Raw genomic sequence first — 71,859 nt, 5'->3', positions numbered from 1 at the left:
TATAACAAGAAGGCAAAGACTTTTCTAAACCTTCTGACTCTGGATCAGCCAAAGGCACTGCATCAGATAGATCTGCATAGATTGACATTTTTATAATTAAATGATAAACTTCTACGATTGCTTTTCCATGAGACAAAAATTCCCTGGGAAGCACTAGAAAATAAATGTAGGCACTAGATAATATAGTCCTAATTCAAAGACACGTATAAGCCTTCATCTTGTGTATAGTCCCTACTCCATGGCTAAAGTGAATTTTATATGGGTTCTTCATTTATAAACCTCCTCACTTTGTTCTAGGTTCCCACAAATTACCTTGTGGAATGATCTTTTCCAACCATGTTTATTAGCTAGTTTGTTTCTGAAGTATTATTAAGAGCTAGATTGTGACTTCAAGCAGACCTTGAACAAGGGGGGGTGTGGGAATGTAAGGTGCACCACCACCGAAAGCTTTATGACTCAGAGACACACCCCAGTCACAATTGCCTGCTTCCTGCTTGCCTGCACCGGTGGCAAACTAGACGCTTCCTGCAGCAGCTCAGTTGTGCTGCCTGGAAAGCTGATGAGGGAGCTAAGGTTGCTCCTGTTCCTGTCCTTCCATTTCATGCACCTGTTCAGTGGAGGGAGTAAGCCTGTGCTCAGTCTGCGGAGCCCATACAGAAGTCTCACTTCTCATTCCCTCCCAGGGGGATGTAGGCCACAGTACACTCTAGCCCTTAGGAAACAGTTTTACAGAATTATGACCCAAAGCCCCGAGACTGTCAATGTAATGTAAACCTTAAGGTACATTAAACAGACCCCCTCTGAGCATAGACAACACTGTGTAAACAAGATGTCTCATGGTTCTACTGATCCCTTTAATCCAGGTCTCTAGTATGGACTGCTTTAATAGCCACTCGAGTATTCATTAACTCCCACGGCCACTTCAGTGGGTGTTTTGGACAGGATGCTCAGAGTACTATCACTGCAAAAACCTGACCTCCATTTCTTGGTAGTAGTGAAATCCACCCGGCCCCTCTTTCATTTTCATTAAAACTACCTCAGAGGAACAGTAAATAAGCTCATTAGCATTCAAGAACTGCTAACAGAGAGGTCACCTTCCTCTCTGCCGAACAAGTCTCCATTTCAAACATTAAAACCTCTCAGTTAGCAATTTATGACAAGGGCACTGAAGTACACAAGACTCATTTTTTCCAGGCTAAGGTGCTGTTTTGTTCAGTGGAAGCACTAGAAGACCATCCTTCGGGAAAAATTCAGTTGTCCCTCCCATGGGTACGTAAAGTGTGAAATGCAAAATAATTGCTCCTGGGGGCAGGCTTCGGAGAAGATAGGAGGGTGCAAGTTTTGACTGAGTGGGATAGAATGAGAACTTCACAAGGACATCAGGGTTAGGCCTAGTGCATATTAGTATGGTTCTGCTATGCTTTTACTTAATGAAACTTCTAATTATGTCCGATAAGAGGAAGCAGCAATAAGCCTAATGAAGCTGTTGTAACAGGAATGAAAATGGTGAACTGTCTTTTTATCCCATCAGGTAAAACCCTTGTGGTTTTTTGAATTTACGCTGCCTCCTTCTGTTCACAGTACATTGTAGGGAAGGGGCCTCTTAAGTGGAAGATCTGTGAACAGATGAGAAATTCTCTAAGTGTCTGACATTTCCTTACACAGCTGTTGCAGTTTGGAGTATTAATTGTGAAATCAACTATTGGTTACACACCAGTAATATTTTAACCAAAAATCACTTAGTGAATTAAATACTTCATAAGATAGCCAAGTGCTATAGCCAATACAATCCAGGACACATTCAGATACGGTCACCATCTCACGTGTATGATTGTAGGATACAGAGAACATAGTTCTAGCTTTTTATTATAAATGGAGATAAAACTCAGCAAAGGAATTCTTTGCTGGCTAATCTTCATTCTCTGTCTCTTACTGTAATAACTATCAGCCCCATTAAAAATGCCCAGTGCCTTGTGCAGAGCTCATGCAACTCCCATAGAGTTGATCCTGTGAGGTACCAAGCTCTTTCTGAAAGACCCGGAGCCCATCAATCACCACTCAAGTCAACAGGAGAGTTTGTGCTCAGCATTTGAGAAGAAGCTAGGCAGCGCCTTACAGGTTTGGACTGGGTGAGAAGATCAAAGCAACATTTTTCCCTGCAGCCATCCTCCTTCCAGGATTTGGGACTAGGGTTTTATGATCCAATAGATTTGTGAAAAAATAACTGTGCACCTTGATAAATTTATTCTATTGCTCAGTTTATTCATCATTTGGAACTTTTGACCAAATCTACAAATATGCTCAATGGGAAATCAGGAGATTCTTAAATCATATAATAAATATAGCATAAATATTCTGGCAATGTTTTACGTATTTATTTTTAAAAGCCTTAACAACCCCATGCTTTGGAGCAGGGACTAGAAATTCAGCAGCAGGGTGGCTGTGTGTCAAGAATGCACCTTTAGCCATCACTGAGGAAAAAATCACCCAAATTAGGCCAAATTTTAAACCTTTGAAAAGTCATAGTTCGCACATGCTCAGTAGAGACTTGCTAGAGCTCAATTCCTCAAAGATTCTATGGACACGCTCCAGTCCAGGGCTGAATAAGCAGGACTTTCCTGCAATTCCAGCTCTGGGCTGGTTCGAGTCATGCCGGTTCCAGATCCAGGCACTAGAACTGAAAGCAGGGAGCCTGCCACTCCTGTGTTCTCAATGACCCCCCTCCCCGCGAGGCCCAGGGAGTTGGAGGAGAAAAGCTGCCTGAATTGAATGCAGAGGGGACAAGAGCCAGACCTAGGTGATGGGGAGGAGAGTAGATTGGAACAAGGAAACTGGGGTAGGGGGAGAAGGAGCCAGTGGGGACTGGAAAAATGGGTGTGAGCCGGTTGTGACTGAAGGGCAGTGGAGGGACAGGACAGAAAGAGAGACAGATCAGACAAGGGAGTCACAAAGAGGGAAGAAGATTGGGGACAAGCAGCTGGAAGGGAGTGAGATGAGGTTTACAGACCCCACACAAAGGCTAAGGAAGTGATGGAGCAGTTCTGGGGCAAGAGGGCTCTGCCCCCCGAGCAGCTGCAGAGCATGCGCCAAATGGAGGAACTGCTTAAAAAGGGACTGACTGTCAAGCAGGGGGAAAATGCTCTTCACAAAAAAGAAGACTGGAAAAAAAGAATGGAACCGTGAGAAGTGAGCTGTAGCTCACGAAAGCTTATGCTCAAATAAATTGGTTAGTCTCTAAGGTGCCACAAGTCCTCCTTTTCTTTTTGCGGATACAGACTAACACGGCTGTTACTCTGAAACCAGTGAAGATAGGAGTGCTAAACAAATATACAAGGACTGTTGGGAATTAAGTAGACAAGAATTAAATGGACGCCACAGACTCCCACAAGATAACAGGGTCAAAAGGTGTGTAAAAGACTTGGGTGAAAAGGAAGGACTGGAAGAAATTAAAACGTTTAGTAATGGGAAATCAAACTGTAGCTGTATGTTTGTCTCTCCAGTAGTGGATTTGGAGTTGTATGATAAAATAAAAGCAAGAGCAGGACCATCAAATATGACAACTAAAATGTGTGAGTTTATACATCACAAATGAGGCCAACATTGCCAAATCTATATTGACAGCTCTAGAGATGATAACACAAGTAGACTCAGAATGGCCTTTTGTATCCCTGAATTTGGAATTAAGAGATCTATGAAACTGTCCAATTTTGTGGCCATTATGAGCGTGGAGTTGGTGGGCATACTGTTGGCACTGACCTGGATATAGGATGTACGTCCAACTTTGACTGCTATCCTATCGGACTCTATCACGCATAATGGTGATTTGAAAGGGAGCCTCAGAAAGCAGGAATGACTTAATCAATGGAATATTGTTCTTAACTCTGAAAATAGTACAATTAGGTATACCTGTAGTAATGTGGATCCCGGCACATGTCAAGTTACTGGGCAATGAAATGGCAGATAAAGCAGTGAAAAATGCCTTTCAAAATGAGGAGGTTGATATAAAGAACGCTCTGAGTAAACAGGACTTCAGAAGTTTGGTTAAGAGAGAATTTAAGAAGGAATGGAAGAACCATGGACCAAAGAGAAAAAAAGGCAAAGGTTCCATGAAATCTATCCAAAACTTGAGGTTAATGGTACACTTAATAACTATGATAGAAGAAGAGAAATAACTATATTTAGAGTACTAACAGGTCACTGTGATCTGAATGGTAATTAATATTTACTAAACAACAGTGCCACCCAGAGGATTCAGAGGGCCTGGGGCAAAGCAATTTCGGGGGCCCCTTCCATAAAAAGAAAGTTAGTTTTGCCGCCCCAAGTGGCGAAGGAAAAAAAAAGAAAAACCCAAGTCGTGCCGCCGAAGAAAGAAGAGGACAGGAGGACCCGCCGCCGAATTGCCGCAGAAGACTGAAGCAGAGCGATTGAGCTGCCGCCGAAATTGCCCCCGCCCTGTCTGCCCCACTTGCCCCCCTCCGGGCAGCCCTGCTAAACAAGCACAAAGATGGATTGTGCAACACATTCAAAGTCCAAGAAACAGCTAAGCATTTGCTGTGGCAATGAAGGAAGAATTACACAGATAGATTCTTTATGAAGAACTGAGCTGCCTCAAGGTGAAAGCATGTAGTCTGAAAGGATTGGTGAGAGCACCAGGAAAGCAGGGTAGCATTAAAAAAGGCATTACTTTGCTCTTTTAAGGATACAGAGCTGGGTGAGAGGATATAGATTTTTGCTTATGCAAAAACTGCAGTAGGTGGCAGTCACAGCATGCTGAGGCTGTTGCACAATAAAACAACAAGAAAAGAAAGAAAGAGGCAGGGGGAGGGTGAAGAAGAAGCTTTGTAGGGAGGAAGCCAGCTTCTGAGACAGAGAGAGCCACAGGAGAAGGGTTGGGGCAGTGGGTAAGACCTGACCGGGAGCCTGACCCTACTGGATACTGAGAAGTGAACTGGGAAGTAGCCATTTGACTATCCAAACTGTTGGGCCTGATTGGGAACTCTCTGCTGGCTTTGGGGAGAGAGAGTGGGGAGGTAGAAAGTGGCCCAGGACAGGCTGGTCTGGCGTGTCAGCAAAAGGGGATTGAGACACTCCTCCCTCGCCCCTTCCCCCTGGGTTGGGACCTGTGGAGCGGGAGGACTATCCCGCTACCTTTTTCTCCCCCACCTCTGGCTGAGAGAACCTGGGGGGCACCTAACTTGGCCTCTAGGTAAGGCCATCTCAGGACTCTGGGGGACTGTTGAGCCTTGGCCTGCCCACCAGGTCTGCTGGCCCCCAAGTGAAGCTTGCTACAGGGAGAAAATGGCTGGGCAAGGAGACTGGGATGAGAAGCCTGAGAAAGGAGGAGCCGGGGGGAAAAGAGACAGGAATTCACTTTGCTCCAGAGTCTGGAATTAAACCCAAGATTCCTGAGACTCACCATTCCTCTGCTGTCAGCAAATGTCTGTGAACCCCACTAGCAAAGTATCTTATCCCCCACTAGTGCTGGTCCACATACAGATGATAACCTACTACTGCTTTAAGTTAATTCATTAGCTCTGTCTGGTGACTATAAATGTTCCAATCCTGCTGGGATATTCAAGGGAGATAGGGACTCATCTCTCACTGAAAGTCAATGGGACTTAGCCACATACAGTACTTCCCATAGGTTTCTTTGAGAACTCCAACCGGTAGTACTAGTAAAATATGTACAGTCATAGAAATACCTAGTATATAATTAGTAAGTGCTTTTTAGCAAGGAAGAGTGCATATAATATGCAGTCTGATTTTACAAGTCCCTCACATGCAAAATTTCCATTGAAATCAGTCTGCATTCCACATTCAAATGGTCTGCAGGATCAGCCCCTACTTTTAGAGGCTATCTCACGTCTGTTTAAATTAAAGCAAGCCACTTGACATCCAGGGCTGCCCATACTTTCCCCCCATAATTCAAGCACTGGTCAGGCCTTGTCCTCGCTTGATGGGTTATGGGCGAGAGGGCGGAACATATGGTCTTAAGTCAAGTTAGCTAGTGTGAGATAAAATCCTAGTAAGAACAAGGCTGTAGGTAGTTTTCACAAAAGTTAGCAGGTCAGTCTAACTTGTCCTGCTAATTACAGACTGCCTTGCCTTCATTAAGATTTTATCTCCTGGTAGCTAACGCAAGTTAAGAACACAACTTTCTGCCCCCCTCCCCACTCGACAAGACATCAGTGTTGTTTCAAGGAATAGGTTGTTAACTAGGCACTGGTAAGTAACTTATTTTAAAAACTCAACAGTTGTTGATCTAAAGAATGTAAAGGTTTGAAATACTTACTGCCATCTTAGTGATGTTCAAACATTTCTGATGCATTATTTAAACTTAGCCAGCAACGACAGTGCCATTTAAATGACAGTGGAAATTTACAACAGTCATATCAAAGTCTGAACTGAAATACAAGCATAACAGGTCCTGTAATTGAACTGGGTGGTAGACTGACAAGACAGACCTCCTGTTAAAGATCCCTACATATCCGTTAGTGAGGCCAGCACAAAAAAAGTCATACAAATAATGTTGTTTGCAGTGTTGTTGTATCCATGTTGGTCCCAAGGTATGAAACAAGGTGGGTGAAGTAATATCTTTTATTGGATCAGGCTCTGTTGGTGAAAGATAAAAGCTTTCAAGCTTACACAGAGCTCTTCCTGAGGACCTGAAGGTGGTCACCCACCTCCTCTCTACTATAAATCACTTTGCAGTTGAGTCGAAATGCTGTGGAGCATTAATAGACCACAGAGTGAATTTTACAAGGAAAACATTTTAATATTCTACCTGGACAGTCAGTCTAAAGTGTGATGTATCAACATGCAGCAATAAAACAAGGATAATTACATAGATAACATTCAGTGTTATTTGTTTTGCTTATATTATGTTGCCACTAGCAAACTTTATATGGCTTACCATTAGAACAGGCTACAGTTAAGAGTTTTTTTCATATTTAGAAATACGCCTCTTTTGTTGCACATTAATGACTCCTAAAGAGAAAAATCAATAATTTCATAAAACATCAAATAGCTTTTGGTGTTTTGCCATTTTAAAAGACACTTGGTTAACTCTATTTATTCAATAAACTAGGATAAAAATTCTGCCCCTTAGCTAGTTTGTGTTTAGAATTTAGATGACTATTACTTTGGACAATTAAACAAATAAGCACAAAGTGTAAACTGAACGAAAAATATGAAAATCAGCCCTGCAATATCTCTAGCAGTCAAAGTTCAATAGTGATTAAAAACAAAACTCTTCAAGAGAGCCCATGGGAATATATCAGTGAACAAATTACATAGTGACAGCATCAGAACTGCCATTAATGGGAGTTGGGTCAAATCTCATGTTAGTTCCAGACTTTTTTAATGCTTATTTTTAAAAAAAATAAGCTAGAACCATGCCACCAAAAATGTTCATCTTTAGGTTTTGACACAAACTGACTAAGTAATTAAATCTATAGTTAAGTAAGGCTAACCTCTGACAAGCACAGCATGGACCCAGCCCTGCTCCCATTAAGGTCAATGAAGATATTGACACTGACTTTGGACCAGCAGCAATGGTCCTCCTGCTTCCAAATGAAAAATCCCAGCTCAGCCCAATAAAGCAATGTCCCAATAAAGCAGCCTTAAAGTTAGCTGGATTGGTCAGCTGTGGATTCCTGCAGCACAGTGGAATCCCCAGCCTGTACAGAACTGATGTAGTCTCCAATACAGGGGGTGTGCTAAGGTCACGCCAAAGAAGAAGGCCTGGCTAGAGTGTGCTACACTCCACGAATTCCCCAAATGTTTCAACAATAGCTCAAAGGCCATTGAGGCATCCATCATTTAGAGCACCCGTGAAGCTGCTCTAACTTATGCCAGTGACTTAACTAACACCTATCATTCAGCCACCTTTGCCCCCCACCTTCAGTCCTGCACCAGAGTATCGCTGGTCGTCATGAGGAACAGGGGCCTGGAAGATTTGCTATTGGCTTCAAAAGAGCAGGCACAAGCTATTTATCTATGTACTCTATCAATACCAGGTCCCTTACATGATATCAAGTATCAGTCAGGGGTGGGCAAACTACTGCCTGCGGGCCAGATCCGGCCCATCAGGGCTTTGGATCCGATCTGTGGGATTGCCACCACTGTGGCGCCATGGGCCCCATGCCGCTCCAGGAAGCGGCCGGCACCACGTCGCAGAGCTACCTTCAGTCAAGTCCCTCCTGTAGTGAGCAATTTCCTGATGTGCAATGAGTGATGCAATTAAAGTGGTGGCACATCACTAATCAACTAGATGCATCTTTTCTAAATAATGTTGAGACACCTTGTCTGATCTTGTTGTCTGGCCACTGTGACAAGTATAAGTCATACACGTCCTTTGCATTTTCTGGGCAGAACAGTCTGAGATTTATGCTACTTTCTTTTTACTGCATAATTTGATTCATATCACAAATTGTGAAGACTGCATCCCAATTTTGTTCATGAACATGTATCAAGTGCAGTAAGATTTAAATCTTGCATCACTTGGGATTAATATAAACAAGAATTTGCAAGATTGCTACATCTGTGCAAACGGGTGCCATTTGTGCAGCTGCACAGCTTTCCGTAGCACAAATGCAAATTGTGGGATTTAAACCATGTGCACCCAACACCACAAAAATCAATTACCTTCTGACAAAGGACACTGAAATCTTCACTGAAACCAAGGGCCAGATTTCAAAACTGGCCACCAAAACTGCTCCTGCAAATGCCACCTGTAGATGTGCATCTAACTCGGAAATTAGATTCCCAAATACCTTATTTAGATGTGCAAAATCACAGGCCAGGAATGAAAATTTAGCAGGAGATCTGTCGAATTCTCTCCCATATTGGCCAGTCTCTTGAACAATTATTCATCTATGTCTAAAAAACAACATTAAGTCTTACCTCCATATTGTTTGTCAATAGAAATTCAGCATGGAACTTTCAAACCATGAAACGACAAGAAAAGCTTGACTTCTTTTTATGGTTTAGTGTTTCTCCTTTTGTCTTGTCATAGACCGGGAATGATGTTCCTGGAAATGGAGGGTTCATTTCTATCTTTAATCATCCACAGAAGCCAATTATTGCGTATACACCCATATCATTATCATCATCTCTTAAATATATAGTATTTCAGTCATCTTACAGTGACATACCTCTGACAAAGTCATTAAAACAAACAGGGCCGATAGAGGTTTAGGGTGTGATAGGAATGTATTAAAGCAGCTTGTGTCCCAGGAAAAAGCAACCTTGACAAGCCAGCCTCAACTTATCCTGTTTGTACTTTCAGTTTTTACCTTTGCTTATTTTGCTCAATTAAGGATTAGGCTCATCTTCTGAATTTAAAGCTGAGGAAAGCAAAGGCCAGATGGCCTATGGAACTGATAATGAAGCATTGATCATACCAAGTCTAGATGCACCTGCTCAAATTTAGCTCACACTTGGTGTCACTGAAAGTTGCCATATGATGACTGATGTCTTCGTGGGGTCAAGTTGCAGTGGGAGAGGTTTAGGTTGGATATTTGGAAAAACTTTTTCACTGAAGCACTGGAATGGGTTACCTAGGGAGGTGGTGGAATCTCCTTCCTTAGAGGTTATTAAGGTCAGTCTTGACAAAGCCCTAGCTGGGATGATTTAGTTGGGGATTGGTCCTGCTTTGAGCAGGGAGTTGCACTTGTTTACCTCCTGAGGTCCCTTCCAACCCTGATATTCTATGATTCTATGATAAGTCTGGGGCTTTCCAAACCTTAAATTGTTTTGCAACATATCTGAGGCGGAAAAACAAACTTCTTCCACACTGTATGAGTTGCAGGGGTTTCACATTTAACTTCATGGCACTGGACCCTTTTTTTTTTTTTTTATCCTTCACCAACTGGTGTCACCTGACTTATCACCACTGAAAAGTTAAAAATTTGGTAGAAAAGAGGGCAGGTGTCTGTGCTCCATATCACTTAAGGCCGTTTTTACTTTGTATATCATGTATCAGTTTGTCTACCCTCTTTCAGAGGTCACCAGTCTTCTCTACATGGAATAGACCAGAAACATACAGGTAAGTTCTGTGATCCTAGAACAGGACTTTTAAAGGTGAACTGCAAAGTAAGAACAAAATTAAGTTGGTTTTGCCCTTTATGATGTATAAAGATGGCATTATAAATATTTTTCTGCCTTTTAAAAAATATTTGAAATATCTGGAGCTTGCTTCCTTTCCTTTGATGGAGAAACTTACCAAGATCTTTAAAAGACCTGAATAGTGATGTTCACATGGCTTCCTTTAGTTGTCTCCAGACTGGCTTACTGTATGTACAGTGTGGTCCGTGTGTGATTACACCTTCAGATCATCCAGAAACTATAGTTACAGCAGAACAGAGCTGCTTGATTAACAGCACAGTCTCATGAGACAAAGTGACATCTATGCCCCATGTTTTGCACATCTTTCTGAACCATTTACAGGTAAATTTAAGGAGTTGTTTTTAACTTATAAAGTTCTAAATGAATTAAGTCTTGAGTTCCTCAGAAACTTTCTTCTTCTGCTATACCTCAGCATTTGAGATCAATTTGAGGTGCTCAAGCTAGAAACCCTCTGGATTGGGACCAGAAAGTGTTCAGCCCCCTACAAGTTGCTGAACATGTTGGCCTCAATCCAGCAGAGCACATAAGCATATAGTTAACAGAAAGCACACATATAGTCCAACTGATACTTACCATATACATTTGGTTAGCAATACAGAGATAATGGGTTTTAAAGGTTGCATGGGGGGTATTTTAATATTCCTATTCTGGTATAAGCGCTAAAAGTATCAGTAAGGAAAATAATTTAAGGAACTGTTTATCAAGATTTCCTCGGGGAAATCCAAAAAATAAAAACAATGTTGTGTTAATTAAAACATATGCCTTCTATATGTAAGTCATGACAGGTGTATGGACCATAGCATTGCAGGTGTGACAATATCAGCCACCTGAGTTTAACAGACTATCACTGACAGTGGGCATTGCTATACAGAAAACTTTTTAGACTATTAATAAAATTGCAGCTTCAAAATACATTTTAGCAAAAGAAAATTCATCAGGCTATAGCAATTAATTATCCCCGAAAGTGGCCACTTGTTCCCACTATCACTCAGACTGAGAAAGGATAATCAGATCATTAGGAAACTCCAAAAGGAATCCAGATGGAATAAAACAAGAGACTACCTGTTTTTGCCTTAACAATGGAAACTACTATTTTATATTTAATTTTTCTTTTCTGTGAAGTTCGTTGAGCAACAAAATAACTCCACAATCCGTGATCTCTTCTGTATTTAAAATATTTATTATTATGATGATGATGTTTACACAGCATTGTACTCCATGGAAAGGGTGGGGAAAGACTAAATATATTAGTGATAAGGTATAAATCAGCCAAATTTTGAGGTTACTAAACTAACCTGCAAATTAACTGTATGGATCAAGACTATGCTAGAATCAGCCCCTTCCTCCACAAACGACTTGAGATCTGCATGGGATTTTTCTGTTTTTACAAAATCAAATCAGACAAGAGGAAATTAACACACACATCCTGTATCAACCACACCCCAAAGCAGCTCTGGTTAATGCCCCTTAAGTCTGAAATCCCTGAATTGTGAATAGAAGTTACTGCACACTTTACAAAAACTTGTATTAAATAAGTTATGCCTTTTTGTGTTAAATCAGTATCAAAGCAGGTAAAGGCATCTCATAGTTCAAAGGGGAAAAAGAAGAAGGGAAAAAATACCATTAGCCAGGAAGAAGCAAACCAAGGTTGTTATTTTCCCGTGACATCTCAGGGGTATTGTTTACCCATATCTTGTCAATTACAATACGTTTGTTTGGGGTTAGGTTTTCAGCTAGCGATTGCTCTCAAATCACAAATGCTGCAATTGCCTATTTGCAGATAACCCCCCTTTTCCACAACCCTGAGCAAAAGCAAGAGGCTGTCTATGCCTCTGTGCATGCGTTACCTTGCCAGGCTCGGGTCCCAGCGCTCATCCCATCCCACTGGATCTGTATTCAGATGTAGTCGCTGTCGACGTCCCTGCAAATGTACCAGAGAACCACATAGAGAATTAACACAATGACAAAGAGAAAGAGAGCCACAAAGACGGCCTGGGCCGCGGGAGACACCAGTGACCGCATCTCCCCAGGCGGGGGAGAAGAGCGGCAGCGTGATGGAGCCGATGAAGCGATGTGCCCAGAACATCACTGCTGGGAAAGAAGGGACCAGAGTCCTGGGAGCAAACTTACATGGACCCCAGGAGAGCGCTGGGCTTCCACCGGCGCATGCGCGACGCCCACCCTCCTCCTTGGAGGGACTGGGCCCGCCTGCAGTCCAACACTGGGGGGTTGCAGGGACCTGCTAGCACTGGGAACCCCCAGCTCCATGTGCCACTAGACCTAGACGTCCCCATAGTCTGGTGGTTTCTCTCCATTGGTCACACTCAGCTGTCTGGGTTCAGATAGGGCACCTCAGAGCCTTGGGGTCTGCAAAACAACAGATCTGTACTTGCTGCCTGCTGCTCTGGGGTTTCTAGCCTCACCTGAATGCAGCAGCACAAGACAAATGAGAAACACACCCACCCCTTCAGAAAGCCTGTTGCGTTTGTCTGGATGCCCTCTTGTAGGTCCTGCTGCTTTCCTGACAGGGTCCGCAAGCTTGATCCTGTTCTCAGCTCAGGCTGCAGTTTCCCTGCTGCAGAGTCTGGCTTTGTTGATGCTGACCGAGACACCAGTGGCATTTTACAAGTGGGGGAATGTCAGCAAACATGTTTGTCGGCTATGAAAGCAGCTGCTGACTCCAACTGGAAGGGGGGGGGGCAGGGGGAAATCAGCTGATCTATCAATGGCATCTAATTTTCTGTATGTTTATTTTGGGAACGTTTACCTAGGGGGGGTTGGGGTTTTTTTAGGTCCTGTTTAGAATAATGTTGTGACCAGCTCCATTGCCCTAAAGGTGAAGATCTTTAGGAACATGCAGGTTGGGCTAGACAGGATAAGATCTATGTGCTTCAGAGCTGGCTCCTTTCTAGCATATTTTTCCTGCATCTGGTGATTTCTTTTCTAGCTCTGTCCCTTGGGGAAACTATTTCACCTCATGGGCAGTCAGCCAAACATCCTGACTGTGAAAGAAGTATCTCGTTGATTTACTCTGTCAGCCTTTCATGAATATTCTTAGGTTCAGAGCGCTGTTTTACTGGACTTTTAAATTATGAACGATTCTCGAGTTAAGATCATGTCTTGTTAATTTTATTTTGGCTTTGTTTTATGGTAGTATCTGTGGGCATTATCCTCAACCCGCCTCTGCTGCTTGGTTGCTTTATGTCTTGCAATAGCTCTTTTCCTGTCATTTAGTCTTGCCCAATTACATTGTGCACGATTGTTCTCTTTTCTAAACAAGTTACACAACGCCTTTGGGAAACCACCATGCAAATCAAGACTGTAACATTTCAAGTGACGTTTTGAGACCTTTCTTTTCAGATCAAAAATGGATGGAACACTTCTGGCAATTCTTTGCGTGCCTTAGAAAAGGAGTGGGCTATCCTATCCAAAGATGCTGTCTGTCCTGTTAATAACCTACAGCCTGCCCCTTTCCCAGCCATCTGAGTGCTAAGATTCTCTTTCTGTTGTTGCTATTTGTCTTCCAATTTCCTTTCCTATTTATTTTTCTCATATTATGGTAAATTTTTTCACTCTCTTTCCTCACTTTTCTTCTGCCTTGTGTGGTTGCCAATGCTTTCTGACACCCACTTTAACTTTTCCTTGTCTCTTGTCTTCCATCACTGCTGTTTGCAATTTCTCCACCCTTGCCTTGCACCTGCTTCTTTCTCTCTAGTTCCCCATCCTTGCATTCTTTTCCCCTTCCATGTCCACCCACCTCATCGGAGCTGAATGTGTACCGCAGAAACCCAGGCTTCCTGATGTGTGGTTGGGTATCTTGGCAGCCGCACAAATGCAATAGAGAAAGAAACATGAATAGCACCTGCAATTTTCCAGCACCTCTGCAGATGGTATGACATTTTTCAGGAAATCCACAGGAGTGGATGAATGATTTCAAGTGCTACGTACTCCTGTAGCACTCAATAAAAACAACATAAATCATAATAATGCATATTGTCAGATATAAATATGGGTTTAGATCAGTGGTTCTCAACCTGTTTACCATTGTGGGCCACATATACAGCTCTCTCTGTGTTATGTGAGCCAATATATATATATACACAATATATATACTACCTGTGACTTCCTCAGGGCCATACATGGACCGCAGCTGTGTGCTGATTGTGTCACAAACGGCCCACGGGTGGGGAGTTGAGCATCACTGGTCTAGATCCTTAGTTGCTGTTAATTGGCCTAGTCCCATTTATTTAAATTGCCTTAGCTCTATTAACAGCACCTGAAGAACTTGCACATGTACTGTATCTCCCATCCTTTTAAAGAAACTACAATCTAAAATTATTGGTGTTTTTTTTCTTACTAGCATCCACTTGTGGTGTAATATTAGTTAGCTAAAAGCTACAGGTAGCATTCATTCATGGGCGGCTGGTGACCTGGCCGTTGGGAGAGGCTAGCCCCTGGCCCCTCCCCTTACGCCTGAGACCCCACCCCTCCCTATCCCCCAAAGGAGCCCAGAGCACCCCCACCATGACCCCCCCACGCCAGACGGCACAGCCATAGCCCCCCCAGCCCTGGTACACCGGATAGCCAGGCAGAACGGACATAGCACCCACGTCCTGGTGCATCGGGCAGCACGACTGCAGCACCTTCAGACCCAGAGCACCTGGCAGCTGGGCAGTGTGGCCTGAGTGCCAGACGGGCAGCATGGCCCCAGTGCCAGCAGCCCCGAGTCCCTGTGGCAGGCTGGTCAGCCCCTACCAGCCTGGGCCAGGGCAGAGCACCGGGAACTGCAGAAGGGGGCCTAAGGGCAGAGAGTGCACAGGGCCACGCCAGGCTCTTTGGGAAGGAACAGCCTCCCCCAGCCTATGATATCCACCGCTAAAATGGAACATTAGATCATCAGTTACTCCTGTATTGACCCAATAACTTGTCTAAGAGCATGTTTTCCAGACAGGCATCCAGTCTTGACTTGAAGATGAAGAATCCACAACATCCCAAGATAGTTTGTTCCAGTGGTTAATCATCTTCACTGTTAAAATGTTGTGCCTTATTTTTAATTTGAGTTTGTCTGGTTTTAACTTCTAGCCATTGATTTGTTATGCCTTTCTCCATTAGGTTAAAACACCCTTTAGTACCTCATATTTTCTGCTCATGAAGGTACTTATACATCTTCTTTGTAATATGCTAGAAGAGATTAAACTCTTTCAGTCTCTCACTGTCAGGCATTTTTTCCAGCTCTTGGATCATCTTTTGCACTCTTCACTGTCCCCACTCCAATTTTTCAACATTCTTTTAAAAATGTAAACACCAGAACTGGACAAGATATTCCAGTATTGGTCAGACCAATATATACAGAGGAATAAATCACTATCCTACTCACTGCTCCCATGTTTATAATACATCCAAGAATCACATTAGCCCGTTTAGCCACAGCATTGCACTGCAAGTTCATGTTCAGTTGTTGACCCCTGGATCCTTTTCAGAATTGTGGCTTTCTAGAATATGGTCCCCACAAGCAGCCATACATTCTTTGGTCCTAGAGGTATATAACCTTGCATTTGGCTTCATTAAAATGTGTTTTGTTTTAATTGGCCCAGCTTAGCAAGAAAACCAAGTCACTGTCTCTGAGTGTCCTATCCTCAGTATTATTTAATGTGGATGAAGGAAGTGTATGAAATAAATTCCTTTACATCAAATAAGCAAAAATAAAACAAATAATAAATAGGAACATCAAAATATTAAAAATTGAACTTAAATACAAAAGGTGACATTAACCATAGTTTTCCTTTTAAATACTCCAGTATGAGGAAATGTCAAAGTTATAGTTTTCATAGTGATCTTAGCCACATTTCACTTACACATTCAAGCTACCTCTCCTTTAAGTTATTTGTGAATATCTCAGAGAATTTAGACCATTGTACATCAAGGGATACACTGAATCCAAAGTAGTCTATGGGTTTGATAATGCATTTCTTAGGTAAGTGTGAATCCCATTGTCTCAATGAAATGAAGAGAGGCTAGCCAACATGGCAAGTTAAGGCTGCTATGAGAATTTGAGGTGAAATCCTGTCCTCACTGTAGTCAGTGGGAGTTTTGCCAGACGTCAGCGGAGCCACAATTCATTTTTGTATTTCCTGACTTTTGAATTACTTAAAATTACAACATCAATGTTACACTGATGTAAATTTTTGGATTTAATTTTAGGACCTGCTAGGAGCTTAGTGCTTTTGAAATTCAGGCCACTTATTTAGTGTCCAAATACAGATACAGGAGACTAGCTTTAGGCATCCAGGTTTGAAGATATTGGTCAGACTCTTGACTTATTTCAGTGTGTATTTCCATTGTTTCTTAGTTGAAAAAATCTGCAATTTTGGGACTGCACAGTGAAAGAGCAATCTAAAACCACGTCCATGTAACGAGGTAACATCAATACTGTCTATTTACATTAGATCATTGTTCCATAAATAACATGCAAATCTGGACTCAGTAGACATTTCATATTGTATATATGCAAAAACTGATTCCAAGAATAAGAACGGTCAATACTGAGTCATGGTCCATCTAGCCTAGTACCCTGTCTACCGACATAAAGAAAAGGAGTACTTGTGGCACCTTAGAGACTACCAATTTATTTGAGCATAAGCTTTCGTGAGCTACAGCTCACTTCATCGGATGCGTACTGTGGAAACTGCAGAAGACATTATATACACAGAGACCATGAAACAATACCTCCTCCCACCCCACTCTCCTGCTGGTAATAGCTTATCTAAAGTGATCACTCTCCTTACAATGTGTATGATAATATATATAACGTCTTCTGCAGTTTCCACAGTATGCATCCGATGAAGTGAGCTGTAGCTCATGAAAGCTTATGCTCATATAAATTGGTTAGTCTCTAAGGTGCCACAAGTACTCCTTTTCTTTTTGCGAATACAGACTAACACGGCTGTTACTCTGAAACCTGTCTACCGACAGTGGCCAATGCCAGGTGCTCCAGAGGGAATGAACAGAACAGGTAAGCATCAAGTACCATCCCCTGCTGCTCATTCCCAGCTTCTGACAACATAACTGATTGATAAACAATTGATCTTTTCCCCAAACTGGGCTGGCAATAACTTCTAAGGACTCATCACCTGGAAAGCTTCTACTTTTTAAAGTTTAGTCATGGCCCCTTCCCCCAAAACAGCTTAATCTTTTTTACAGCAGAAAACTTAAATAAATACATAATAGCTATTCTAACTATTCTACATCTTGGTTACTTTTCTTTTACATTCATTACTACTCTTTAAAAAAAACCCACCATTATAAAGACATTTCCCCCCCCAAACACCCATTTTTAAAAGTAATGTCAAAATTAATTTGGATTATGTTACTAATACTTAAACTGAAAAGTATTAGTAACATAATCCAAAAGCTTTGGAAAAGTGAGTTATTTCTAATAAGGAAACATTGGCCTGTACTGACCTGTTGCCTGATTCAATGCAACCATCATTTTTCACACACCTCTCTGGGGATATCACTCTCTAAACATCAGACTAGCATGTGTGGCAGAAAATCAGAATGCTACTGCGATCTCCCTTGTAAATCCTCTACAATTCCTCTTTTGGAATAGCAGGACACAACCTGTCTTTCCTAAATGGATTAGTCACCTGTATTTACCATCCAGTTTAAGCTGTAACAACAGATCACACTTCCATAATTATTTAATAGGTGGTTGGATCTAAATTTTATCTGGTAAGAAACATCAGTCATGAAGAAGTGGCACTCAGCCAACTGAGCAAAATAAAGAGAGAAATGTTTAACAACTGGCTGTGTGTGTTTGTGCGTCTGTGTGTGCGCTTGTGCACCCAGGAGTTTTGTAACTAATCTGTTTTTTAAGTTGTTTCAAGCATGGCCAATTTTTCCACACAGCATCATATTAATTGTTTCACAATTGCAAAGTTCTTTAGCAGAAAGTAACATAAGAATTAGAACAGAATTAAAACAGAATTAATTCATTTATAAATTGTTAAAGTAGGTTGTTTCCTAGAAATGCAAGGATGCGTTTGCTAGTTTACTACTATTAATTAATTGTAGCTTTTAAAATAATATTGTCCACAGACTGCTCATTATGAAAACATGGCTACATCTTGAGAAAAACATAATAATGTAAAATCCTTCATAAATAACAATTATTTTGAGCCTCTGAACATACCCTGAATTTTTGTCTCACACATACAGTGCTTTTGTTATCAGTAATCTATTCATGGCCCAGGCAAAACAAACAAACAATTGGTTTATGGCAGTGGAAAACCAAGTCACATTTGTGAAGGGTGCAGAGTCTAGACAAGATTCCCAATGATACTATATTTATCTGTTTTGTCCTTTTCCTTGTAGATCATATAAAAGGATAATGCTAGCTCAAGGTTTTGTCATTTTACTCCACATAGTGTAGACCCTTCTGATACTATACATGATACAGTGTGACAGCCAAAACACAGGGCTGAACACCTTTTTAAGAATCCTGGATAATGAAGAAATTTTATAAATTAGGGGAGGGGTGTGTGTGTGGGAGGAGAGGGGAATGTAGCAATACAGGACTTTGATCTACAAAGCTTTGGCTACCCTCAGCAAGCTCAAGGATGGTATAAAATCCCTTCATGCTGATTCAACAGCGAAAAGGTCATTAGCAGGTACAGATGATCTCACCCACCACGCACTAAGATTCAACCATGTTCCATTTCTCACGAGTATGAGTCTTTGTCCTTTCATGTATAATAAAACTAAAATGAGGTAACACATTTATCTCTCCAAGAGCAAAAAACACTGAAGGTAAATTACAGTAGCAGAACCTTTTGTTTGGAAAAGGATCCTAACCTCCCACTGAAAGTCTCTTTTTCAGGAAACAGAGTAACAGCCGTGTTAGTCTGTATTCGCAAAAAGAAAAGGAGTACCTGTGGCACCTTAGAGACTAACCAATTTATTTGAGCATGAGCTTTCGTGAGCTACAGCTCACTTCATCAGATGTAGTGTACATCTGATGAAGTGAGCTGTAGCTCACGAAAGCTCATGCTCAAATAAATTGGTTAGTCTCTAAGGTGCCACAGGTACTCCTTTTCTTTTTTCAGGAAAGAATTACTGTGAACAATCTTTTAAATCTCCTCAGCTTTCACAATTAAAATGTTCTTCATTATCTGAAAAGACACAATTATAAGCAAAAATTTGCACAAGAAAATAGGGGCTATGATATATTCTGATTAGAAAGATAAATCATTACCTTTTCAAAGAGGAACTATTTAGAGAAACATTAGGGCCCAGTCAAGCCATTCAGCATTCAGGCACAAAATACAAAAGAAAGTTCAGGAGTTAATTTTAAAGGGACAATATTAGCTTAAAAATCACATGCCAGATCCTCATCTGGCATCAATCAGTGTAGCTCCATTGAAGTCCATAGTGGTATACATCAACTGAGCATCTGGCCCCACATTTATTTCTGGCAACTTTTAACCTACTATTGTTACAAGTAACACCTAGATCCTGGTTCTGCAAAGACATTTATGCATAACTTTCAACATATGCTGTCATAAACATACAGCTAAGTGTAGCATAAAATCCCTCCTTTACCTGTAAGGAGTTAAGAAGCTCAAATAACCTGGCTGGCACCTGACCAAAAGGACCAATAAGGGAAGAAGATCCTTTCAAATCTGTGGGGGAGGTTTTTTGTTTGTGTTTTCTTTGTTGTTCTCTCCAGGACAAAGAGAGACCAGGGCAGAAAAAAAAACCTCTCCTAAAACCCTACCTGAAATAAGCATCTAGATTACAAAAATTGTAAGTAAAGCAAGGAAATGCATTAGATTATCTTTTGATTTAGCTTGTGAATTTTCCCTATGCTAAGAGGGAGGTTTAGTCCTGTTCTTTGTAACTTTAAAGTTTTGCCTAGAGGGGAATCCTCTGTGTTTTAAATCTTATTACCCTGTAAAATTATCTTCCATCCTGATTTTACAGAGGTGCTTCTTTTACTTTTTCTTTATAATAAAGTTCTGTTTTTAAAAACCTCATTGGTTTTTAGACTCCTAAAGAACATAAGAATGGCCATACTGGGTCAGACCAAAGGTCCATCCAGCCCAGTATCCTGTCTACCAACAGTGGCCAATGCCAGGTGCCCCAAAGGGAGAGAACTTAACAGGTAATGATCTAATGATCTCTCTCCTGCCATCCATCTCCACCCTCTGACAAACAGAGGCTAGGGACACCATTCCTTACCCATCCTGGCTAATAGCCATTAATGGACTTAACCTCCATGAATTTATCCAGTTCTCTTTTAAACCCTGTTATAGTCCTAGCCTTCACAACCTCCTCAGGCAAGGAGTTCCACAGGTTGACTGTGCACTGAGTGAAGAACTTCCTTTTATTTGTTTTAAACCTGCTACCCATTAATTTCATTTGGTGGCCCCTGTTTCTCATATTATGGGAACAAGTAAATAACTTTTCCTTATTCACTCTCTCCACACCACTCATGATTTTATATACCTCTATCATATCCCCCCTTAGTCTCCCGAGGGTCTGGTCTGTGCTCACCTTGTTTGGTTGATATATTATTCTCAAGCCTCCCCAGGAAAGGGGGTAAAGGGTCTTGGGGGGATATTTTGAGGAAACAGGAACTCCAAGTGGTCCTTTTCCTGAATCTTTGTCTAACTCACTTGGTGGTGGTAGCAATCCCGTCCAAGGACAACGAAGAATTTGTGCCTTGGGAAAGTTTTTAACCTAAGCTGGTAGAAATAAGCTTAGGGGGTCTTTCATACGTCCCCACATCTGTACCCTAGAGTTCAGAGTGGGGAGGGACCCCTGACATATGTATAGTCTTATTGACTCTTATGAGGCCACTCAAATGAGTTAACATGAGTACATGCTGTGTTTGTAGGATTGGGGAGGTCAGACTAAATCATGATGGTCCCTTCTGGCCCTAGAGTCTATGAATGAACCTCCATCCTATTCCTATTCCACTTGTGTGGGTCTTTGCCCTGGAACTGAGACACAGTAAATATGGAACCCCATGATGCCATCTTTACAGGAGTCTTTTTCAGAGTAGAGTCACGTTATAAATTCAGCTGCAGGAAGTTTAACATTGGCTTTGTAGTCTTCCATCATCTTCTCTTGACCAAGTTTACTAAAAATTAAACTTTTGACTACATGGAAAAAGGCTGTGTGGGTAAACACTGGCCCTGCCCCATAAATCCCTAAAAGATAATACAATGTAACTGCATGTTTGTTTGATTTTTTAAGATTGTGTAGCAATTCCTCACCTACCATAAGTTGCCTTCTGCTTCAACAGGAGTCCCCACTTGTGAATCACCTTGTAGGGTTGGGACTTTAGGGGTCTAGTTATGCCTTAGTTCGAAGTTTTTAGTAATTCAGTGTTATCTTACCTCACGAAGCTATACATTCCTCCATTAGCAACAAAGTAGTTTCAATTGCATATTTGATTTATAGTAAGAGTCTAAACTTTTCCTACAAAATATGGTCTCAGTCCACAAACAGCTCACTGCAGGATTGGGGTTTATGACACTTTTGTCCTTACAACTGTGGGTTGGATTAATGGGGTTTGGATTTTTATTCCAGAAAGAATGAGTGATCAAATGTACTAAAAAGCCACAATTACTGTCTTGTAACAAGCTGCTTATTACCTTCAAATTGTCCCAAGAGCACTAGGTAATGGTATAAAAATTCATTTTACCTGATAGCTCACATTCAATTTGAAGAAAATGTATATAACTACTTTCAACGCTGCATCATAGCCCACAGGGACTGAACACAACATGAGGAGACTGGAAAGACTTATTATGAGTAGGGGGAAGGAAAATAAGGTAAACTGAAGGGCCATGTGGGATTTAGGATTACAGTACAGGTGGGAAAGTAAAATGTAATTCTCATACAGTACAATGTGCAAGATGATCTGGGGATTGGTACTGAATGCTCTTCAAATTAAATTATAAAATCTTATCAATTACCTAAGTCTTGTCTATTAAAATGACCTCTGGACTTTTTTGCCATGTCTGATAAAAAGCATTATTCTACAACATTGTCTCTTCCTTCCATTAGTCTACAATTTTGTCTCCACTGCATTTTACACAGCAAAACATTCCACAATCCATCCGTGGGGCAAAGACCCTTACTTTTTTAAGTAATACAACCAAGTTATGGAATTTTTAAAATTTATGTTTTTGTTTTTAATACAAGTCATTTCTAAAGATCAAAGCTGATTATACATCCCTTTTAAAAGCTGCAGGCCCCCAATGCAATATTTTTACAATGACCTTAAGGTTCTTCATAACTGGAAAGCCAACAATATTTTTTAACATGAACCCCATATTCCCTTTAGATATTAAAGGGAGGGGGAGGATGACACTACAAAAATCATATGGTATTTCTAGTCATGCAGCTTAGCTACCTTGAGAGGGGCTGATCTGATGGCACTGGTGCAAGGGAATACGGTCTTCAAACCTCCCATAGATCTGAGATCAGAAGGGAAAAAAATATATGGTGAAAAATTCCCTTTACATCCATGCTCCCCAGGCCTGGCATCAGAGCTGTCTCAGTTGCTGTGCTGCCACGGTGTTCCCATCTGCCACCTGCATTCCAGCTCCCTGAACACTAGTTGGGAGGAAGGTCGTGCGTAGGGAGCAGCATTAACTTCCAAAGGACATTCCAGCTCAGATTATGTCATTCTAAGAGGAAAACATGCCTGATGGAGCAGCCCTTCCCTTATTCCACTCCACACCCAAACCCCTATCTCAGCTCAGTTAGTCAGCAGGAGAAGGGCTATTGATGACGGTATAGTCTGGAACAGGATGCTGGTATTTCACAGCCTTCTCTTCTCCACACTGCCCCTCCTCTCTATTGCAAGGCAGCATAGTCCAGTGAAAAGAGCACCAGACTGAGACCAGAGTTCTGTTTTTCCTCTGCCGGTGACTTGCTGTGTGACATTAAGAGCTAGTCTACGCTAGAATCACTACAGCAGTGCAGCTGCAGGGCTGCTACTGCAGATCTCTCTTCCCATCGGCAGAGAGCTTTCCAGTCAGCATAATAAATCCACCTCTGTGAGACACGGTTGTGACATTCTGTATCTTGGGAGAGCACCCAGTAACCCCCCATATTCCTCATCTGTATATAATTGTGACATTACATATAAAGCATGCCTTGTAAGGTATCAGGGGAAAGGTTATGATCTGCTGAAAGTCATTTCTCTATCCATATATGTATATCACTAATGCATATGAAGTTAGGAGAATTGTGTTGAAAGGTTGACAGTAAAATATGCTGTAAATTGGGGAATCAGCCAGATATTATCTCCCCCGAGGCAACAGCAAGGAAAGTAAACAACATCTCGGTGGGGTGTTAAACAACCCATCAACAACCATTGTCCAGCAAGGGAGCTATAATTCATTGATTCACCTGCATGAAGCCACATCAGGGGAATTGCTCAACTTTGCCTGGAGACTCAGCAATGTCCCCAGACATGCTTGGACTTGTGCTCCCCGAGCACTGTTGGACTAAGGTTATGAAACAGAAACAGTGGCCACATGCTGGGCCTTTCCTCCTGCCCCCCACCTATGCTGCAAGCAACAAAGACACTGAGAAGACTGAAGACTCCAACAGAGGGGACCGGCACAAATTTAACGGACAAATCTGTATATTAAGAACGGCAATATCCAGTGGGGTGAAAAAAAACACTTAGTCTAGTTGTTGCCCAGTCTAATAGGGTTGAGAGTTTAGATTGAGTGCTTATATTTTATTTCTTTTGGTAACTAAATCTGACATTTTGCCTATCACTTAATATCTATGTTTTGTAGTCAATACATTTGTTTTACTGCTTATCTTTACCAGTGAGTTTGTATGAAGCGTTTGGCAAATCTGCTCAGGTTTTGCAAAGGCTGGTGTATAGCCACTTTCCATTGATGAAGTAGTGACCTCATTAATAAATCTGCACTGCCCAGCTTGAGCAGTGCAAGATGGTATATTCCTGAGATACAGTGCGGGGAGCTGGGGGGTGGGGGGCCTTGGCTCTGGTGCCTTTCTCAGTGTGATTCATGAGTGGCTCTGGAAGCACTCATGCAATCTAGCTCCACATGCGGTTGTGCTGAGCGATCACATGGGTTTGCTGCCAAGGGGTTGTGAGAGACAGCCCAGGCTGGAGAGAGTTTAGGGGGCACAGTGGTCCCACAGTCCCAGACTGCACACCAGGGATCCTGTCACAGCGGTAGTTATGTTGGCGGGAGAAGGTCTGGTTACCACACTAGTAATTAAGTTGGTGTAACTTACATCCATCAGGAGGATAGCTTTTTCACACCCCTGAGCAACATAAGTTATACCGACAAAGGCTAGTGTGTACAAGCCCTAAGTAAGCCACTTCTCTGTTCCTCAGTGTCTCCATCTGTAAAAATCAAGATAATATTTACCCACCTTTGTAAAATACTTTGCGATCTATGGGGGAAAAGTGCTAAATATATGCCAAGAATGATTATTACCATGGTGCTGCTTCCCTCTGCACTTTACAGCAGTGGTTTTCAATCTGGGGTCTGCAGACTGTATCTAAGGATTCCGCAAAAGGTTGTTGTTACCATTGAACAGTGGTTTTCAACCTCAGGGCCGCAGACTACGTCTAAGATTTCCAAAGGGGTCAACATCTCCATTTGAAACATTTTAGGGTTTCAACCTCAAATGCAACAAGGTTGAAAACCACTGCTTTAGAACAAGGAGATCCACAAAGTTCACAGCAGCAGGCTCCCTATTTTGATTAAACTAAAAATAGAAAGAAAAATATCAGCTTTCATTTATTAAGTATAAACACACTTCTAATAGGCTTTTCCCTTGAGCACAGCCCTGACAACATAAAATGGATGTAAACCATTCACTAGGTTTGAAAGGAACAATCCACTGGGCCTCACGTCTGCATCTGGAGGCTTGGGGAATAAAAATATTTTACAAACAAACTTCTTTTGTAAAATGATTCAGTTATAACTGCAGAGTATCTAAAGAATTTACCTTGCTGGCAGTCCCCAAAATCCTTAGGCCAGACCTGTGCCTAGGGATGTAAGAGTGGACAGAAAACTATTACATTGCATCAATGGGGCAAGCAAAGTATTGTTTTGCAGGCTGCCTTAACATGCTAAAGCTAGCTCTGTGTGGATTGGAATATGGGCCATGAAAGCTAGCATATTTCATATAAAGCTGAGAGTGGTAAAGAGTTTACATTTATTAGTGTTTTACTTTACTGTAAGTTTAGTCAGTTCAATGGAACAAAGGTCAATATCACCATCTGTCAAGGTAAAAGCATACTGAAGATGCAGTTAGCGTGCTCTTTCTGAAAAGTGAAAGGCCTAGAAGTAGACCCAAGTTATCACCTACAGATCATCAGTATTCAGGAACAATGATTAGTTAGAATGTTAGGCTATATTAAGTCAAACAAGAACAAGGGAAAGACAGGAGTAGAAGGGCATAAAGGAAATTCTGTTCAGAATATTTTGGTTTTAAAGTTAAACTAACCCGGCTCACAAAATGCCTTTCATATGCCAGATGTGCTTTCCAAAGTATCCTGAATGTCCACAAATCTGGGCTCTTCCGGACAAATCAGCAAAGCGAATTCCAATGCCACAGTCTATTTACCCCAGGAATGCTCAGTTTCCTGTCCCTAATTGTTTAAATCTGGAGACTATTCGCAAGAGCATCCCAACTCCTTCTAGGAACCAGGACTGCAGAGAGACGACATCTGGGTTGGCCCCTCGGCACCTCATTACTACAAAGCCACACATTCAAGAGCCACCGTCTTGCCACCACCGCGCCCTCTCCTCAGGGCGCTGGCTCAGCCATGGCGGGGCGAGAGCAGCCGGCCAGGCCAAAGGGCGCCCACCTCTCCCGTGTCGCCCCAAGCCGGACCCTGGAGCCTGCGAGCAGCCGCCAGGGCTCAGCCACCACTGGAGCCTTCCTGGGGTAACGCCAGGGGCTGAGGCTGGGTCACGAGTAATAGGGCGGGACGGAGCAAGGCTCCAGCCAAAGGCAGGGCGGGAAGTCGGGCTTATTGGAAAGCCTAGGAGGTGGGCGGGGCCTAGCAGCGCTGCTCAGTGACGGGGGGCGGAGCAAGCAGAAAGAATCAAAGACTCAACCACTTCCACCGCAGCAAGATTTAAGTTCCTTTCCCTCAAAGCGCATGCGCCCAGCGGTTGAGCATGCGCGCTACCCTGTGGTCATCAGGAGAGCGGGGCCTGTCTTCCTTTCGTCGGGGAAGATAGGCGAAATGGGACCGCGGTTTCTCGGCCTTGCTGCGCATGCGCCGAAGAAATGCGCCTGCGCGCTGCGCGTAGCGCTCCGGCTCGGATGAGGGCTGTGAGGGGAGGGAGAAGTCGGTAAACGGGCTCCTTCGGCGGCGGCAGGAGCAGCGCCGGGGCCGGGCACTGCGGGGCTTGCGCCATGCGTCCCGTGTAGTGAGAGGCGGAAGGTCGGGGCGCCATGAACCTGCGCGGGTTATTCCAGGATTTCAATCCGAGGTGAGTCCGGGCCCTGCGCCGCCGCCGGCCTAGCCGGACCGGGCCGGGGGCTTCCTTTTGGAGTCTGTTGGAAGGGCCCATGTGGAGCTGTCAGGCCACCGTACCCCGGCCAGGGCTCAGGGGGCCTGGCTGAAATCCGGGCTCTCCCGTCTCTGTTTATCCCCCCACCCTCCCGGACCCCTGTCCAGGGAGCTGCTCCCATCTCGCCTGAGCTTTCCCTTCACGCCTGGTGCCCGGCCACGGAGGGTGGCAACACAACCCCTGCGACCCTTCGCAAGCCTAGGACCTTTCCCAGACCCGACCAAGCGCTCTGTGTGGCTCCAAAGCTTTGTCTCGTCAACAGAAGTTGGTCCGAGGAAAGACAGGACCTCACCCACCTTGTCTCTCTAACGTCCTGGGACCCAGACGGCTACCACAACAGGGCACGTAACACGGCTCCGTCTGCTACGGGCAGAGCCGTGTGCGGTCGCAGGTGCTGCCGTGGCCAGGGTTTCTGAGCGTGGCCACGGCTGGCGCGGTTTCGTGGTGTAGCCTGTCTGAGGACGCAGGCGATCGCTCTGACCGCTTGAAGGCATGTCAGCGGGAGGGCGGGGTGTGCCCGAGAAAACGCAGCCCCTGCCCCAGTTATTCAGCACCTGGATGTGTGCAGTACAAACCTAGTGAGTTGTGTTCATTGGAGATACTACTGCCCAGAAAGCTTGAAGGAAGAAATAGAGGGTGCTTGATGTGTTTTAGTTAGCAAGGCTATACCAAGGGGCAGCATGGAACAAGTACAGTCAGGAGTGTGCAAAGAGGGAAGACCTGGTGGAAAAGAGGGCTTGTGTAAGGGCCCAGTTCTAACCTTCTTCCCACCCGTTGTTTCATTTAGGTACAATATTTTTCACTATGTGTGTGCTAATCTGTTGTGTAGTGTTGCTGTTCACCATTAAAAAGCTTCCTTTAAGCTTTTTAGGATAGAGTTGGGCAGTGTACAGCATCTTGCATGAATGGGACATTGATTGCTTTTAAAATAACTAACTATGCTTTTCACGGGTGAATGAAATGGTCCTTTGGTATAAACTTGTAAAGCTCTTCAGGTTCTTTTGGAAAGAAAAGTGCTGTATAAAAACAAGTTATTTATTGTTAATCCAAAACCATGCTTGAGAGCTGCCCTAGCATTCTGGCATAGTTTCGTAGCATAGGTCCGTGTGGATTTATGTAAAAAACACATTTTGCAGAACTGAGTTCTGCTGCTGGCATAAATGTTTCATGAGCACGGTTTTCTAGCACTTTCAAGATTCAAACCAGTCCTACTCAGTTTACTTTTTTTATGCATAATGTCACTCTCTGAAATAACTTTGCTTATTTTCTAGTTACAATCCTAGTATCTCAATAACCAAAGTTAAAGATACTTAAAATTCAGTGTGAATTTTACTTTGTTTCAGTTTAGCTTTTTCTATACAAAATATAGACAAAAGATGAGCTTAATTAAGTTCATTAGTCTGTTCGACACTAAAAATCATGGATTGAACAGGGATTCTGGATTTATGGCTTATTACAACAATCTGTAACTCCCTAGTTTTACAGAGAGGCTATGACTGCAGAGGTGTTAACGGGCCACTGTACCTGTTGATGATAGCCCACTTTAATTGATTTGTCTGGTCACAGTTGGTAAGGCAACCCCCATCTTTTCATGTTCTGTGTGTATGTGTAATCTTCCTACTGTATTTTACACTCCATCCATCTGATGAAGTGGGTTTTAGCCCACAAAAGTTTATGCCCAAATACATTTGTTAGTCTCTCGTTCTTTTTGCTGATAAAGACTAACACAGCTGCCACTCTGAAACCTGTACCTTGAATGGTTTCTTACATTATGTGCTAACTACTTACGCTAAATAATCTGTTCCACCTTGCATTTTGCTGTGATGCTGCGAGTTCCTTTCCCAGACCTGAAGAACAGCTATGTGTGGCTCACCATCAAGTTGGTCCAATAAAATATATTACTTCACCCACCTTGTCTGTCAATGCACAGGCAGTTTCACTGTTTTTTTCCCCTCTTGTATCGGTTGGTCACTTCCTCCTTTTGTTTCCGTGGGTCTTTCTCACAGCAATAGGGGATTTAAATTGTAAGGACAGAAGAAGAGATCAGTAAATCATCTGGTCTGTCTTCTATATACACTGGCCATAGAATTTCACTCAGTTACCTTTGTGTTGAGCCCAATCATTTGTGTGTGACTAAAGCATGTCTTCCATTTAAAACATCCAGTCCTGATTTGAAGGAAGAGTGACACTTTAAAAAATAGGAATATGTATTTGTAAAACCACAATCTTGTAGACCTAGTACCTGAAACTGCTTTAAAACTCAGTCTTAAAAAATTGTGACTAAATTTCAGATTTAGTGTTCTTTTAAATTCCAGCCTCTGTCTGATGTGATGCTTTAAGATAGAAAATGAATGTACTACCCCCCACATCTTTAAGATTTTATCACATTTTAAGGGCAGTGTGCCTTGTGTATGCTAGATTGAAAATGTGTTAGCATTACACCTTTAAATCCTAATCTAGATGAGGCCAAAATGGGAGTCCATTGGAAGAAAAGGGTGTAGTTGCTGTATTCCTGACTCTGGACCTCTGGCTCTGTAGAGTGTGGCAAGGCTGTAGCAGGGAAATCTGTGCAGCTCCATTCATTGCTCTCTGAAGTCAAGAGAATACAAACACGTGTAATGGTTAAAGGAGCTGGGAGAGTGAGTAGAATATGTCACATCTGATCTGTATGTCACGATTAACCATTATAAGATGTCTTAAGAAAATGTAGAAAGTGCACACACAGTTGTAAGGTGTGGGGGACGGTCAGGGGGATGAAAGAATCTCAGAGCACAGAGTTCATGAAGCATTTCCACTAATGGGCCTTAACTAATCGCCATAATAATTGTAACTAACTGCATTTGGTTGTACAAACTGTACAGAATAATGAATGTTTCAGGAAATGTATTGGTGCAGGGATGCTAAAAGCTGAATCATGTCTGCCATTTCAAAAAGAATGAAGAGAAGAAGAGAAATTTTATTAACTTTCAGAGCTGAGACACTTGTGCTGAATAGAGGCTTGTATTTAAACTGGAGATGCTGATCTTGTGAATGTTCTGTTAGGATTTTATGGAATAAAGGAGAGTGCTTACTGCTTGTATTATGGGACTAGGGATTGTATTCTTGATTCAGATTCTGATTTACTGGGTGGCCTTGGGCAAATCACTTAAGCTCTCGGTTTCTCACTTTACCAATCTATAAACTATGTATAATTATCTCCCACAGAGAGGTGGTGTTGAAGCTTAATTACACGTGTGTAGAGCACTCTGAGATCCTCAGATGAAGGTGCTCATGAGTGCAAATTATTTTTGTCCTGTAGTAGCAAATGTTTTTTGCATATGTAATTTTATCTAACTTCTGGTGGTATGGTCCTATTGGGATCCACGAAGTGGGTGGGCAGAAGCCCACCCACTGCTAAAGGCTCCTTCCCCCAGCCTAAGGACCTGGATCCCACAGGACCTGGAAGCCAAGTGATTTCAGGGGACAACTAATAAAATAACAGGAACAGGAGTGCGGTCAAAGGGTCAAACAAAGGGAATCTGACAGGGACACCGAGCAGAGAACCCTGGACAGAGCCCACTGCTCCTTGAAGGCGTCAAGGGAGTCAGTGGACACTGCCCAGAGGAACTCTGCCCGGATGCGTGAATGGACGGGGGATCGGAAATAGGCCCCACAGTCACAGGAGTCTCCATCGGCCAACCTCCTCTCCCTGGTTTTACAGATGGTCATCTTAGCCAGGGCCAGGAGGAGGCTGACCAGGAGGTCCCGTGGCTTTGTGGGGCCACGGATAGGGAGTGCATAGATAAGGAGGTGAGGGGAGAAGTGTAACCAGAAGCATAACAAAATATTTGTGGGGAGCCTGAATAGGGGCTGCAACCTGGCGCAATCCAAGTAAACGTGTGCCAGGGTCTCCCTCGCCGCAGAAGGGGCAGGTGTCCGGGACAGGGGTAAACCACGCCAAATACACCCCCGTGCTCACAGCCCTGTGAAGGAGCCACCAACTGAGATCCCCGGCGGGCCTCGGGACTAAGGTGGAATATAGGCTGGCCCACTGGGGTTCCTCACTCTCTAAAGGTGGCAGGAGGTCCTACCACTTTGTGTCGGGGCGGGACGTGAGGGTGAGGAAGTGAAGGGTGTGGAGCACGAGCGTGTATAGATGTTTCCTTGGTGCAGTCTGGAAATGAACCGGCTGCAAGTTGTGCAGCTGGCTCACAGTGAAGGGGCGGGGGTGGTTGCGTCCACGGGACAGGGGCCCTATGAAAAGGTCCGGAGGGCCTAGGGTGGAGGATGGGCAGAGCATGCCCTCTCACAGGACCCAGTCAAGATAGGCCCGAGCAGCGGGTGGTAAAGCGGCCCTCACCTCCTGAACTACGCGCCGGGGAGTACGAGGTCTGGAGAACCCCATGCACCAAGCAAGCGTCAGGGGATCCAGCCAGTCTCCCTGGTTGTAGTCCAGGTGATCTCCGACTCTGGTGACTTCTGCCAGGACCAACCTCTGGCGCACCGAGCGGGACTCCGCCATCTGTACACGGAGCTGGGGGTTGTGTAGCAGGGGCTCCTCGAGGAGATCTGCCCCCTCGGTGGCCGTCACGGACCTGGTCGCTGTGAACAGTTTCCAGGTCCTGAGGAGGTCCTGGTAGAAGACTGGCAGCCCAGAGTGGTCTCGTGGAAGACCTCTTGGATGGAGATAAAGGAGCTGCCAGTCGTATCGGAGCCCTCGGAAGCGGTGCAGGAAGGCGTGCGCCAGCGCTCTCCATGCCACACTACCTGTGCCGTAAAGGAGCCTCTGGAGGGCCTGAAGGTGGAAGACCTGGACCTGAGTGCAATTCACTTCAGGCCCTGGCCTCCCTCCTCCAGGGGCAGGTGGAGGACCCCTGCAGAGACCCAGTGCACTCCTGGCCAAAAGAACTCCAGAATAGCTGTCTGGAGGTTGGCCAGGAAACCCGGGGCCGGGACCAGGATGTTGAGCCGGTACCAGAGCATGGACCACTCTGGTGGTATGGTGACAGGTCACTGTATTTATTGTTGAATGAGTGCATTGTGAGTGGATGAGAACAGTTTTAGATTATTAACTAGTTTATAAAACGTAGTGGTTTAAGTACTTAAAAACAACTTTTAGGTGAAACTTCCTTTATTATACATACATTTTAATCTTTAAAACCATTGAGACAGTAACTTTTGCATATCAAATTATCTTCTAGAAAAAGCAAAATTTTAATTTTCAGTAATAAATTTGATAAATTTTACAAAAGCAAGTCTAAAAATCCTTTGTCTTTTGTAAAATAAGGAATACCTAATTAGGAAACTAAACTCATTTTTATTGTAGTTAGTTTTTGACACTCTAGATGATTTATTAAAATTAAAAATAACCATAATGAATGCATGGATTACATTTATTACTTGATTTGTTTTGCAAAATGTACTTACCGGGAACATACTGCTTGTAAAAATTTAACCAAGTTGTGTACTTAATGAGACTAAACAGGAGCAGTATTGTGGGAGGGGAAGTATTTTAAAAAGTCCATTCATATTCTGTACGCTTGTTTTGTAAGAATGCTTTTGATGTGTTCACTTGAAGTAATTATTTTATAGATGAGAGAGGTGTATATAAGAATATTTCATCATAAATATAATACTTAAAGCACCTCTTCAGAATTGATTAAATCTGCCCAAAGAAATTCAACAGCCATACATTTTCTGTTGTATTAAGTAATGGCCTGATTCAAAATTTCTGTGTACAGTGCAGACAGACAAGGCACTGACTGAACTGAGTTTCCTTTGTTTTCTGAAAGTATGTAAAACAATTTGCTGAGCTTCTAAGTTGTATTTTTCTTTTTTCATAGCAAATTTCTTATCTATGCATGTCTGCTGCTGTTCTCTGTTCTGCTCTCTCTCCGTCTGGATGACAAAATTCAGTGGAGTTATTGGGCTGTCTTTGCTCCAATATGGCTATGGAAGCTAATGGTAATTGTTGGTGCCTCAGTGGGAACAGGAGTATGGGCACGAAACCCACAATATCGGTAAGATTAGGACACTTGTTTTAAATGAAGGAAGAAATGTTTAACTTTTTCATAGTGAATCAAAATCTATAAGTATGCTTTTGATAACTATATAAGAAGTTATATGGAAATCAATAAAACCTGTCTGATGCTGTTTAAAATTAGTCACTGTAACACATACATGGAAACATAGCTTTATGTATGTATGGACTCTTTATCCTTATATTGTACTGACAGTTCATTTAGGAGACATGAGTTAAAAATTCACAGGCTTGTCTGCACAGTTTTTGTACCAATTTTGATTACTAGTTTTGAAGCTGATGTAATGTGGACAGAGTCATGCAGGTATAAAGGTGCTTATATTGGTGTAGTTTGTTTTTGTATCAGCTATATGGATGTAAGCATCTTTATACTTGTATAATTACATCCACACTTGGGAGGGGCAAGTTGCACCATACTAACTAGGTCATTTTATAAACCAGCATGCTTAATTGTTATAAAAACTGTTTAGATCAGCCCTAAATGTGTTTGAACTCCTTGTGTTTAATATCCTTGGTGTTATATGTGTGAAGAGAATAGTTTGCTCAATGTTTTTTCAAACCTCATCTGTCAGAGTAAAATTATCCAGATTTACTATTTATTAAAAGAAAAATTGGTAGAAACTCAAATATATACAGAGTGGTCCTGATCTTACCAGTGGATATGCTGGAGCCCACTGGCTTTAGTGTGGCTCTGTGCAGATCCTGCTCATCCACAAACTCAGTTTTAGGATTGAGATGTAAGGCACGACATAAGATTCCTAGGATAATTCAGCCAGTATGCAAATGGAAAAAAATCATAGCTTTAATAAAATCTCCTCCCTGTTACTGATGATACTTTCGATTTTTAAAACCTATTGAATTGTAAAGGGGATGCTTATTTTTTAAAAACAGATGTTTGCACTTTACTTGTGTTGGACAATAAAGATAAACTAGTCAGTTTTACCTTCTGGTTCCCCTGAACTGTTAGGATAATGTAAATAATTAATAATATTTACATAAGCCTTGAAAGACTGTAGAAGACTATCTAAGTATAAGCAAAAATTATTTTCATTAGGAATGTTAAACAAATTCTAATGCTATGAAAAGCAGCATTTTAAATTGTGGCCCAGGTGATACTTGCAAACCATTTTAGTTGTTTCTCATGAAGACAAACACTCAACAAATAGTTTAATGTCATATATGTATGTGTACCATATAATCATGTTCCCAGTAACAGAACCAAATTTACAAGAAGAAACCTCCGTTTCATTACCTTGAGGCCAGAGTTGCAGCTATCTTTCCGCTTGTCTCGTGTTTTCCAAATTGATTGTCAAGATACAATTAAGAATAAGAGTCCATATTTATGCATTTGATATGTTTCTTTGAATATACTGTAGAGAAAAATAAAACTAAGAACTTTTAAGGTAGTATAACTTGAAGATATCACTTTCCATAAAAATGTGTATAATAAATAAAAAGTGATTCTCTCATATAACTGTGCACACAAAATCCATATTCTTATAGATTATACTATTCAATTTATATCTGCATGTCTGCTTCAAGAAAAATTTGTTTTGACATATAATTTAATATTTTGTTTTCATGGTGGAAATGTGTTAAGTAAGTTCAGGAGTTCATAGGATCCCCTCTCCTCATTGAGACCAAAAATATACGCTATTGGTGTATTACAGTAGAACCTCAGAGTTACGAACTCCTCGGGAATGGAGGTTGTTCGTAACTCTGTAATGTTCATAACTCTGAGCAAAACATTATGGTTCTTTCAAAATTTTACAACTGAACATTGACTTAATACGACTTTGAAACTTTATCATGCAGAAGAAAAATGCTGCTTTTAATTTAATTTGAAACAAGCACAGAAACAGTTTCCTCACCTTGTCAAATCTTTTTTTTAAACTTTCGCTTTATTTTTTTAGTAGTTTAGGTTTAACACAGTACTGTACTATATTTGCTTTTTTGTTTTTTTCTTTTGTTTTGTTTTTGTTTCTGTTTCTACCTAAATGCGTACTCTGGTTCCAAATAAGGTGTGGGCTTGACCAATGAGTTCATAACTCTGGTGTTCATAATTCTGAGGTTCCCATAATTAGAAGTCACTCTTTCCAGCAGCAGGTGCATCTGAGAAGTCGGAAATGTTCTTAGTTAAAAAATATAAAAGGCCTCTTTCTTTCTTTCCCTGTGAACAGAAAGAGCTAGTCAAAAATTTTCAGGTGGAATAATTTTCCATTGGAAAATGCTGATTCCACAGAATCTGAACATTGTCTGGGAATGTGTCTGATCCATCAATAGTTTCAACAGAAACCAGATAGCAGGCTGTCCTGCTGCTGTCCTGCCAATCTGTCCTGCTCCTGAGCTATCCAGGGAGCAAGCTGAAAAATTCCATTTTGGTTTTCTTAAAATTTATATTTTTTTTTCTTGAAAATTTTCCTCTTGTGAAAAATGTTCGTTTTTTTTTTTAATTTTATCTTTTCACCCCAATTCTGTAAATTTGCTTTCTCAAATAGTGCCTGTTATTTATGTAATACCAAATGTGTACATGGCACTTAAGAGATAGTGATTATTACAAGGAACTTTGAACTGTTATATTCAAAATGTCTTGGGATATTTGCATGATAGGATGCTTCATAATTGACACTGTTTTTTGAATTAAGGCCAATGGATTTTGATTCCTTCTTTACCCCTCTTTAGAGCAGAAGGAGAAACCTGTGTGGAGTTCAAAGCTATGTTAATTGCAGTAGGCATTCATCTGCTACTGCTGATGTTCGAAGTTCTGGTATGTGACAGGATCGAAAGAGGAACCCATTTCTGGCTTCTGGTCTTCATGCCGTTGTTCTTTGTATCTCCAGTGTCAGTTGCAGCTTGTGTGTGGGGCTTCCGACATGACAGATCTCTGGAGGTGAGACTTTGCTTTTATAGTACTAAGAACTAGGATTGTTGAATCTGAACAGCAGAATTTATTCCATATTGATTGTTCATGTGTTACCAAGAAGTGTATCAATCTGTCATATTCTGTAGCTTACCAAAACTGAGAGACCAGAAAATGAAAAATTATCCTCACTTCACTTTTTCTACTTAAATTGTTCTTTACTAGGAACATATTAAATTACAACATCCATGTTCTAAACTTGTCATTATTATTGAATCTGTTTTAACAATGAACTACAAAAGTGTTTCTGTAGTATGGATTAACTTTTGTACATCTCAGAAGTGAATTTAGTGCTGTTATAAAGTGCTCCTAGACAGTATTGTCTGCTGAAATCACTTATTAATTCATAGGACCTTAGTGAAGGCTGAAGAGTCTTTTGCTTGACTGGTGCTGTCTGTAGGAGTAAGAGGTTAGCTTGTTCACACTTCGCACATAATAAGCTCTTTAGCAATATGAGAGCACAATTCTTACATTTACTAAGTTTATGGAGAACATTGAGATGTGGCATGCATGCTAGCATGTCCGCAACAAACTCAGCTTTTTAGTTCAATGAAAAAAGAAAAGGAGTACTTGTGGCACCTTAGAGATTAACAAATTTATCTGAGCATAAGCTTTTGTGAGCTACAGCTCACTTCATCGGATGCATGCGTGGAAAATACAGTTGGGAGATTTTATATACACAGAGAACATGAAACAATGGGTGTTACCATACACACTGTAACGAGAGTGATCAGGTAAGTGAGCTATTACCAGCGAGGGGGAACCTTTTGTACAATGAATTGCCTGTTTGAGGAAATTATTGCAGCACTGTTTTCAGAAGGCGATAACTATTTTTTAATACCATAGGGACTGTGCAAAAAGCTCTTTACCTTTTTAGATGACTTGACTACTTATCTCAACTGAGCATTTTTTAATGTTAGGATATACTGGATTTACCATCTTCTGGAAAAATAAGAGAAAGGAAAGTCACTTTCTAGGTAACTGGTGGACTAATTTTTAGATCCCTTGAAAACTGCAAATTTAAAAATATTTGCAAATAGAACTTTATTCTGTAGAATTCTATTTTTAGTGTACCTTAGCATAAAATTTGCATAAAAGTAGTCCTCTTCTGTTGGATGCTTGATTACCACTTGATTGGCAGGATGGGTGCACAGCTGATAAATATTGGTGGAGAAAAACTGGAATCCACTCACCCCTAAAAGGTCACAGCTATCTCCCAAATAGAGTAAGTTACAAAACTCCACTGCCCAATTTACTTTTCCACTACTTTATCTCCTTAATCTCACGCTGTCTTGGTTTGTCTTTCATTGTCCCTCTCGAGGGTTTTACTACTTGTAGCTCAGGCTTTTCGTGTACTGTTAACATCCAGCATGTCCTAGTGCACAAATGTGGACTATGCTGGTTGACGTAATGTAACTGAGGCAGTTGTTCAGCTGTCATTTAGTTGAATAGCTGCTTCATTTTAAAGTATTTTCAGTCTGCTTGATCCCACTATGAAATGGATCATGCCTTGGCACAGGTGGCCACTACTCGATAAGCCCTTGTGTATGCATGGCGGGCTGGGGAAGTTTTCTAATATATGTTTTGCTTCAGTGATTTTTAAAATCCTATTTATCGAAGACACTCAGGAATGCTTTAAATTTGACTCTGGCATCTCCAAACATTCAGCTGAATTTGGCAAGTGGTGCATATTAACCTAATTATAACCTAGACCTACAATTCAAAGTGCTAATGGCAAAATGATCCAATATATTTGATCAACGAACCAAGCTACCCCAGGGATAACAGCGCAATACCGTCTTAGAGTCCTTATCAACGATGGGGTTTTCGACCTTGATGTTGGATCAGGACATCCTGATGGTGCAGCTGCTATCAAGGGTTCGTTTGTTCAACAGTTAACAGTCTTACGTGACCTGAGTTCAGGCTGGAGTAATCCAGGTCGGTTACTATCTATAGAATGAGCTTTTTCTAGTACGAAAAGACCAAAAAGACAAGGTCTATATCCTAAAACAAGCCTTCCCTTATATTAATCTATACTGTAACTTTTCTTCTTGCCCTGTGTCCGCTTATTTTTCTACTCAGTTGTGGAGTTCCAGTACATAGTTATTTGAAATCCAGTCTGAAAAATTTTATTAAAATGTTACCTTTGCATGGCTAGTGGAGACTGGGTTCTTTGCTTAAAGATACAGAGTGTCACACTTATGTCTTAGAGGTCATAGATTATGCAGAATGCCCACTAAGATAACTGAGCCAGTATGAAGTAGCACTTACTGTCTGACCTCTGGAAAATATTTATATCTCAAAATCCCCTTAGATATTGGCATTTAAAATAGAAAATTTATTTAAAATCACTGGCTTCAGTTAGCCATTTTCAAAGAGTAAATTTCTCTCTGATCCCTTAACAAACTCTTACCTATTTGGGGTTAGCCCAGGAACTTTGGGAAATGGAATTCTGCCAAGTCAGATGGTATTTCATTATTTGGTCCTTTTTGAGCTAATCAGAAAGGTGTCACATTTTCAATATAATTTAGGGTTAGTTTTAAAGTACAGCTTTTACTTTTCTACTGGGGACACAAAGTAGAGGTTAATGGGACACTTGAAAAGCGTAGTGGCTTTCACTCTTTTCATTTAAAAAAACAAACAAACAAAAAAACTAGTACTTAACCTCTGTTGCCACATAAAGGAAATGTGTCCTCAGTGGAACTAATACATCTTACCAATTTTAACTTCTAAAAATGTAATCTACTTTTTACTATTCATACTGTCTTTTTGCATTTCATGCAGGAGCGTGAAACTAGACTGGTCTCCTCCTAGTTAGATTCACACAGAGGATGCCTTGCACTAGCTAAATGCTGCAGTGCACCTACTAAAGGAAATGTTAGTTTAAAAAACAGTAACTAACTTATCATTGAAATAAGGACTGGATTGGGTGGATGAAGGAACTCGTGACTAATCATTCATAACATCTCGTGTAGATATAAGTGGTGTTCATTGTTAAAGAACTGTATCATGAGTCATAAAGTTGTTCTTTCAAACTTTTTGGGTGTCTTGTGTGTACTTTATAGTGCTATGAAGTGGTTCTAATGTATTTTTGTTTTTTATTTGTAGTTGGAAATTTTGTGTTCTGTCAATATTCTCCAGTTCATATTTATTGCACTCAGACTAGACGAGATCATCAGATGGCCATGGCTTGTACGTAAATTCCATTTACTCCATTTTAAGGTTGTTTCTAAATGTTGAAGTCTTCATGCAAACATTGAATATGGTGGCCTGCTAACGAAAATGCTTTTAAGTGAAGTAAGTTATTTGCTACCAAATTGCACAATAAAATGAAGCATGTAGTTATAATGTATAATTAGAAGTAACAAATTGTAGCTATTCATAAACCCCATTGACGCTTTTAATTAAAAAATGATCAGTGTAAGTGCAGTGTGGGTTTTTAACAAGTAAGTAATAATGTCAATATGTCCAAAGCAAAAAATGAGAATTATATTTTCGGTATCCAGTGCCAAAAGGCATCAGAGCACCATATTAGTCAAGTGTCTTAAACTTTTATTGAGCCCCTCAAGGTAAGTGTTTACCTGTATATTTTTCAGAAGGATAAACTAAGATACCGTGACGGTAAGTAGTTTACCACTTATAAAGTGTGCATGGATAGGATATGGAATAGAATTCATGATCTGGGACTTCCTTTCCCTTGCTACTCGGATAAATTGCCTCACTAAACTACAAAAAAAGTAGAAATTAAGACTTCTTGGGAAGCATTAACTTATTATAGGCAGCACTAAAGTCTTGCTGTTGAAGTATGTTAGTAGATATAGTTTTAGTGCCAAACTTTCAATGGCTAGAGGTGCTGCTTCACGCACAACTCATGCTGTTCCATGGATGTTTCTGTATACATTTGGGGGGAGGGGAGGGAGGAGAACAACCCTGAGAAATGGCTTACACAAATGGGTATCTATCTGCCTGAAATTCATGTTCAGCTTGTGTGCATATTTACACAGAGACCTAGGTCTCTATCCACTGAAAACCTGGCTACTGTAGTCTAATGTTTCATTTTTATTCTTTTAGGTAGAAAACCTGTCTAAAATGTTATTGTCATGGTATTAACAAGTCCATGATCTCATTTCTGTTGATTTGCCTATTCAGCAATCATTCACTGAATGGCTGTTTTCACTATGGAAACCTGTGCTTGTGTCATTCTGCAGGGGGGAGTGAGACAGTATACCACAAACTCCAGTTAATCTCTGATCAGTTGGTGAGGAAATTGGATAGGAAAGGAAAACTGCCACAGAGAACACAAGACAAAGCAGGGAGTTAATGGGTGATGAGATAGGGGAATGCTTTTGTATGTAAACAATATCGCCTGGTAAATAATTGGTTGGTTTAGCCAGTATTCCTACAAACTATTTCAAATCCAGTTACAAGGAAGAGTTAATGTAAAAATATACTGAGATTTAAAATTCCAAAAAGTGGCTTTTTTTGTAAGTAGATGTAAAAAAAAATAAAATTGCAAGGAATGTTAAGATATTACCTCACCCACCGTGTCTCTCTCATATCCTGGGACTGACATGGCTACAACTACATTGCATACAAAAAAGAAAGTTAACAGCCTGGTAGTATGGTAGTTGGTCTACTCCTCTTGCTTTAGATTCAAGAGTGAATTCAAAAGGAGACAAGAACCCTGTTTAGACATTTTTCAGCTAAAGGGACCTACTGAACACATATTCAAAACTCTGTTTAAGCACTCTGACCCCATTTATAATGTCTAGCTAAATTTTACTGAAATTGAATTCGTTTGAAGTGGTTTTAAATTGCTTCAGCTAATTGTGTTAAAGGTCCAGTCTAGACAAAGGTTTAAGAAGCTTATCTAGTCACCCAACAAAGTTGATATGGTACTTAGCATTGGTCATGGTTCATGAAGCTTTCTTGTTGTAGAGATAATCTTAATTACAAAGCATTATAGATTTACAACAAATTACTTTCAGCTATTTAGGTTTAATATGTTTACTTTTTTATTTCCTGAAAAACAAAAACTGATACAGAGTAACTCATCACTGGGAGGAAAAATAGTCAACTGTCTTTCTTTTTCAGGTTGTTTGCGTTCCTCTGTGGATCTTGATGTCCTTTCTGTGTCTGGTAGTACTCTATTACATTGTTTGGTCTGTCCTGTTCTTGCGTTCAATGGACGTTATTGCTGAACAGAGGAGAACACACATAACAATGGCTATCAGTTGGATGACAATCGTTGTTCCATTACTCACATTTGAAGTAAGCAAAAATGTGATCTTTTGTGTGTGTGATTCTCAATTAAGTTGGATGGTCCATTATTTTATTATCAAATCTGTTTCCTACAGCTGCTTCTTTTGGGGCTTCTTAAAGTACAGATACTATTCCTTATTTAGAATAAAATCTTAATTCTTAACATGGATTGGGCTGGGGGTGCAGGGAGAGAAATTTAAAAATAAAATATAGGAATTTTTGCTACTTCAGTAAAAAGATCATCATTCACACAAGCATTGGAAACTTGTTAAAGTTGAGATCAGTGGGACTTTGCATAGTGGAGGGATATTCTTGTACAAAGTAACTTGCAGGATTGGGGTCCTGCATGTAAATGTGTTAAGATCAGGGATGTGTATTATAATCAAACTGACATTTGCTTAACTTTTTTCATTAGATTCTACTAGTGCACAGACTGGATGGACATAATGCATTCTCATATATACCCATTTTTGTCCCTCTTTGGCTTTCTTTGATAACTTTAATGGCAACAACATTTGGACAGAAAGGGGGAAATCATTGTAAGTATCTAGAAATATGCAGTATTAGATGGAAAAAGCTCATGTTGAATTCAAATATTTAATCCAGGCTTTAGCCTATTTATCAATCCTTTTAAGAAATAACACATCCTATATGTATATTCCCCTCAACCCCTCTCCCCCCCGCCAAAGGAGGGAGAGAGTGGGCAAAAGGGTAGGAACAAGAAGTATTTGAGACAATTTCAATGCAAAATTTTCAATTTTGGGTACTGAGGAATGTTGTGGGGGTCTCTTTCATTAGAGTAGAAAGTATGGTTTACGTTTCCATCAAAGCAGTCTGTTTTGTTTGGTTTTTTTAGTGGACACCGATCAAATTAAACAGGGATGAACACAGTGTGCTTAGTCAGAAGGAGCTTTGCAGCTTAAAACAGTTTTTCCTTGTGAGCCACATGTTGTGTATGTACCTCTTATTTTGAGTATCTTCTGTTATTGTTAATCATCTAAGAGCTTGATTTTGACCCCTTGGAACCACAACTTCAAATACCAACAGGGTCAACTCCGCCCTTAATCCTTCCACAGTAAATTGAGTTCCATGCTCTTTAGGGTGTAGAGGGTGGTGGTGTGTTTTTTTTTGTTTGTTTGCCTGATATGCACATTGAGGATCCCATAGCATTTATTGTAAGAGGATGGGCTTGTCCTGGTGTCCTTAGCCAATGTTTTGTTTTTCTGTTACACAGCATAGCAGTGTGTGGTTATCAGTTGGTTGTGACTTCTACTACAAGGGTACATTTACTTAATGGTGCAGTGAATGTATAGGCGATAAAAACCCTTTGGGATCTTTTCAGTTGAAAGAGTTAGTATTAATATTTATTATTGTAAACTGGCTTCTCTTGTTTTTGGTCTCTTTAATCGCAATGTACACTAAGGCTTTTTTTAACCTATTCTTAGATCATAGGTAGTTTTTTCATATTCAGCTGCTGTTTGATTAATTCTTGTATTGATTCTTAGAAACTGTCAGTGCTTAAATAATATTTTTGCACCACCAGTAATAATTAAACCTATTTAGCCCTATAATAAGGAATATCTTAGCTTCATATTCTTTACTAATATGCATTAAGAGGACCTTGTGAGGACTTGATCATGAAAATATTGACTAATTTCTTTTCAGCTAGTACATTCTCAATGTCTATAGCTGCTTGTTTTATCCAAGCATCTCCAGCATAGGTTGCTCTCCCAGACCTAGTTAATGTAATTAGACTTCTGTCTGAGGTATCGTTACTTTGAATAGCATCAGACTTCTAACTTTGTATTTCTGCTAGCTATATAACTTTTAACCAATCTCATTTCATTTCTTTTTTGACCCTTAATCCTAAATTTGCCATCCCAAAATTGAGAGGGAGAGTGTGGAGCATTGAAGGGTCCAAATCAGTCTTCACTTGTAGCTGTGACCACAGTGCAGTTGCAGTGTAGCCGAGGACAGAATTGGCTCAGCCTACAAGAAGGCTATATGCTGTAGATCTAGCATTGGGTTGTATATCTTATTTTATGAATATGAGTTAGGAGATATAACCCCATTCATCCCAAATGGACCCCAAAGTGCTTAACAAGCAAATGTACTTAATTCCACAACTGAAATGCAGTTACCGAGGTGAAATATGGCAACTGGTCACCAAGCTTAACATCTCTTGAGAAGAACGTCATGGGATCTTTAATGGCAAGTCATCAGGACGTTGGCTTTGTTTCATGTGAAAGATGTGGCTTTAGCAGGCACAGTACCCTTGTACACCATGCTGTGGTATTAATTAATGGAAGAGTACCATCTACTGAGTCACCCGCACTATTTGTTAGTGTTTTGGTGCTCCAATTATGTTCTTCCTATCCACATGCTGATCTGACGCTGCTTAGCTTGTGAAATCTGATGGCATCTCGGTATATGCTGGCATAGCTGCAAGCTAACATAACCTGATTTGTATTGCTATTAGAGTATACTATGTATATTACACATTGTAAGTAACTTTCTATAAACATAACTTATCAATATCTATTTATATAAAAGATTTTGGTCTGAATAATTAAATCAAATGAAATGAGAGAGTACTTTAAAAATAAGTTCAATTTTCTTCTGGAGTAAAACTGAAACTATTATTAATAAATATTTATGTTTTCCAGGGTGGTTTGGAATTCGCAAAGACTTCTGTCAATTCCTACTTGAACTTTTCCCATTCTTGAGAGAATATGGAAATATTTCCTATGATCTCCATCATGAAGATAATGAAGAACTGGAAGAAACACCTGTTCCAGAACCTCCAAAAATTGCACCAATGTTCCGAAAAAAGACTGGAGTGGTCATTACACAGAGTCCTGGAAAGTATGTCATTCCACCTCCCAAGTTAAGCATTGACATGCCAGATTAAGATGAATTTAGATGGTGGACAACTGACAACAAAACTGGAACTTGGAATCAACAGCCAAATGTATTTCATCTCATGCCTTGTTCTAATTTCTTTATGGACGGGTATTTGTCAATTAGTGGCTTGTAATGTAGATGTTGGAAATTTAGAATATGATTTCTTTCAGAGCTCTCCATATTTACTTAAAATCTCATGGTAACAAATCAAAGTGGGAACACTAGTTATAGTAAGGTTCACAAGTGGAAACAATCTGTTAAAAAAATGTACCTATAAAGTCATTACCAGAGAAATTACTCCAATACACAGATGGGGACATCAATTGTAGTGAACTGGGCATTGAAAACTTCTAATATTCTGTACCATGACCTCCAGTAACTGAAATTCATATTTTACTACACCTCATGTAAGCATTCTAAGTATTGCGTTCCTAGTGTTATGATGTTCTTTTGTCCATGGAGGTAGGTGGTTGTCTAATATGTGAACCTTCCTAGTGGATTGGTTATGTGCCTGGCTGTATAGTATTTATACAAACATTTTAGCAATGTAATATATTGTGTTCAAATTCTAGTTCTGTACAGTATAAATATTATGTAAAGGTATTTTTTTTAAAAAGCCTGTATGAAATGCATAGACTATTACAGAGGATGTCTTTCATGTCTTAACTTGGCCTCTCTTGCTGTATGTATTTAGGCATATAGTAGTATGTATTGGCATGTCTTTACCTATCATTTCCTATTCAGACATGAACACTATCGGTAACTACAGAGGCACAGGAGCATTGCACTCCTCAGGCAAGACTTGAAGGCTTTTGTTTTATATAGAATGTATAACACCTTACATGATTTGACTTAATGTAAATTATTGTGTAAATAATCACAACCTTTGCACTGACTTGGGGGTAAATGTTAACTTTGTGTTGCTTTTTCCAGTTTTATAGTCAAATTTTACTGTTAAGCAACACATTTATTCATCATTCGCCTCTTACTTCAGCTGTTCAATAAACTATTTTCTCCTACATTATGTGCAAAATCTATACCTTGTTTTCAGTGCTCAGAGACTTTGTGGATTATCAATTTTGCAGCTATTGGTTAGCTGTCATAAATATCAAGATTGTACTGTTGCATAAATTACCCAATTTCATCTGTAAAACACCGGTCAGTCTAAATTATTAAACCCTTCAAAATGAGTTGTGCCATCTTAAAATAGTAAATTCTCTATAAAGGCTTCTCTTTGTTTTGACATTGTCATGAGTTTTTTGGATGATGGGCTTTTTTTAACCTTTACTGAGGATACTTGTGGGACAGTGAGATTAATCTGAAATTCATGTTACTGTAGCTTGTTCTCCTTGGCCAGGAGATGCTTCTGTTTGCTCTTACAGGTCAGATATCCATCAGTATTGTATTTCTGAAAAAAATTACTGGTGCAGGAATTATAGCAATGTGGAAATTCCATCTCTCCACCATAGTTACTAGCCACGATTGTGCCAGAAGTAAGAAATATTTGTTTTGTTGACTAATGCTAGTACTAGTGAGGCAAATGCTCCCAACGCTTCTCCATGGGATGTAGAGTGATCTGTTCCTTTATTCTTCCCTTTTATTTATTTCCTGTAAGGGGCATTTAATGGTGGAATATAATTCATTATAGTCCACTTTCTTCCTCTACTGCAGCAGAAATGGGGTTTAGAGGCAGCCTTCTAACCCATGAATACCCCACCATCATTGTCCTCTAGACTTAAGAGACAATGCTCTGCTCTCACACTTCCTACTTGACTCAGCGAGGAAAGGGCCTTCCATTTGTCCAATGGGTTACCCTGCTGGAACAGAGTAGCAGTTGAAGAGGCATACGTTGAATTCCCACACTGTCACCAGAAAGGAGAACCAGTGGCAAGTAAACGTCTAGCAGACAACCTCCATTCTTCCCTTTTTTTCTCTCTGCTATCTCTGTGACAAGTGCTTGCAGGATTGTTCTTTTGATATACAATTATTGTTATCACTTGTTATAAAGGTGGATAATGATGACCAACCTCTACCAATTTCAGATTCTGTCCCCCTCCTTTTTATCCATACCTCCTTCCAGAGTCTTTGGAGCAGAAAAAGGCTTCTGCCAGAGACCACTGTAGTTAGTCTCCTTTGCTGCGGCTAAATGGAACTGTAAATCCTCATTTTGAATTTTTTATATACAATTTATGTAATTTAAATACTTGTATTCATGTTTGGTTTTTCTTGCAGGCAGGGTCTGACAGCAAGAACACACACACTGTGGCAATTCTTGCATTAGTGAAAGAAGCCCAAGGGAAAGGCTCGTCAAACAAATTTCTCCCTTTATTCTCAACCATAGCAACAGTACAAACTTCCCTCATCCCTGTTGTGGAAATGACTGCCTCTGGGGGGGATGGGACAGTGGCCCTGTCCAATCAGTACAAGCTTTATTTACATAAAGAGACCTTTTGTAGATTAGATCTAATCTCTTGTAAATGAAATATAAATGCTATAACTTGTCTGGGCATTACTACCTCAGTTTGCTAGGAAACCAATTGTTTTATTATGTCACAGCCGCACACCACAGGTATCATTATGATGTTCTAGAACTCTTTATTGAAGTTCACTGTAAGCTAGCATCATTTTAATATACCTCTGTCTAGGAGCATGAAGCTCAACTAATAGCATAAATGACTACAGCTGAAATAGGTCAAAGTGAGAAAGGAGGATTGGCGATGGACCTTTCTATAGCAGAAACTCCACATGTTTCAGCTCAGGTTGATTCTGCTGTCTCAATTTCTTCTGCTGTTCCACTGTGTGATAAAACAGCAACTGGTGACTCTGCCTTGAGATCTATAATAGAAGAAAATGCATTTCAAGCTTTGAATGATGGACCCTGGGTAAAAAGACCACGTCTTCTCTGTGATGATAGTTCCACTGAAGACAATGATTTTTTATCCCTCACCTTTCCAAAGAAACTATGGAAAATTGTTGAAAGTGATCAATTTAAGTCACTTTGGTGGGATGATGATGGAAATTGTGTAGTGATTGATGAAGAGCTCTTTAAAAAGGAGGTGCTGGAAAGGAGAGGACCGCTGCGAATTTTTGAAACTGATTGCATGAAAAGTTTCATTCGTCAGCTTAATCTCTATGGCTTTAGCAAAATGCGACAAGATTTTCAAAGGTCTGCCTCGTTAGCTGAATTTCTAGCAGAAGAAAAAGCAGCATCTGCCTTTAGCAAGGTAAAATATTTCTCAAAGCTAAAGATGCTATTTTAAAATGTTAAATTAGTTTTTTGCACATGCAAATAAGTTTTGTTTTATGCTTGTTATGAAGAGAATCTATGAATGAGGGTTGCGAAGGATATTCTGACAGCCATAATTTCTTAAGGTATTTTCATGAACAGTAAGAGTAAAAAAAAAAAAAAAAAATGTGATTACTCATTTTTGCCCTGAAGTGACCATTTCAGTGTGGCTTTTTCCTACTCTCCTGAGCCAGTGATTAGTCTCTAAGGTGCCACAAGTACTCCTTTTCTTTTTAGAGAGAGAGATTCCCCCTTCCCGCCTGGTTACTGGCTTCCTCCTGATGCTAGATCTGAACTGCTTTCTTTCCCTCCTGACAGTTGCTGAATGCTAGAAATGTGGATATGGCCCATGTGCTACTGACTGAACCTTTATGGCCTTCATTTAAATTACTAAAAGTCAATGGGACTTGTACTCTTAAATCACTTCAGTGCTTTTGAAAACCACCTACGATTAGGTAATAGCCATCCTTATTATTTAAACTCTGTTTTGATACTAGACCCGTTAAAGGGACAATCTATTAAAAATAGTACTGAAAAATGTCCTTGCCTGTATTCTGAATAATACCTTTAAATGTCAAATTTACATTTCACCATTTCTGCCATGTTTGCTTTTTGCCCTTTATTTTGCTTCTACAATGAAGCTAAGCTATTCATGTCCATTTCCTGGTTTAAAGACTAAAAACAATGCTGCAGGAGAATGTTCATAAATTCAAGGATAGATCACTGATTTTAAATGTTATGAGAATGCTTCTGTTTGTTTCATCAAATCATCTTCACAGACTAAAATTGGGACCTAAAGTGCCTGCCAGTGTCCCTTCAATGTTAATGTTTGACTTTTTTATGTAGGCAAAATCTTAGCCAGAATGTGCACTTGACTCTTGCTTTTTTATCCTCACAGAGGTGATTAAATCTTTTCACTTGCTTTATTTAGTTACAGTTCTACCATAACCCGAATTTTAAGAGAGGCTCTCCCCACCTCCTTGTAAGGTGTAAGAGAAGAGTTGGCATCAAAAATACACCACCAGTTGCTTTCTCATTAGATGAGGAATTTAGTGAAAACTGCCTAAAGAGTGAGCGAAGAAGCTCAGATGTTCAGTCTGCCTTCAGAACTGCTTCCATGGAGGAAAATGACCTTGTTGCAACTGCTCCAAAGGAAAACATGCAAACATGTGCACTAAGAAAGCCTACAGTAAATAAGGGATTTGCCAGAGCAACTGCCCGAATCAGAAGTGGATATGTTTCTTCACCAGCAGCTTCACTGAAGCCATCGGAACATGCGACAGCAGAAGACAGTGAGAAGCTGAATCAGCTAGCTCCATTTCATTTACCCCAAAATAACGGCCATACTCGAGTCAGCACTCATGATATAGATTCCACTACAACTACATCTGCGACTTCTTTGTATCATGTCATACCTCCTGTATCAAATAGTCCTTTTGGACCTGTGATGGGGCTTCCTACCTTCCCAACCATGTATCCAGACTTATCAGCTATGCAGGCTCATTGGGCTAGTTTGCTGCCATTTTGTAACCCGTGGTTCTCAATGCCTATGATTGCAGCAGCCTCTGCCATTTCAATGTCAAGATCATCTCATCACCGAACTCCATCATACCATCACTGCCCTAATTGCAACTGCACTTCAAACAATGCACCTGCTGCCAAAGACGTTGGACCAAAGCCTACTGAATATTCAGGATACCATCGATAAAGCAAAGGACTTCAACATTTCATATTCTGAGGGGAAAGTCACTGACAAATCTGCAATGAAACTGTCTGAAGAATAAATGTCTTTTTCCAGTTTTCCTGTCCTATTTATATAATAAACCCAGACTTTTTTTTATTTTCAGCAGGGAAGAATTAGTTCAGTAGAAGTAATTGGTCAGCTTTAATCACTTGTAGTAGTTAACAAATTTAGGGATCGAGAATAAGAGCAGTGTAATGTTTGAATTACATTTGGGCTGGTCAAGTTCCTTCCAAAGATAACTTCTGCTCCCTCCTTTCCCCGCCCCCTTCCCCACCACCACTTCTTTGTCTCCGCAGACTGAAGGGCTGTGGTGGAGCCAAGCTAGGGGAGGTAATGCAGGAGGACTGAGCCTCTTTTCTGTTCTAGAGGTGATATGTGCAGCATGCAGCTCTGTGCCTGAGGAATATATTTCTGCCAGGCCATTTACTAAGGCTTGGTTTGCAGAGCAGGGTTTGACTTAAGTGTTTAAACAAAATATCTATCACGTGATACCCTTCCTACTCACACGGTACAGTGATCTTCACCTTTTAGGATAGCAGGTTTGAAACACATGCTGAGGTGGATGACCCACCGTGATTCATGTTAGCGTCATAAGAAATAAGATTACAAATTAATGGTAAGCACATATTACTACAGTGAAAGATCTCCTAAGTCAGGTCTAGGATAAGAGATCTATAAAATCAACAGACCAAAACGAAAAGAGATTGGTTTCATTTCAGCAAGATGCAGGTTAGGGTTTATTAAAAAGGAGAAAGGGAGGAGGGGGCAAGATTTAGGAATTACTTTACCATCTTGGATCCCTTTCACTCAGATAATTTTGAAAGGATGCTGCAATCCAGGGTTACTTTGATGATAAACTTTGAAGTTAAATATTTCAAGTTCCAAAAAATGTGAATTTCTTTGTTCTTGGTGTGGCTATGAGCTACCAGATGGTGGTAATTAGGGTCCTGCATACATTGTGACACAGGGATAGATCCTGTGCCCAGTGAAGTCAGCAGTAAAGCTTCCATTTAATTCAGTGGTGGAGGATTGGGCCACAACTGATGTGAGAGAGGAAACAAAATACAGGACAGTAGGAATATTTATTAAATGATATATTTTACAAAGTAGAGTGGAATGATTATTTCAGCTTAGGGTTAGTAGTTCTCTTCACTACCATGTAGAAAGTAGGATTTAGGTTGGATACGCATTGAATTGCTTAACAATGATCCTTCTGCACAATTAACATGACACATTGAATTAAAATGATTCTTTTCCTAGATCTACTTGAGGGTTTTCTACAGCACCCATCCCCCTGTTCAAGGTGTTCAAGCACATCTTAAATGTTTATTAAAACTTACATCAACTCCAATTCATCTGGAGCTAAAGTATGAAGTCCTTTCTGAGACACAAATATACTGGTTTCTGTAGGAGCACTGCCTACAGTAGATGTGCAGGATTGTATCCCTGGACGTGCAATGAAGAGCAATGCCTACTAGTTGTAAAATTTAATAAATATTCTATTACTGAAGTCTTCAGTGTTTTGAAGAGCAGATACAAACTGGATAAAATGTGCCATTAATAGTGTATCAGTACCCCACTGTGCACCGTTCTGCATATTTAGCTTCATGGAAGTCTGCTGTAGTCAGCTCCCAATATTTACATCTTATATTCAATAAAATGACAAACTACCCTGAAATTCAGAAGTGTGAAATGTATTGCAATTTTATAAAGAACTGAAAAATCAAAGAATAAATGGAGTGGTTCATTAAATCCTAAATCAAGCAGCTTCCAGTCACAGACCAGTGCCTGCTGGGATTACTACTGTAAGACTCCTCTTCAGGAGGCACTGTAAGCATTGCACATATGCAATCCACATAGTCTTTAGAAGTGCAGTTATTGGCTGGGACTTTTGTACAGCACTTAGCTAAGTAAATCTTTTTCAAAGCCTTTCTCTTTCTGTTTTTTTCCCCAAAACATAAAATCTGTTCTCAGGTATGAGGTGGTTCATCGTAAAAAGTTCTACTGCCCTGTGGATTAGACCTCAGAAGGTGCAGCTGAATTGGTGTTTTTACTAGCTGGATAAGGCTAGATCATATGGCAGTAAAAATGTCTATGCCTAGTCTAATGTGTTGATAGCCTTGGTGCAGCTGCACCTTTGCTGAAATCTTTGATTGTCCTTGTATAAGAAGTTTTAGGTGGTTTTCCCTTTCCACTGGGGGAATTTCTAGTATAATGAGGATGGCTGGAAATGTAGGCATCAATTGATTCTATAACGGTTACTATATGTGAGCAGAAATTGGCATTGTTTACCCTCAAGAACATCTCCTTTAAGAGCCATCACTTTCTACAGGCTAGCATACTCATTTTATTGTCTTTGTATCTACGCCCTTTGTGCGGACGCAGTGCCACCCACCCATATCTCAGATCTGAAGGTTAAAATGAGCTTTGACACTTCTAGAAATGTGTCACCCCTTCTCTATCTGCCAGCTGGATCCTCTTTGATATCCATATGTATGCTTGGTCCCACCTGAGATTAGTTTTTTCCTCTGGCACACCTGCTTCAGTGTTCTGCATGGAAAGCAGACAACTATTAAAAGGTTTCCGATATTAAACAGGTAGTATTTAGGTAAAAATGGTTCATGGACCCTCTTGTTGCTAGTTAAACAGTATTTCTACTGGGAAATTATTTTAAAAAAAAATGCTTTTCAAACATTTTTCTTGAGGTCTTACTGAAGGAGACCAGAAGGAAGTCTTAGAAGCTGTCCTCTGTAGACCCACAACAGTACAGTCCAAGCAGAAGCAGTACAAGCCTTCCCACACTGCCCTACCAATGTACTGCAACCTTCATATGTGCAGATTGTGTCTATGAAAGAGAGCAGTTCAGACTTCATACTTGAGCCAATCCTTGACCTCTTTGATAAAACAGCCAATAAGAGTGCTGGTTTTTGTCATGTGGTAACCTGACAGCTGGACAAGAACAGCCAAACTCACTGAATGGCTATTAAAAGGAAAACATTTTGAGTCACTATCAGTTAGCTGGGGATTTGACCCAGCTACATGGGGAGGAAATCTTCACTAACCCATTACTAATCTCAGCCATTTAGCATAATTTATTTCATATTAATATATATTAAAATAGATGTTATGTTTATCCTTGATATCAGCAATTGTGTTCATTTTCTCATTATGATGCTATATTTTCTGAAAGGGATCCTATTATGATGTAATGCCAATGTTATACATTCACTATTGTGATGTTCATGAATGCTTAAACAAATTGTTGCATACTGTCATGGGCATTTAACTTTCTGAAATGATCTATGAAAGACCAATATATAGTCTGATATTACTCAAAAGCAGGTGAGAAAATTTCTACTATGAAAAATATTTAAACAATTTAAATTAAAAATATTATCAGTGTCTACTATTGTAAGTCCTTAGTATTTGGAGTTTGGATTGTAAATTCAGTGTAAAATAGCTGTTAAAGTAACCTTATTTTCTCCCACTTCACTTTTTAAAAGTCTTTGGAAAATTAAAAATGATGGGTGATAGCTTGATGGAGTGGTGCTGGAATAAAGGTTGGTCCTGCTGAGTATTTTTGTTTTAGTGGGTCAGAAAATTCTCTCTGAAATACTTTATGTACGAAGGTTTACTAATCAACTGAACTGAATTACTTGTAAGGACCAAAGTGTGCGGAATTTGGCTAAATTTCTGGAAAGTAAAGAGGATACCTCTGCATTATATGATGTTTTTGATCTGATTTCCTAATAGGGAAAAAAAAATCATAGGTTTTTTTGTGTGTCTCTGTTACTTCTGAGCCCAAGCCTGGGAGGTCCTGGATGCTACACATCTCCCATGGATTTAAATGGGTGTTGACAGCATTCAGCACTTTACAATCTTTTATATCAACCTCTGGCTAGCTGCTGTCAAACTTGAAAATCCAGTCCCGACAAACTGCTGAAAGGGAGAAGGGGCTTTCTGTTTCTTCTCCTGTATTGGTGCTTCCTGACTGCTGGAAAGGGGAGGTAGGATCTCTACTTAGTTCCATCTCCCAAAATTCTTGGCTACTGTAATAGGGAAGATCATTCTCCATTATTCTACACCCTTCCCCATAAGAATGGCCCTACGGGGACAGACCAAGGGTCCATCTAGCCCAGTATCCTGTCTTCCGACAGTGGCCTATGCCAGGTGCCCTAGAGGGAATGAACAGAACAAGTAATCATCAAGTGATCCATCCCCTGTCACTCATTTCCAGCTTCTGACAAACAGAGGCTAGGGACACCATTCTTGCCCACCTGGCTAATGGCCATTGAGGGACCTATCCTCCATGAATTTATCTAGTTCTTTTTTGAACCCTGTTATGGTCTTGGCCTTCACAATATCCTCTGGCAAGGAGTTCCACAGGTGGACTGTGTGAAGAAATACTTCCTTTTATTTATTTTAAACCTGCTGCCTATTAATTTCATTTGTGAAACACATTTCTTGTGTTATGAGAAGCAGTAAAGAATTCTCCCTTTCTACAAGTTTTCTGCAAAAGGGGAGGAGGGTGTTTTCAAATCTACTCATTCCTCCAAAGCTTCAAGTAGGGTCGGAGAAGGGGAATGTCTGTGCCTCTAACTCATGCACACAGTCCATCCTGGCTCCTGCTAGGGTCTCTCCTACTCTACTCTACCCTACCCCCATTCTACCTCCTAACTACTGGGAGGGTGCATGAAAGCAAGAGGTGGTCTCTGCTACTCCACTCTTCCCCAGGTTCTATTGTGGGGGTCCTCTTCCTCCTTGAATAACTTCAGTACCAGCCTCTGCTGCTACTCAGAGCTTTTCCAAGCAGCAGCAAGAAACTGACATGAGTCTCCACAGTTCTACTGTGGGAACAGCAATCGTGAAACTGATCAGACATGTTAATTTTTCTCTTCTGCTTGACAAAGCTAGAGGTAGCACTAAAAGCAATCAAGATGTCTGGCAGCAGATTTAGGAAGATGACACTGCATCAGTTCACACTGTGTTGACCACTGAAAGACTATTCTTGCAACAGTAAGGGTAGATACTTAAGATACAAATTAGAAAGCTAAAAATGCATACATTGATAATGTAAGTCTCTCATTTGCCAGGACAAGCTTCCCCGAGGCTGGGGTGAGAATGGATTTTTCAAGTTCTTTTTTAGGACAATGGGAGAAATAATTCAGATTGAAGATAAGCAGCAGAGGCTAATTCAAGTGTCTCATTTACATAAATGAAAACCGAAACCCAAGGTGCACAGGGTAGATTTTATGGCAGATTTTGTCCTATAAAAATAATGCTGAGAATGCAACTTGAAAAGGGAGAGTACTTTCCAAAAGCAATGCTGCACATGCATACACAGCTTTTTTGGAATTGATATACTTTAAAATAATCTGTTTCTTTTGTTACAGTTGTATTATCAAGCATCAAGAGTCTTTATTCAGTTGTTAGTAATAATGAAAAGAAACACTAAAACTAGACGTTTTACCCTGGAGCAAGAGGGTAACAGCACTGACATAAAAGCTGTGGGTATGCCAAATGCTCAAGAATGTGCCTCAGCATGCTTCGGTGGTGGCCAGCAAACTGATTTGCCATCCCATTCTCTACAAAACTGTGCACAAAAGCTTTTACCTCCTCAAGAACTGAGAGCAAGCATCAGCGAATTAAAAACTCACTCAGCCATCTTGACAGGAAAAAGTTCACAAGAACAGAAAATAGCAAATTTTGAAGCCACAAAGAACAAATATCGTGACCATTCAAACAAACATTCCATCATCTTAACTGGATCTTCTCAGATAAGGGAGTCTAACAGCCGTGAATTAAAATATCACCCAATGACCTTGACAGGACAAAGTTCACAAGAACAAAATACAGTTGGCTGTGAAATCAAGAAGAACAAGATGTATCATTTTCATCCATACAAACATACCAGTTTTACTCCAGATATCAGCTATGGTATGGATTCAAGAATTGCTGCATTAAGTTATCACCCCTTGACTCCAAATCCCATGCCAAGATTAGATCCCATAACTAGGCTTCCTATTTGTCAATGCGCTCATCTAGATTTAGCAGCTATGAATCCCTACCAGATTGCCAGATTGGCGTTCCCTCATCCATGGTTTTCCATGCCTATGATGCCATCTCTTTCTGCCATTTCTATGCCTGGGGATGCCCCTCCTCAACATAGGACATCCCCACATTATGTTTACTACCAATGCTTTTGCTGCCTTGGAAGCTGGAGAGCCTCAAAACCAAATTTGCAGTAAGAACTTCGGCTGCAAGGGAAAAACAAATGTTAGTGACATATGCACTAAATAATTTTAACAAAAATTTCCATTTTATTAAAATTAAATGTCCAGAAAGTTAATTTTCTGCAGTTTCTTCTTATTCTTTGCTTTTTTTTTTTTTTTTTGGTCCCTATTGTTCTATGATATACTTTTAAACACGATATTCTGAAGGTAGGCCTATTACTATTTCAGAGCAGTCAAAGAAAAACAACAGCTAAGAAGAGGAGCCTCAGCCACCTTTCATTGAAATTTACTGGGGCAATGAGTTACCTTCTGATGACGCCAAAGCGTGCCCCCTTTAAATCCTTTTAATTGTAAGGTTTTCATACATTCAGCTTTTTTGTGGTTCAATAGTAATGTCAGAGTTTCTTCAGCCATGCATTTCATCATTATTTCCAACAAACATACAGGATAGGTATTTCCTACCCTAAGCAGAGAAGAAAGCTTTGGCACCTTCTATAAGCACGTGTGGTTACTGCTAACGAGTCATGACTTTTTAATGGTGACCACTCTATTGTCTTGAGTGTCTAATTAGCCTGGATAACATTTCCCCAAACCTGGCTCACATGTACACCAGTTTATGATTCGTTACATACAGAGATGATTAAAGGCTGTGTGGTCTATTGTTTAGAGTAAAACACTGAGGCTGAGAATCACAATTCCTGGTTTCTATATCTAACTCTGCCACTGGCTTACTGTGTAACCTTGAAAGGTCACTAAGCTTTGCTCTACCTTAATTTTCATATTAGTAAAATGGGAATAATAATATCTAACTCACAGTGGTGGTGGAAGGCTTAGTTAATAATGTTTGTAAAAAAACTGAGCTCCTTTGAGAAACAATACACAATAAAACCAATGGATTATGGTTTGGTACTATTCAAAAGCTGTAATAAACAGGTAATTAAATATGCTGTGCAGCTCTTTTAATGAAAGATTTTGTAAGTCCTATAGGAAGAAAAACAATATATGCACTGAACAACAAAGGATAGAATCATAAAATATCAGAGCTGGAAGGGACCTCAGCTATCAAATCCCCCCTCATTCTTCTCTTCCGCAGACTAAACAATCCCAGTTCCCTCAGCCTCTCCTCATAAGTCATGTGTTCCAGTCCCCTAATCATTTTTGTTGCCCTCCGCTGGATGTTTTCCAATTTTTCCACATCCTTCTTGTAGGGTGGGGCCCAAAACTGGACACGGTACTCCAGATGAGGAATAGAGGGGAACGATCACGTCCCTCGATCTGCTGGCAATGCCCCTACTTATACATCCCAAAATGCCATTGGCCTTCTTGGCAACAACGGCACACTGTTGACTCATATCCAGCTTCTCGTCCACTGTAACCCCTAGGTCCTTTTCTGCAGAATTGCTGCCTAGCCATTCGGTCCCTAGTCTGTAGCGGTGCATAGGATTCTTCGGTCCTAAGTGCAGGACTTTGCACTTGTCCTTGTTGAACCTCATCAGATTTTTTTTTGCTCAATCCTCTAATTTGTCTAGGGCCCTCTGTATCCTATCCCTACCCTCCAGCTTTCAACTACCTGAAAGGGGGTTCCAAAGAGGATGGATCTAGACTGTTCTCAGTGGTAGCTGATGACAGAACGAGGAGTAATCGTCTCAAGTTGCAGTGGGGGAGGTTTAGGTTGAATATTAGGAAAAACTTTTTCACTAAGGAGGTGGTGAAATCTCCTTCCTTAGAAGTTTTTAAGGTCAGGCTTGACAAAGCCCTGGCTGGGATGATTTAGTTGGGGATGGTCCTGCTTTGAGCAGGGGGTTGGACTAGATGACCTCCTGAGGTCCCTTCCAACCCTGATATTCTATGATTCCATGTGGCCAAGCTGCCAGAGATTGGAGTTGAGGAGACATCCAAGCAGGATCCTACCCAGTTTAAACAGAGAAGAGGCTGGCAGTACAGTGTTCTCCAGAGGTGCTTTCAGTTCTGGAAGTAGCTCCTCCTCAGATTCAAAATGGGCCTGGTTTATGTGCCTTCAGGGAACACTACAAGGCAATCTTTCAGTCTGCCGCAACAGACAGCGGAGCTGCGATGGAGTTTGGATCTGTGGGGGAAGTGGGGATTGGCAGGCTGTTTAATTTTATTTTTTGTGTAATTTATGGCAGGATTTCCTAGAGCCCTGGATAGGTGCCCTCTTAATTTTTGTACAATACTAAAGAAACAACAACTAGTTTGGCCCTGAATATTTTATACATGCATAAATAATTTATCCATAGCTAGAATTTATGACATCACTAGAGTAACAAAAACTGTGTATGTCACAGCCACGGTGTCGCTTCACTACTGCAACATTCTAGAACTTCACTCTACACTGTAACCAAGTATTTATCATGTCTTTAGAACTATCCTGGACTGAGTACAACATTACATTTCCAGGTTTAACTTACTCCATCTAGATTCATGGCTACAAACACTTCAGAAAAAGAAGACAAATTTAATGTTATGTTTGATATGGCAGTAGCGTTAATATCCACTGACAAAAAAACCTTCAGTCCTGAAAAATCAGATAAAAAGCTTTCATCCGTTTCTTTAATGCTGGACCAGAACATACCAGGAGATTTACCTATAAAGGACATTTTGGAAGAACATGCTTGTGAAGTGCAAGAAGATGCCAGCTTCTCCAAAAGACTGCATTGCTGTACCTGTAACCAACGTAAGGTTGAAACAGACGAGATAAATGTACTTCTTTCTCTCTCCTTTCCCAAAAAACTGTGGAAGATAGTAGAAAGTGATGAGTTCACGTCTATTAGTTGGAATGATCATGGAGATTGTGTCATTATAGATGAAATCTGCTTTCAGAGAGAAATCTTAGACCGAAGAGGCATCTTAAGGATTTTTGATACTGATAGCATAAAAAGCTTCATTCGACAACTCAACCTCTACGGATTCAGTAAAATACGTAAAAATATCACTTTGCCTCACTTTCAAGCAGAGAAAAACAGAACCAGAGCAAGAATACTGGTAAAGTAGTAGAAATCTATGTTTTAAATAATTTCTTTGCTTTACATAAAGGGACACATCCTTCAGTCTCAACCTTTGTGCCCTTGACATAGCTCAGGAGAAGGTGGGGTACAAACATGTCTTTAAGTTATATTTGTTCCGCCCCAATTCTTGAGCAGGCAGATACCAGGTGAGTCACATGACACAACATAGCGCAGCATGAAGGATGCTGTATTTTACACCAATTGCCCATAACTGCAAGGAGCTGTTCCAAAAACCTGGGATGACTGGGGCACAGGGACACCTGGGCTGTGACGAGTTGGGTGTTCTGTCTGTATCCCTTATGAATTTTGGATGATTTTATTAAAAATTGTATCATGAAATTACTGTGTCATAGAAAGCCTCTATGGATGTGGATCCCCCGGGGTGAACAGGGTTGCGTCATGTCTCAGCCAGGCCAGAGCCAATGGTGAATGGTCAGCACTCAACAATTGTCTGTTGGGACAATAGATTTGCTCTTCCTAGAAGACGACACTTCCTCCTCTTGTCTGAAGGGAAGGGGGTTTAGGAAGGCAGAACAAAAGCAGCAGGTGATCCAAGCAGCAGTCTATAAAGGGACTCATGGCGGTAGCTGGGGGAAGAGAGCCATTTTCCACCAGATTAAGATGAGGGAGATTGCTCTTTCCCCAAGACCCTTTCCCCAAGCTATACCCCTTGTGCCTGTGGAGGAAAAGGAGTTGTACACAGTGTGGCATTGGAGCCACTTCAGCAGCTCCACGTAGGGCCTGTGTACACTTAAACTGCTATGGTAGCACAGCGACCGAGCACTGTCTACACCGGGGGTTTGGTGGCTATAGCTACGTCTCTCAGAGGGTGTGGATTTTTCACACCCCTGAGAGGTATAGCTATACCAATGTAAAAGTCCTAGTGTAGACTAGGCCTTATTCAGGGGACTCCTCAGGTCCCTTTAAGTAGAATTTATAGCTGCTTTGTGCTGCTGGAGCAGTATTGAGGATCTGGCCCCAAATGTCTTCCGATTACACTGCTAAATATGTAGCGATTTAAAAGTCTTCAAAAGTAGTATATATCAGAGGGTTCTAGCTACATTAATTGTATACAGCAAAATCAAAAGATAATGTTTAAATAATTTATCATATATATGAACATATCTATGTACTATAAAAGGCTGATGTGGCTGGCATGTAAGGAAACCTTAAAGTCATAAACAATATAGTTTTTGAAATGAGTGTGTGTAGCATAGGGAAAAGATAACTTAACAAGAAATATAAATGTATAAATACCAAACTGTCAATAAATTACTTATGGTGTATAATTAGGAGTAATGGGATTAATAGTCTGAGTATCAGGAACAACTTCCTGATAGTGAGCCCTATTAAGAGTATGGAGAAGTAGTGAAAATACTATGGCTTGGGACATTTACAATGAGATTAGGCAAAGCTCTAGAAAAAGTATTGTAGAGAACACCACGCCATTGCCTCAGGTGGATAGACTGGATGCATTTTAGGTCTTTTCCTTCTCCAGTTACTATGATTTCACTTAAATTAAAAAAAAAAAAAAAATCATTCAGCTATGAAATTTGGAAAAATCTTTCATATCTTACAAGGTGGTACCACCATACCCAGATCCTATGTTTTATACTTGGGAGTTTTATCTGACTAAGGGACACAGAACTAGATAGCTTTTTATTACTAGAGAGAATCTGAGGTTTAGTATGACAGTTCACAGCATGTAGACAATAGGCACCAACATTATTTATGGCAAGGTATCTTATGTTTGTTTCACAAGTTAAAACATTCTGAACCTTATTATTACATGTTAAATTTAAAAAATGTTTGGGATTTTGTTCCAGCTGTATCACAATCCATATTTTAGAAGAGGGTGCCCCTTTCTCATTCAGAGAATGAAGAGAAGAGTTGGCATCAAAAGTAATGAACAGCCAAATCCCATCAGTCCTAACTTGAAGAGAAGAAAGCCAACCGCGCCAAAGAAACATATTTCCTTTCAAGATTCAATTCAGCCAAATGATCTGCAAATACTTTGTCTAAAAGAAACAATGCATAACAATCTACAAAAGAATTCAATAAATGCAGGGAATGGCAAAATGAACCATTCCTACCCAGTCTCTACACCTTGGCCTTTGGAAACTGAAACTGAACACACTATTCAAAATGGTATTTATAACCAGCAAAGAAATCCATGTATGGATACTAATGCCACCAGCTCAATTTGTCCATATTTTCCTCTGACTTCAGAGACAGGGCTTGAACCCTCAGTGGGACTCCATCGTTTACCTTCAACTTACCAGGACTTTGTGTTCATGAATGCTCAGTTTACTACTTTAATGTCCTTTTGGAACCCCTGGTTTTCAATGTTGATGGCAGCGATTTTGACAGAAACTCTCAACCAACAATTTACTTCTCCAGCTCAGCCATGTTCTTTATGCAACTGCTATGATAACACTGAGCCTTCTGCCAGCTGTGATTCTGCAAACTCAAATTCTGCAGAACTCTTGTGACTGACAAATTACAGTTTATAATGGCTGAAGCAGATCATGTCTTTTTAAAATAATATACAATTAAACTGGTTAAAAAGTCTAAGTAATGGGAGTATTTATTTCTTCTCTACACTTACGTTTCCCAGGTAGTCAGCATAAACAAGGCTGAGCTAGAGATTCTTAAAAATGCATGCTTCCACCCACCAGATGTAAAACAAGTCAAGCAGTAGTATGCTAACAGATCTTTTAGACATAGGGATCATATACCCCAATCCTGGCACTCAGAACTTCACAGGACTGGGTCCCGTCTATAGAAATCCATTTCTTTGGCATGATTCCCAGTGAAGGTTTAAGGGGAAAAGATCTAATTATCTGTAAACTTCTTGTATTTGTACTAGTACTTTACAACTATTATTTAAAAAAAACTATATAGAACCTCAAAAAGTAAGTTTCCATTTTGTAGCCACAACATTAACTCCCTGAAGTATTACATTCAATTCACTTCAGTGCCAGAAAAGATACTGACAAATTGGCGAGAGTTCAGAGAACTATAATAATTATAGGGATTGGCTTATCAAGAACAATTATAAAAGGCTTGTATAAAAAAAAAAAAAGCCCAGGAAGAAAAAAAACAAAGTGGAGGAGGAAAGCATATTTGAAGTGTGTAAGCACCTCAGATGGAGAATTATTTAGGGAAATTCCAAGAGGGGAACTAGAATCAACAGGATGAAGTTAAAAAAGGGGAAAATGTACACTGACTATCAAAAAAATATTCCTGGCAGTGAGATCTCTCTCACTGTATAATACTTTTCAGTTGAGCTGGTGGAAGCCACCTGGGAACATATAAAGCTGTGTAGATAAACCATTAGCAAATGTACTCCAGGGAAGAATTCTGTTCTGGCCATTGGGGGATAGATTGGATTTCTGAATAGGTCTCTTTTATTTTTAATTCCAAGCAGTCCAGAATTCTGTGACAATTTAGAAACCTACAATCCTCATATTTAAAACTCATGGGGGTATTTGTATTGAGACATCTAAATTTGTATTAACAGTTACATTTCCTCCACTGAATAGGAGGGGACAGGGGAGTAACAATACAATAAAAATCTATCTTAAGTGATCAGAGGAGAGGCTGAAAAATATACTAAATTTAAAGTTCACTATTATAAAACAGTATATAGCTACTGATGAATTTCTTTGAAAGTGGCAATGGGAAAACTAAAAGAGGTTGAAACATGTTCAATGATCTCAATCAGAAATCCAAAGCAGTATGGCAATCTTTATTTTAGGGAACATCCTCACCCCTGCTAAGTTCAGGTAGCTGGACTTCATGCAAGAAGAGAACCACAGAGATACCCAAAATTTCAAAAGTGGTAACACAGGCATTTTACCAGTGCTGCAATAGCATCTTAAATACATGTTCCTGGTCATGCAAAGGAGACTTATTAATGGATTCACATAATTGCAAATCCATCAACTACAGTTCCTCCCCAGCCCAGCCTGCCTCCTCTAGCTGCATGTGTCAGGTCACAGAGGGTTCTATGGAGCAGAGTGCTATGGTGGGCACAGACAGCGGTGGCCCTGTGCATGGGGCCACAATTTCAGTGTGACTGCTCTGGCTGGGGCTTGCCTCAGGCAAAGAGGACAGGCCAGAATTTGCCCCCTGTCAATTAATTTATAATCTTTGAGCAGAATAGTGATTTTTTTTGTGCTTAATTTTAATTCAGTATTTTAAAAATAATTCCCCTCCATTTACCAATGTTTTCCATCTTAAATGAGAATACTAAAAGTTATTGCATTTGTTCAGTTACACTTTTTACAAATGCATCTATAACACCAAACATATTCTTGTCCTCTCAAGTACTAGTCATGCTACAGAGTCTATAAAGGGGGAACCAAAAACTCTATCATTAATGCAAAGGAGTGCCTGAATACTATTAGATATAACTTCTATTTATATACCACTTTTGATGCCAAAGGATAAAAGGCACTTTATAAACTTAAACTGTTATAAAGAAATTGCATCATCCCACTAATGAAATGTAACCACTGCTGGAAAGCACAGCAGCACATAGCAACTACCCTCTTAGGGTAGGAAATGAAGGAGAATACTGTACAAAAAATTGTAGTGAGAATTTGAATAGGCAGACTGAATCCATAATTTGAACTAGATTAAAGGGAAAGCTAGATATTATGCTGCACATTTGCATTTTGTTAATACCTACATATGTAGGGAAAAATGAAATGCCTACAAACATCTGAGCAGAAATTCATATTTTATTTCAAAATAAGGCCTATGTCCTAGAATAAGAGTTGTATCCTACTCTGAAACACTGATGATGAATTTTAAATTAGTCCTCATTTAGTCCTAAATCTTATAAACATGCTTAACTTTACTAAAATTTAAAAAATGGTAGGAGTCAATGGGACTATTCACATGCATAAATCTTTCTAGGACAACAGCCTGAGTTTCTATTCACAACAAAATATAACCGAACACTTTTTCATTCCATTATCATCCCACAGCCTGATGCAGCCACACCTCCTTTTAGGTTTCAGCATTTAAAATAGATACATCTATATCTCAATATATTAAAAACATTAAAAAACCCCATTTATTTACAATTGTCCACATGTACACATACAAGACGCTTACAAAATAATATAGACATCAATAATGGTCATTGACACAATGACATCTCTTCACCAGTTGGTAGAAAAATAATTCCAGACATTTTTCTCATTATTTCAACTTCTTATTCTGGGGTCACAAAAAACAAAGAAAAAACTCAAATCAGTTTTTGCTTCATATCTATTTCTATAAAAAATATTCACCACAAATACATTCCAGATGAAAGCTTGGGGAAAAAATAAAGATCACCTACATATATGAAACTAAACTAATGACATTTGATACTACAGCATTGCACTCAGGCAGACACAAATATACCTTAATGTTCCAAAGGGATCAGTTCCTGTGGGATATCCACTTGCCATACATCTTTGCCCCCTTTAGCAGGAATCGGTTCCAGTAGCCATCTTGGATTTGAAACAACAGTCAAGTATTTCTGCTCCAGGCTAGTGAGTACAGCTTGATTTTCCAGCTCCAAAATCTTTTCAGGAGATAAATTTTCTGGACATTGTGAGGTCTCTCCAATGTCAACCAGCCCTGTATTATAAATGCAAAAGTTACTTGGCAGGTTAGTTCCCCTCCACAACAGAAGTTTTCCAAAATAAATTTTTCAACAACTTCCCAGTCCACATATAAAACAACTAATTTATATATAGGAAGGTCTCTACATCCAATGTACACACCTTAAACAACAAGTGTCAATCTCTGCAAAAGGCAGCCTATGTGACTCAAGATGAAAAGGAAGATGAGCTGAAGCATGCAGTTATAAGATTATTAATTCAGTGTGATGTAATTCTGTTAAAAAGAAGTTCTGCAACTACTGAGGTATTACTGAAAACTTGGGAGCCAAATTCAGCCCAGGAACAGCTCATCTTAAAAAACAGAACTGTGCCCACTTATAACGGATGAATTTGCCCCTATTTTATTAAAATATCAACAAAAGAAAGCAAAAGGAGTACTAGACAGCAGGTATTTTCATATCTTTCTGTGATTCAAAATCTTTATGAAATAAAGGCCAAACAAAACTTCATTCCTTTTCATAGTTTAGCATGTGATTTATGCAGAAATTACGAATTTACATACTACCTAGACATACTACCTAACAATTCTCTGTATTATACCAAAATATTGTTCCAGCTGTACATGTGATACACTGTTCTTAAGGAAATAAAAATATTAAAATGAAAATGCGAGAGTTGATCTGACAAAAGAATTGATATAGATGAGACTAAAAACAACAAAAAATGGATACAAACTTCATAACTAGACATACAGTACATCTATTTTAACAATTTTAAAGCAAAGAAACAACACTTCTATCCTAATTTTGTACCACAGTAATAAACTTCCCCATTGCCCAAATAATACTAAACAATATTTGGAGTATTCAACCACTTGCACAATTGAAAGAGGCAGCCATCAAAGTAATGTACTAACATGACATGAAAAGCATGCCATGACTTCATTTAAGTATAGGAGTACTGTAAAATCATATCAGCAAGAGGAATCAGAAGCTCAACATGCAAGAAAGTACACGTAGAATCAGCATTCTGGGTGCAGCTAGTTGGGGGTCAGTGGCATGGGGATCTGGATGTGGGGGCTCAGGGTGGTGCAGAATTCCCCCAGAAGTAACAATATGCAACACATTACAGAATTGAAACTTAAGGCCCCAATCCCGCAAACTTTTAAGCATGTAAATAACCTCACTTACACATGTAGACCTATTAAAGTAAATGGACTATTCAAGAGAATAAGTAAAGTCTTTGCAGGCCCTGGATCAAAATGTTTACTTCTGTTAGCAGTTGAAGTCAATACAGGTATGAAAGAATAAGCTGAACTCCATTCTGTTTCTGACATTGGGAGACTTGTCAGATAACTCTTAGTTCCAAAATTATTATTACTGGTGATAATGAAGAAAGCAGAATAACTTAACTGGATATTTATAATACTAGGAGTTTGCACTGCTAACAGTTAGAAGAATTATGGTTTTACTTGTATATGACACAAATTGGATCCGTAAATTTTCCACTTGTCAACATTAAAAACACATACACACAATTTGGGTGCAAACAACTGCTATCTGCTTTAATTATTGCAAAACCTTAGTGCACACACAAGTTTGCATCCAAAAAATTTACTGGCCCCAATGGTATTTGTGGGTTTAAAATTCTAATATTTGCATGTATATTAGGCTACTGAACATGCTCACACAAAAATTACAATGTTTAGGGAGTGTGAATTAGCATAGACATACCCCTAGTAACGGGCATGTGTGCGTGCAATTTTGTGTGCTCATGAGAGAGATGGGAGAGGGTGCTGGCATTTGAAAATTTAAGCCCCAATCCTGCAGATACCTATGCATGAGCTTAACTTTACATACAGCAAGTAGTCTCATTGACTTCAGTGCCAATACTCAGAGCTAAAGTTAAACTTGTACATAAGTCTTGGCAGGATTGGCACCTTACAGTCACTTTTCTAAGTTCAGCTACACTTTAAGGTTCCATATACTGCTTTACAACTTTCAGCCCAAATATGATCACATTTCCACCTACTCAATCTCCCTGATATCAATGAGGTTACACAAGTGGAAAGGACAGCAAAAATCTAGCCTTTTGTATTTATTTAGTATTTTATTTTTAATGTTTTTGTGAACTTCACAGTACCTCACAAAAAATTACAAAGTTATAAAAAAGTTGTCTAGAGACAGGTTACAAAATTTGTGCTTAAGAAACTGTGTTTGCAAATTTAAAACATGCTTCGGACTGCTTGCAATAAAAAAGACCAACATTGCTTACCAGCAATAACTCCTCTGCCAAATTTTTCCCCTTTATCTAATAACTCTTGAACTTGCACAGGTGTCATGCCAAGTCTATTCAGAAGGATCTCTTTCCATGTTTCATCTTCCCAGTCCTTGAAAGCTATGTGAATAGCAATAGTGCAGTTCTTGTAGTCTAACAGCAAAGGACGCCAACGAGTCTCTATTGTTTTGACTTTGTTCAAAACCAATCCAGCATAGGGTTGCCGGAAGGAAAGACAGCCAAATCTCATCTTTCTTCAGCGTCACTCTTTACCTTATACTTCTCTCATATCCTGTTTAGTTTATAAAGGGGAAAAAATAATTAGCTTAGCACAACATCCCGATGTCCAGGACTTGAAAATCCATCCAGCAGCAGCCACAGAAAACTAATGCATCTGCCTGCACAACAGTCTTGAGAAGTTTTGCAAAATAGTCTGATTATTCAAGTCACTGTACCTTCAGAATGCCTTAGTATTTCTAGAAAGCAATAGTGAGTTTTTAAACATTTAATCAGTCTTGAAACTCCAAAAATTAGATTATGATCTGTTATATTGGTGTCTATTATTATTTGCAAAAAGAAAAGGAGTACTTGTGGCACCTTAGAGACTAACCAATTTTAGTCTCTAAGGTGCCACAAGTACTCCTTTTCTTTTTGCGAATACAGACTAACACGGCTGACACCTGTTATTCTTATTTGTATGGTAGCGCCTAGAAGCCCCAACCAAGATCAGGGCGCCGTTGTAACAGAGCACTGAAAAAAAACAGAGTGAGAGATTGTCAAGCAGGGAAAATCTTATAATTTAAATAGACAAGTCAAACGGACGGTGGGAGATAGGAAATATTATCCACATTTTACAGGGAAAAAAAGCCTTTGGTAGAATTGAACTCAGAACTCCTAAATCCTAGTCTAGTGCTTTACCCACAAGACCCTTACTAAATCAGATGTTACTCTGTCCCCATAACTGAGATCAGAAACTCGATACAAGTATTTACAGGTAGAAATTAAACTTTTCACATTAGTTTTCAGCCCATATCATGGAGAGTGTTTCGGAAGAAAGAAGCAAAATACAAAAAGACGTGGGGACAAGAGTGGGAGCAGGATACAAAACGAATCATTGGTCTTGCAGGTTTGGAAGAGTGAGGGAGGAGTTGGAACAGCTGAGAGGCAGGAGCTAAACTGTCCTGTGCCTCACAGGCCAGGGCAAGAAGCTAAACATCAAATGAGGTGGGCCTGTGAAAGCCAACAAAGATACTTGAAGAGGGTTTGACCTGGCCAGAGTGGCAGGCAAGATGGAAATATGCTAAATCTAACCATGTTTGTTTTTTCAAACACAGTGAGAACGGTATATTGTTGGGATTTACCCTTGTTTGTTTACAAAGCAAATGCTGAGGCACTGTGCTACAGAGCAGGAAGGCCAACACCTCAGAACAACTAGAAAAGTCCCCCTTTGCCAAGAAATAAACAAACATCCAATTCCTAGTTCGGGAGGAATTAGATGTTTAATAATATTGTACACTCAACAGTAGGAGGTGTTATCGCTAGCACAGCAAATTCATTTTATACATGATTTTTACCCTGACAGTGCCCAGTAAAACTGCTGCTTACAATAATAAATAAATAAATAAATAATATCCTTCATTCAAGTTGTCTCAGACAGGAGAGCCACTTACACCATTCATATGGGGGCTGTTCAACACCCAGCCAAGTGCTGACTCAGGGCCCCTCTCACTCTTCACATTGGGGCTACCCCCACCCTCTACTACCATCAAAACTCAGGCCCCCTCACCTCCTATGTCCCCCCACCATCAACTCAAGACCTAGAGGACCCTCACTCTTGGGCTCCCCCCCCCCACCATCAACTCAGGACCCCCCTCACTCTTAGGCTCCCCCAACTCCCACCATGAACTCAGGGCCCCTCGCCGCCCTAGGATTCCCCCCCACCATCAACTCAGGGCCCCCCCCAACTCCCACCACCAACTCAGGGCCCCTCGCCGCCCTCACACTGGGGTTAACACCCGCCCAGCGCGCTCCCGGGGCCCTCACCAATCGGCTCGTCGCTTCCTCCTCCTCCTCCTCCGCCGCTGCCGCCCCGAGCGCAAGCGGGCCGGCAGTGACTCTTCCGCCGCCGCTACTCGCCACCAGGCCTCGCCCCTCCCGCCGGCCCGCCCACAGCCAGAGCGGCATCCACCGCCCGCCGGCCCGAGGACCGCGCAGCTCGGCGGGGCGGGGCTGGTGCACTGCTTGGCCCTGCCCTGAGGGGAACGGGGAGCTGAGCGGGGGGCCCGACGCCCCTCAGCCTAGGCCGCTGCCCGCGGGGGGTTTAGTGACAGCGGGAAGAGAAGCCGGGGGGTGCTGGGGGTTGCCGAGTTCAGGGCCCCCCTTTCCTGCCTTAACACCCGCTCGTCTCCATCGCTCTTGCCGGGGGCGGTGACCTGACCTGAGCGGGGACCCCGGGTGCCTCGCCTTCCCCTGACACCAGCTTGCTAGCCGGCTGCCTTCCTTGGGTCCCCCCGCCGGCTCCGGGCCCCGGCTCTTTCCTGGGGGGCAGGGAGGATGAAGGCAGCAAGCTGGGGTAGCCCTGCAGGGCTGTGGGGTTGTTGCCTTGCAGGGCACTAGCTGGCATAGGGTGGTCTTAGGTAATAGCAGGGGGCCCCTCTGGGTGCTGGGGCATGTTTCTGCCCCCAGATACTGTGGGGTTTAGCGTTAGATGAAAACAGACAAGTATTGATCCTTACTATCAAATATTTCACCCCGAATCACTCCTGCTCTGTAAACTCTGAGCATCAGGGGTTGATGTTTATTTGGCACTAGACTGGTTTGAAATGTACACTGCTCCTTGTTACTGTACTGTATTAATGGTTGCTGGCCAGTTCCCTTGTGAATCAGCGGGTTTTGCCTCTCTTCTGCCTGCCTGCTCTGCAGGCTGCAGCCACTTTGAGCACCTGAGGCCTTCTCTACACTAAATTTTGTCCCTTAAAATGCCCCACTATTGCTACCAGTGGTGGAGCTCCACTGGTACTATTAACAGTGGGCTCATTACTGTAAATTGTCTTCTGGTAGTTTCTGGTGCTTTAACCATTTCCTGCTCTGGTTAAAATGCTGGCAGATGGTCTATGCTAGCTCCTTCACCATTGCAGAACTGCTCTGGTGTTTGCAACCATGGGCAATTTTAAGGGGGGGGGAAAAAGTGTAGAGACCATCTTACAATTTGAAAAGTTCAGTAAATAGAGCAGGATGAGAGTGAGTCAGACTGTTGCCAGCCAAGCAGCATCTTCCCCATCCTTCCCTGCTAATGGTCCACTGATTTTTGGGGTAGAGAGAGAAAGGTCTGTAGGGAGCAGCAGCTCAAAGTAGACAGAAAGTAAAATATGCTTTCAGGAGAGTCAAAGAGATCTAGTAGAAGGTGCAAAGGTAGAAGAAGTGAGATCAAGGAGGATGAAAAAAGGTAGAGGAAGCCGGAGGAGGAGGAAAAGAGAGGAGGACCTAAGGGCAGACCTCGAAACAGACAAAGGGGAAGAAATAGTAAGAAAACAGCTTTTCGGTTCAGTGAATTTTATCTTATTTGTTCTGCCATTTCATTGTATTTGCCCGACATGTGCCCCACAGCGACATTGAAGGGATAGTGTTGCACTGGGGATTTGAAGGTGAACTGATAATTAACAAATAATTGTTAGTAAGTGGCATAGGATAACTTGGCACAGTTGCAATTAGAAAAGTACAGTGTTTATGTTTCCCTCTGTGGCCAACAGCTCCTTTTCTAAAGCATACCCCAGTACATACTGGGCTCCACGCCATAGGAGTCTGCAAGGGAGATCCTGATGTATAGTATTGCCCGTTTTTATACTTTTTAAAGTGAATTTTTACTTTATACCCTCTTGCATTTCCAGTGATAATAAAAAATTTGGAAATCGGTAAGGAGAGATTTCTGTTATCCCTGTAAGCTCCATTGTGGTCCAGTTATGACTTTGAGGTCTCTTTGGGATGTCACATAGAATGGAAGGCAGTGACCCAAAGCGGGGCGGAGGAGAGGACAGGTTTAAATAACAAATATATGGCATGCCGTTTTTGTTCTGTTTAACTGGGGTATTCAGCACATATTTTACTATTATAGTTGACCATATGTATTATTTTAAGTTACATGCCTTAGACATGTATCAAAATGGTTGCCCTGTTGCTCATTTTCACAGGGGAACTGAACAGCAAAAGTAAAATTAACAAGATCTTCTTGAGCTAGTACATGGTGCTGAAAGTGGTGAGAGAGTGAAAATGATCTCCCTATATAAAGAGTTTAGAATTAGTCCAGTTCCTCCCTGCTTCATATAAAAAGGGAAATTAATAAAGGGGTAGTGAGTTTCCCTGTGCAGCTAGATCTAGGGTTAGAAGGGTAGGTGCAGATGGAAACTAAATAATCCTAGTCAGTTTCCCTATGCAAGCTCTTTACACCTGGAGCCTAGACAAAGGAAGAGGAAAGGGATGAGGAAAAAGTGGCTAGTAGGCAAAAATTAATGACTGCAAGCAGAATTAGAAAAGGAAAAAAAGCATGAAAGAGAAATCAGACAGAAAGAAAAGATAGAAAGGTGAGTTAAGGAGAAAGACCTGCTGCTCCAGTGATGATGATATCACCTTGGTATCACCTTCTCTCCACACTTGCAACTCCTTACTACAGTAGTGAAGGTATTTCCCCATGCTCCCAAATTTCAAGACCTAATTTGGGACACTGGAAGTTTCAAAGTAACTTTTCAAATTATGGGGACGCAAAGATGGAGAAGGAAAGCTGATTTTCTAGAAATCAGAAGAAAAATGGGCTACTTCTTCAATTATCTGAAGAAACTGTCACCCAGAAAGTCATTGAGGTTCCAGACAGCAAAAGGTAAGACCAAAAAGACATTTTCCTGTGGACGTTTGTGTTTGTGGATGAAGGCTTCTTAAATTAAATTAGTGTTGTGGGCTGTAAACTGATCTGGGAGGAATAGATTGTGCCCTCTTGCTTTTTGGATGTAAGTTGTTCCAGTAGTTTTGTGGCAGCTGCCTTCACTATAGACCTCCACTGAATAGCTAATATTCTAATGAAAATAACCCTAGTCTTAACCTCTCCCCACAATTTTAGCTGCTGAAGCTATTTATTATCCTTGCTACTATTTTCTGGGGTTCTTACTGTTTTTCCGTATCTCTCCTACTGCAATATTTCTAATGTTCTCCACAGTATGTCATATAGGGTCATGCAATTCCTTTTTACAATGCTGTAATGACAAGAGAAAATAAGTGACAAATTTAATGTAATTGTGATTATTTAGGTTTTTTTATTTTAAATGTTCTTTAATTTCAGTCTTATTAGATCTGTGTGATTAGAGCAAAGACCTGTTGAATCTGTATACAGTTGCAAGGTCTCCCATGTTTAAGAAGGATGAATTCAAACTGGAGCAGGTACAGAGAAGGGTGATCTGAGAAATGGAAAACCTGTCTTATGAAAGGTTTCAGAGTAGCAGCTGTGTTAGTCTGTATTCACAAAAAGAAAAGGGGTACTTTGGGCACCTTAGAGACTAACAAATTTATTTGAGCATAAGCTTTTGTGAGCTACAGCTCACTTCATCGGATGCATAAAGTCTCTAAGGTGCCACAGGTACTCCTTTTCTGTCTTATGAAAGGAGACTCAAGGAGCTTGGCTTGTTTAGCCTAACCAAAAGAAGGTTGAGGGGAGATATGATTGCTCTCTATAAATATATCAGAGGGATAAATACCAGAGAGGGAGAGGAATTATTTAAGCTTGGTACCAATGGGGACACAAGAACAAATGGATATAAACTGGCCATCGGGAAGTTTAGACTTGAAATTAGACAA

General features: G+C 40.6%; 3 protein-coding genes across 7 annotated transcripts; 2 read left to right on the top strand and 1 right to left on the bottom strand.

Annotated features, from left to right (window-relative positions):
- Positions 1-26,444: 26,444 nt before the first annotated feature.
- TMEM185A (transmembrane protein 185A) lies at positions 26,445-45,021 on the top strand. 2 transcript variants are annotated; one of them, XM_077826657.1, is made up of 7 exons: positions 26,451-26,645; positions 32,549-32,725; positions 35,428-35,635; positions 38,774-38,857; positions 40,760-40,936; positions 41,343-41,466; positions 43,594-45,021. In XM_077826657.1, exons 1-7 carry the CDS (start codon positions 26,608-26,610, stop codon positions 43,836-43,838), a joined length of 1,053 nt encoding a protein of 350 aa, XP_077682783.1. In that variant the 5' UTR covers positions 26,451-26,607; the 3' UTR covers positions 43,839-45,021. The 2 variants fall into 2 exon arrangements, 1 of the variants encoding a protein (XP_077682783.1); XR_013347134.1 differs by lacking the exons at positions 41,343-41,466; positions 43,594-45,021 and having other exon boundaries at positions 26,445-26,645; positions 38,774-38,962; positions 40,760-40,889.
- Positions 45,022-46,143: 1,122 nt separating this feature from the next.
- LOC144270289 (protein EOLA1-like) lies at positions 46,144-68,163 on the bottom strand. Of its 4 annotated transcripts, XR_013347135.1 has the most exons (5): positions 68,065-68,163; positions 66,019-66,313; positions 63,542-63,760; positions 54,930-55,118; positions 46,144-46,666 (listed from the first exon to the last, which is right to left on the bottom strand). XR_013347135.1 is itself a non-coding variant. In XM_077826658.1 (4 exons), the coding sequence occupies exons 2-3, from the start codon at positions 66,269-66,271 to the stop codon at positions 63,543-63,545; spliced, it is 471 nt and encodes a 156-aa protein (XP_077682784.1). In that variant the 5' UTR covers positions 66,272-66,313; positions 68,065-68,163; the 3' UTR covers positions 46,144-46,666; position 63,542. The 4 variants fall into 4 exon arrangements, 3 of the variants coding, with proteins under 3 accessions (XP_077682784.1, XP_077682786.1, XP_077682785.1); XM_077826658.1 differs by lacking the exon at positions 54,930-55,118; XM_077826660.1 differs by lacking the exons at positions 46,144-46,666; positions 54,930-55,118 and adding an exon at positions 56,497-57,180.
- Positions 46,504-48,846, top strand: LOC144270290 (heat shock transcription factor, Y-linked-like). Its single transcript, XM_077826661.1, has 2 exons — positions 46,504-47,055; positions 48,049-48,846. The coding sequence occupies exons 1-2, from the start codon at positions 46,504-46,506 to the stop codon at positions 48,823-48,825; spliced, it is 1,329 nt and encodes a 442-aa protein (XP_077682787.1). The 3' UTR covers positions 48,826-48,846.
- Positions 68,164-71,859: the final 3,696 nt, after the last annotated feature.

This window comes from Eretmochelys imbricata, chromosome 9 (genome assembly GCF_965152235.1).
Source record: "Eretmochelys imbricata isolate rEreImb1 chromosome 9, rEreImb1.hap1, whole genome shotgun sequence".
NCBI lineage: Eukaryota > Metazoa > Chordata > Testudines > Cheloniidae > Eretmochelys > Eretmochelys imbricata.
Note: the sequence above shows the minus strand (reverse complement) of the source record. Positions and strands in the feature narration are given on the sequence as shown.

Bases quoted from the DNA above. Each gene is read 5' to 3' on its own strand.
- TMEM185A (XM_077826657.1), top strand. From the start codon at position 26,608: ATGAACCTGCGCGGGTTATTCCAGGATTTCAATCCGAG. The intron at 26,646-32,548 runs GTGAGTCCGGGC...CTTTTTTCATAG, and splicing joins TTCCAGGATTTCAATCCGAG to CAAATTTCTTATCTATGCAT. The intron at 35,636-38,773 runs GTGAGACTTTGC...TTTTATTTGTAG, and splicing joins GACATGACAGATCTCTGGAG to TTGGAAATTTTGTGTTCTGT.
- LOC144270290 (XM_077826661.1), top strand. From the start codon at position 46,504: ATGACTACAGCTGAAATAGGTCAAAGTGAGAAAGGAGGATTGGCGATG. The intron at 47,056-48,048 runs GTAAAATATTTC...TGCTTTATTTAG, and splicing joins CAGCATCTGCCTTTAGCAAG to TTACAGTTCTACCATAACCC.
- LOC144270289 (XM_077826658.1), bottom strand. From the start codon at position 66,271: ATGAGATTTGGCTGTCTTTCCTTCCGGCAACCCTATGCTGGATTGGTT. The intron at 63,761-66,018 runs GTAAGCAATGTT...TTTATAATACAG, and splicing joins TGGCAGAGGAGTTATTGCTG to GGCTGGTTGACATTGGAGAG.